This window comes from Vigna unguiculata, chromosome 10 (assembly GCF_004118075.2).
Source record: "Vigna unguiculata cultivar IT97K-499-35 chromosome 10, ASM411807v1, whole genome shotgun sequence".
Classification (NCBI taxonomy): Eukaryota; Viridiplantae; Streptophyta; class Magnoliopsida; order Fabales; family Fabaceae; genus Vigna; species Vigna unguiculata.
The window spans coordinates 38,453,080-38,514,650 of record NC_040288.1 but is presented as its reverse complement, the minus strand read 5'-3'; the positions used below and the strand labels follow the sequence as shown (position 1 = coordinate 38,514,650).

At 31.3% G+C, this 61,571-nt stretch overlaps 5 protein-coding genes and 1 pseudogene across 11 annotated transcripts; 4 read left to right on the top strand and 2 right to left on the bottom strand.

Moving 5' to 3' along the window:
• The first annotated feature begins 4,965 nt into the window (after positions 1-4,965).
• On the top strand, positions 4,966-12,113 carry LOC114166156 (annotated as a pseudogene).
• Positions 12,114-13,541: 1,428 nt separating this feature from the next.
• On the top strand, positions 13,542-19,174 carry LOC114165036 (developmentally-regulated G-protein 2). 2 transcript variants are annotated; one of them, XM_028049661.1, is made up of 12 exons: positions 13,542-13,664; positions 13,741-13,826; positions 14,047-14,114; positions 15,347-15,423; positions 15,650-15,830; positions 16,741-16,797; positions 17,388-17,462; positions 17,594-17,713; positions 17,966-18,136; positions 18,215-18,328; positions 18,456-18,626; positions 18,815-19,174. In XM_028049661.1, exons 2-12 carry the CDS (start codon positions 13,757-13,759, stop codon positions 18,908-18,910), a joined length of 1,200 nt encoding a protein of 399 aa, XP_027905462.1. In that variant the 5' UTR covers positions 13,542-13,664; positions 13,741-13,756; the 3' UTR covers positions 18,911-19,174. The 2 variants fall into 2 exon arrangements, with proteins under 2 accessions (XP_027905462.1, XP_027905461.1); XM_028049660.1 differs by having other exon boundaries at positions 13,561-13,664; positions 13,747-13,826.
• Positions 19,175-22,531: 3,357 nt separating this feature from the next.
• On the bottom strand, positions 22,532-24,228 carry LOC114165039 (protein ELF4-LIKE 4-like). Of its 5 annotated transcripts, none has more exons than XM_028049665.1 (3): positions 23,950-24,227; positions 23,341-23,394; positions 22,532-23,226 (listed from the first exon to the last, which is right to left on the bottom strand). In XM_028049665.1, exon 3 carries the CDS (start codon positions 23,189-23,191, stop codon positions 22,847-22,849), a length of 345 nt encoding a protein of 114 aa, XP_027905466.1. In that variant the 5' UTR covers positions 23,192-23,226; positions 23,341-23,394; positions 23,950-24,227; the 3' UTR covers positions 22,532-22,846. The 5 variants fall into 5 exon arrangements, with proteins under 5 accessions (XP_027905466.1, XP_027905468.1, XP_027905467.1 ...); XM_028049667.1 differs by lacking the exon at positions 23,950-24,227 and adding an exon at positions 23,890-23,907; XM_028049666.1 differs by lacking the exon at positions 23,950-24,227 and adding an exon at positions 23,479-23,883.
• Positions 24,229-27,848: 3,620 nt separating this feature from the next.
• LOC114166982 lies at positions 27,849-35,878 on the bottom strand. Its single transcript, XM_028051871.1, has 8 exons — positions 35,616-35,878; positions 33,082-34,598; positions 31,746-31,934; positions 31,330-31,425; positions 31,081-31,243; positions 30,848-30,977; positions 29,009-30,775; positions 27,849-28,894 (listed from the first exon to the last, which is right to left on the bottom strand). The coding sequence occupies exons 2-8, from the start codon at positions 34,478-34,480 to the stop codon at positions 28,466-28,468; spliced, it is 4,173 nt and encodes a 1,390-aa protein (XP_027907672.1). The 5' UTR covers positions 34,481-34,598; positions 35,616-35,878; the 3' UTR covers positions 27,849-28,465.
• A 9,236-nt stretch (positions 35,879-45,114) lies between these two features.
• Positions 45,115-56,995, top strand: LOC114165648 (transcription initiation factor TFIID subunit 12b). Its single transcript, XM_028050221.1, has 14 exons — positions 45,115-45,438; positions 45,536-46,110; positions 46,409-46,483; positions 46,621-46,863; positions 48,171-48,218; positions 48,310-49,030; positions 50,575-50,793; positions 52,827-53,384; positions 53,458-53,532; positions 54,337-54,415; positions 55,173-55,237; positions 55,339-55,374; positions 55,473-55,711; positions 56,603-56,995. The coding sequence occupies exons 1-13, from the start codon at positions 45,226-45,228 to the stop codon at positions 55,656-55,658; spliced, it is 3,093 nt and encodes a 1,030-aa protein (XP_027906022.1). The 5' UTR covers positions 45,115-45,225; the 3' UTR covers positions 55,659-55,711; positions 56,603-56,995.
• A 1,896-nt stretch (positions 56,996-58,891) lies between these two features.
• Positions 58,892-60,595, top strand: LOC114167439 (transcription factor WER-like). 2 transcript variants are annotated; one of them, XM_028052527.1, is made up of 3 exons: positions 58,892-59,235; positions 59,421-59,562; positions 59,663-60,595. In XM_028052527.1, exons 1-3 carry the CDS (start codon positions 59,106-59,108, stop codon positions 60,228-60,230), a joined length of 840 nt encoding a protein of 279 aa, XP_027908328.1. In that variant the 5' UTR covers positions 58,892-59,105; the 3' UTR covers positions 60,231-60,595. The 2 variants fall into 2 exon arrangements, with proteins under 2 accessions (XP_027908328.1, XP_027908329.1); XM_028052528.1 differs by having other exon boundaries at positions 58,895-59,235; positions 59,433-59,562; positions 59,663-60,585.
• Positions 60,596-61,571: the final 976 nt, after the last annotated feature.

Sequence of the window (61,571 nt, the reverse complement as noted above, 5' to 3'; positions counted from 1 at the left end):
GAGAGAAATGATTAAAAGAAAAATAAGATACGTAAAAAAAATGATTAAAAGTAAATTATTTATAAAATAATTAATTTTTAAAATAACTAAAAATAAAACGGATATTATGAAATGTGAACACAAAAGAAAATTTTTTTTATTGTTATAGAATATATATATATATATATATATATATATATATATATATATATGACTTTTGTAATCACTATTTTTAAATATTTATAACACTTTAAACAAATTTGTTAGGTCGGATTAGATACTCATTCAAGTTACAAGATCTCAAAGGTATATAATAAGTAAATAAATCATATTTAATATAAGAAAATAATACTATTAAATGTGTTGATAATAATTACAAAAAGTTATTAATAAAGTAAAGTTACTAATAATTTATAGTTGGTAAAAACTCCGTTAGCAAAAATGATGTTCGATTAATTTTACTCGTAATTATCCAACAGTAATTACGGTCGACAAAAATAACGATCTGATTTCCTTTCTTTTCCTTTTTCCTTTTCTCACTCGTTTCTATTTAGTTTATTTATAAGAAATATTTTATTGAATTTGATAGAAAAATTAACATTTATTTTACTGACAACTTTATTAATTAACAATTATTTTAAAAAAATCAATTACTAAGAGATCTATAGATGAATTTGAAAAAGTTATTTTAATTATCGAAAAAATTATTATTGACAAATTTTATTACGATATGGTCAAAATATAAAACAATAATTTTGGAATAATTTTAGAGCTATTTTAGTGATAAAAATATTTATCAATAATAAAATATTTAAATTAATAATAGACTTTACTAAAATTTTATTACCACCAAATTTTTTCACTAGTAATTATAATTTTAAAATTTATTGATAAATTTTGTTTTATCGATGATTTTTGTTTTTTGTTAATTAAATCATTCAATAAATATTGTTTTATCAACTAATTTTTTTCAATAAAAAGGTATTTTCTTGAAGTTATATTTGTTTTTTCAACGAAGATCGTATTTAAAATTCGTCTAAATTTTACCGGAATTAGTGTACTTCCACTTATATGTGGCCATCTAGATATTAGGTCACTAATTTACGTTAAATTGAGAGTAAAATTATACAATCATAGGATAATAAAGGGATTTAAGTTCAATTATTGAAAATTAATTTTTTTAATATAACTTTAAATTCGTATATATATATATATATAATTATAATTATAATTATAATTATAATCATTAGCTCTTATGGGCTATATCAACATTTGTTTGACTTTTCTTGACTATTATATAATATAAGGCTTAATAGTAGTTTGGTTCTAGTTTTTGTTCGTTTTTTTTAATCTGGTCCTACTTTTGATTTTTTTTTCAATTTGATCCTAATATTGGTAAATTTTTTTTCAATTTGGTCATTTTTGCTAACACCGTTAAAATAGTTAACGGATATGAACAGTAACCGCCACGTGTCATTTTGTGTTTTTTTTTAATTTTTTTTTTAATTTTTTTTAAAATGTACACATGTCAAGCCCATATCATGACACGTGTCATTTTTGTAATTTTTGTAATTTTTTAATTTTTTTAATTTTTTTTACTTTTTTTAATTTAAAAAAAATTCACGTGTTAAGCTAATATCATGTCACGTCTCAGAGTCAGTTTTTTATATTCAATTTGGTTTCTATATTCGTTAATTGTTTTCAATTTGGTCCTATTTTTTATTTAAAATTTAATATTTTTGTTCCTCTTCAAATTGAGACAAAATTTAATTTGTATATATTAAAATGCATATTTTTATTAAATATTTTTAATTTAGAATTAGAGTTAGTTTAAAATTAAAACGAAAAAAAACAATAACACCATTAATTTCAAATTTTAAGAGGTTAAAATATTTAATTTTAAACCAACTCTAATTTTAAATTAAAAATATTTAATAAAAATATGTATTTTAATAAGAATATCAATATAACATTTATATACAAATTATATTTTGTCTCAATTTGGAGAGAAACAAAAATACTAAATTAAAAAAAAAACTAGGACCAAATTAAAAACAAATAACGAATATTATGACCAAATTGAATATAAAAATCTGATTTTGACATGTGGCATGATATTAGCTTGACACGTGAATTTTTTTAATTAAAAAAATTAAATTTAAAAAAATTTAAAAAAATAAAAAATAAAATAAAATAAAAAATCACAAAAAATGACACGTGTCATGATATGAGTTTGACACGTGTACATTTAAAAAAAATAAAAAAATTACAAAAAATTACAAAATGACACGTAGCAGTTACTGTTCACATCCGTTAACTATTTTAACGGTGTTAGCAAAAATGACCAAATTGAAAAAAATTTATCAATATTATGACTAAATTGAAAAAAAATCAAAAGTAGAACCACATTAAAAAAAAACGAACGAAAACTATGACCAAACTACTATTTAAGCCAATTATATAATTATTGAAACATATATGAAATTAGTCAGTTTTTTTACATGTTTATATTAATATCGTTACATGATTACTTAGATTCAATTATATTAGTGAAAAAAATGCGTGCGTGTTGACTTCTTCTTTATATCAGTAGAAAGTAATAAAATTATTATTATTATTATAAATATAAAATTAAATATGAATATTTTTATAATGTTATTTTTAATAATTTATATTTATTTTAATAATTGTTTTATAATTTAAAAAATATAAATTTAGAAAGATGTTAAGTTGAAAAAAAAGAATTAATTTAGAATTGGTAAATTGTTAAATAATTATTTTAATTTTTAAAAATGCATATAAGATAAATTTGAAAAATATATATGCACACTAAAATAAAGGAATTTCTTTATATATATATATATATATATATATATATATATATATATATATATATATATATACCTTTTAAAAGTAGTACAGGTTATCAGTTTTAAATAAATTTTATAATTAAAAGTAAATAAAAATTCATTTTTAACTATTTTATTAAATTTAAAACGATTGAAAATAATTTATTTAAAATAAAGGAAGAAACTTAAAAAAATCACTAAGTATTACATATATACATAATTAAATAATATATATATATATATATATATATATATATAAATATAGACATAAACTTTCAAATCTTAACATATATTTAATAAATTAATACTTGTACTATTTTTTAATATGTTAAATTATTATTATAGATGTGTACATTGTTATTAATATGTAAATTTATATTCGGTACTATTTATATAATTTAGAAAGATGTGTTATTATTATTATTATTATTATTATTATTATTAAAATTCAATTTTTATGGTTTTTTGTTTACTCAAATATTCAGGTTAACTAATTTTTTATACCATTTTGAAGACAACAAAGTAAAAATAATTTGATTCACATTATTGTTCATGCAATAAATAATATGATTTATATACCTACATTTTCTCACCATTATACTTAAAACAGATAAAAATTATTATAAACGACAAATTTATTAATCATTTAAACTCTAACGTCTTATTCATTATACTTTATATGAAAGTCACTATAAAGAGAATCCCAATTATATAATATCGGATGTAAACACAGGTATTATCGTGCGTTGCGCCTTTATTTTTTAAATATATATGATATTATATTAATAGATAATAATATTATAATGTTATTAAATTAATATATAAATTAAAATTGTATTTATTAAAAATAAAGTGAAATATATCATAACATATGAAATTTTTAACCATTAATAAATAAAGAAGAATATAAAAAGTAAAAATAACCGATTTTATAAAAAATTTGTAAAAATAACTGTCAATTTTTAAAAATTTAATAAATTATAATATTTAAAAGATAAAATTGATATTTTGAAACGTAGACAAAAAAGAGAAATTTCCTTTATATATTATTATAAATAATTAATAATACAGAAGTAAAAGTTATATAACATTATAAGTGTACTTGAGTGTGAAATAGTAAATTTATTTAATAATATATCTTTTGTATGGTAGTCTCATAAACATAAGAAATAAAGTAATGTATCTGTATTTGTTTATATATAACTATTAATTTTTGTAGCAATCATTTCTTATTTATTATTATATTTTAAATTAATTATATATTATATTTCACAATAACGGTAAACACTATATTAATGCTTATATTCACGGCTGGAGTACCTTAACAAGAATATTCCTTTTTTTTTTTTTTTACTTTTCGCCATTTATGTTATTTCTTTACTGAGTGTAATGAATGCGCATTACCATGATTTACTGAGTGTAATGAATAAGCCAAAAGAAAAATATTGATAGTCAAATAAAATGAGAACGGTTACCATAATTTAACCTTTTTTTTTTTTAAATTGCTCTTTGAACGAAAAAAGAAAGTATTGGGAACTAATAATATAATTATAATAATATAATACAAATATGGATATATTCAAATTTAAATAACAGTACAAAACACAATTTATTAGACCATTTGAATATTTAATTGACATTGCTGTGATAGTGAAAAGAAACCAAAAATACCAGAACAGTCCATATAAAAAAAATTCAAAGTTAATATGTTTTGAAAATAATTACACAGTTTTTAGTTTATATAGATATTACAAAATATAATTTAAATTTAATCATTACAATTCGTAACTTTAATCTTCATGCGTATTTCTTTAAACCTGACATTAATTAACATAAAAAAATACTAAGTTGTATATATGAGGTCCCTTATAATGACAGAAATCATATTCAAGATCTGTAAAATATGTTTTAGTCTTAGTTTCAATGGGAAGGAAATGAAATTGTTTAAGACTGAACACATAAATGAACAAAAAAAGTGGAAAACTATGGGTTGATAAACAACGAAAGAAACCATTTTTTTCGTCCAAAAACGAAATCAACTTTACCAAGATATGTTTTTTGAGAGTTGTGTAGAGACAGACGCAGAGACAGAGAGAGTCCAAAGCGAAATAAAAATCCGGATTCTACATTCCCAATTCAATTCATTTCACAAAACAATTTTGGAATCCGAAACTCAACTCACTCACTAACTCACCACAGCGTGATCGAAAAGCAAACCTAAACCCACACACATACCACCACTCTCCACTCTCTCTTTCTCTCTCAACGCACACAATTAATTGCGAAATTAAATTAAATAATATTCCAATTAAAAAAGAAAAAAACCAATCCACTGTGTTCAATTTCATCTCTCTTTTACTTATCCAAGAAGTTTCTGAGAGACGATTCCTCGAAGAGGATTCAATCCGGTGGTTTTCAACTCGTTTACTGAGTGAGGTTTTGCTGCTTCAGTTACTGAGTCATCTCTACCCTATGGTGAGTCCAATTTCTAATTTTTATCGCGTGGGTTGCTTTTAATTTAGTTTTTCACTTACCCCAATTGTGCATTTCTTTGTTTGAGAAATATTTTGTGGTGTTAGTAATTTGGGGTCTCATTTCTGTTGTGTGTGCGTTCGTGTGTGTTTAATTGGTTGTTTTATCTTCTGGGGCACGGTTTATTTTTCTAAAGTTTTGATTTTTAAAGGTTTAAGGTGTTTACTGCGGAAATTTTCAGTTTATGTTATCTGGGTTTGAGTTGATTTCTTCAAATGGTGAATTTTTCAGTAACTTGTTGTCTTTCTCTTTTTTGGTTTTGCAGTTTGTGTATTTGAGGTGCATGTGCTTGATACTTCATGGAAACTGTGGTTGGAATTGAGGATAATGATGACGGGAAGTTTGAAGACAGTGGGCTGGACAGAAGCAGTTCTGCTCTGTCTTCACCGAAGCAAATTTCTAACCCAATTGTATACAAGCTTGTTCGGGTAGATGTTTAACTTTTTATTAAATTTTTAATTTCTCATTTGGGTATGCAAGTGTTTAAGGTCTTTGTGTTTAATGCTTTGATGACAACAAATCAAGATGGAATGCGTTGCCATGGAACCTTAGTGTTTTTAGCGGACTGGAACGCTTTTAAGAGTTGTAAGACTATTTTTTAGCCTTGTAATTAACCTGTTTATTAGACTAAAAACCTAAACATTGTCCCGGAAGTGTTTTAATATATGGCCTGTCTTCGATTTATTCAAAGGTGGATTTTTTGTGGCAACCCTATATGTACACCTTTTATGAGTGATTGTTGTTCTACCTGAATCACTTTTTTATTGCCTATTATTTGCTATAGCATCTATAATACCTCGATACCTTTTTGTCTTTTCCAGAAATGGCCAGCGATCTCCACTTCAAATTAACACAATTCCTGACGGTTTCCCATCTATCTTTTGTAGCGTAGTTGTTCCATAAATTACTTTCCTTTGATCACTTCTTTTTTATGTAAAGAAATTACCTCACTTTCCATAATCTTCTGTAATGGCTGAAAAGAAAATGTAGAAAGTTGAAATGGAATGCGACTTTGTGTTAACATTTAGTTTGATTAGATCAAAGTAAAGGGCAAGTTTATTCATTAGTAAACATTTTATTATTTGGTTCTACGTTTTCTTTTGTGATTTGTACTTTTGTTCAGGCTATATTCATAATTCAACCAGTTGTCCATCTGATATAATCTTTAGGTTGAAGGTGATGGAAGGTTAGTGCCTGCAACAGATGATGAAGTAATGGAGGTGGGGATTTTCTTGAGTATGAAAACAGTGAAATGCATGTTGTTGCTGACACTGGACAGAGTTTAGAATGCATATCGATTGAAAGATCATCTTCTGGGAAGCTTCGGTTGGAGTGCTCGGAAGGTGCGTACTCGATCTTTCTTGGTTACAATTACTTCTCAACATGTTAAATGCCACGTCAAAGCAATGACATCTGTACTAGTGGTTACATCAGACTATATCATGGGATTTCTTGGCTGTTTTACTGCAGCTTTATCTCTTCTGAATGGATTTGAGTGTTATCTATTTATTTAGTTTTTAGTTGTTCTCTAGACCAAAATTTGTGTTGATGTCTTCGGGTTTTTTATTTTTATAAACAGTCTCTGTTTTTAAAATGCTTAATTTAGGGTCAATGATTTCTGGGAGTAAAGCTGTTGAAGGCTTGAGACTTTGTTTTCACTATGACATTCCTCTAAGTTTTTTTTTTTTTTTTTTTTTCCAGTAAATGCGTTCTTGTTATTCTTCCCTGAAATTATTAGCTTGTTTGTAACTTTAAAGGGTATAATGCCTATCATCTAATTTAAAATGTTGATGAACTCTTGATGTTCTCGTTAGTTATATGGTCATACTTTTTTAAAAGTTTAGGCAAATGCCATGATTGTTAACCTATTCCTTTCCCTTTCAATTTTTTTTTTCTCTTATTTCTTTCTGCTAATGCTTTGGTGTTTCACAATTAGGCTCCACAGAGGCTGATTTGGGGAAACTAAATGCAAAATTACAGGTAATTGGATCTCTTTTGTTTTTTCTCGTTCCTTTCCTCCTTCTCTCTAAGGATTTCAATCTTAGGGAAAGAAAAACTAAATTGTCAAACTGTGCTTTGATCTATATGGTTATTCTGTTTGAATACATTAAAAAGTTGGTATGTCCAACATGGTATTTTCTTCTTGTTACAGCATGCTTAATAAATATGTTTTGTGTTTTATATCTGTTGTTAATTATGAAATCAAGTGATGGCATATTAATTACTTAAATGAGCTTTAAATATTTGTTTAGTCATCATGGCAAGTTTTTTCCTGGTATAAATACATTTGCGCTTTCTTTAGAGTAGTTGTGGTGGGTCTGAGATGTATTCTCAGATATTGCAATCCTTTTATATATCTGTAGTTAAGGCATGCATATTCTGATTCTGAGGATAATATTAGTTCCTAGATTCTCCTTCACTCATGTTAATCATGCAGTAATGCGTTCTTTTTCCTGTTGTAATTGTCTTCATTATTAACTGATAACATTTCTTCCTCTATCAAAAAAGTAAAGAAACTCACAAATTTACCTTGTATGTGTAATGCAGTAAGATGTAGCTTAAATAATGTGTCTCTACATATGCTAACAACTGACTTAGGTCTTTCCAATTAAGAATTATTGCATTGAATAATTGATGACAGTTTAGATTGGTAGAACTATGGCAAACATTTATGCTTGGATATGTTTATGTACATTGCAAGTTTGCAACATTTTCGTCTTGGACTGAAGAAGAAAGTTACAATAGGTTTCGTGGGGCATTAGTTTTTTTTCCTAATCATGACGAAATGCTCTTGTTTGGATTTAACTTTCCACGTGAGTTTCTTAGCTTTGATTTTTTTTATCCTTTACAATATTGTATGTGGTTTTCATCTAGGAAGTGATTAATTGCCCCATATTTTCTTAATAGTGTATGGTCCCCCTTCCCTGGATCATTGCTGCACGTTGTGGCATTTTCAATATTTTGTTTCCAAGGGGTCCTTCTTGACCTCTAAAATTTCTTGTAGTACATTGAGCAGATTTTGCAAAAGGTCAAAGAAGAGGAGAAACAACGCATATCATGTGGATCACCTGTTCATTCTCATGTAAATGTAGACAGCCAGTGTTCAGCTGATAAATGTCTTGTCATGGATGGGAAGGTTCAATCTGAAATTCCCTACCAGGAAATTCCTTCTATAGCATCGAGTTTAAATTATACTCATAGCAATCAATCTGGGAGTATGGATCAGTGTTCTAGACCTTCAGAAGGAGTAATAGAAAGTGGGTCATCTGCTTCTGCTGTCCATTCCAATTTGAAGCCTGACCTTTCAATGTCAGATGGAGAAATATGCTTGGACAAGCTATCAATCAGAGAACTTCATGAACTGTTTAAGGTAACTTTTGGTCGAGAAACTACTGTGAAAGATAAACAGTGGCTGAAAAGGAGGATTGCCATGAGTTTAACCAACTCATGTGATGTTTCAGCAACAACTTTCGTTATTAAAGATAACAAAATAGTCAAAAAATTTGTTGAAGAAAGTTCTGGAAATATGAATGTTGCGTCCTTAATTTCTTCTGAAAATATGACTGAAGAAGAGGATATCAACTTTAAGGATTTGTCTGCTGTAAATGCTTGTGGAATTGATGATAACCAAGTTGTTTCTGAAATAAGATTGAGAAATCAAAATACAGAATATGGATTGGATGATATGACTAATCAGACAGAACAAAGAGCTGCAAAAAGAGTTCGGAGACCTACAAAGAGATATATTGAAGAGCTCTCTGAAAACGAATCTAGAGAGCACAATCCTAGGTTGCCAATTTCTTATAAAACCATGGAACTTGGACATGTTTCTTCAACATCACATGTCAGGCCTGCTAGAAATACTTTTTCAGAGGTGAGAACATGTGGCATGAGGTTCGACTCTCTCGGAGGATCTGATGTCGAAATTCCTTGTGTGTCTTGGATTCGGAGAAGTCGTCCAAGGAAAGATATGGCATCTCTTATGGTATGTGATACTGTTTCCTGCTTGTATATTAAGCTTACCCCTCTCAGTAAATCATGATTCTATCTTGTTCCCGTTTTCTACTTTTATGAAAACTGGTAAAAATAAGTGCTTTTTACTCAAGTGAAAAACGACTAAAAGTTGGGGTTTGTATTGTAGCTTATTGGAGGAACTTCTGCTTTGAAGAAGTTCAAAAAAGTTAGGCCATTACACTGGATCTAGACACCTCGTTAATCAAAATAGGAAACAAATTATGTAATTGCGAAACCTTTTCTATGAGAGATCATTGAAGATGTTCTAAATTATTCTATGAGATTCAACTATATTATTGAAATATTTTAACACAAACTTTCCTGTTCTACTTAAGTTAAAGAAAGTAATTCAGCAAGTTAGATGTATCTTTTTGTTTGAGTTGGATCATAATGCATAATTTTTTTGCCTTTTCTTCCTTTTTTTTTCATGTCGAAGAAAAAAGGCTTCTTATCAGGCCTTTTGATGTGTGTGATAGCATGCCTAGGAAATGTCTCTTTGCTACATGATTTTCCAATGTTGCCTTTCTACTCCTGCTGCATTTTTCCAGTGCAAGTTTGTCAACAGTTCTGGAAATTATCTTGTTATGGTTGTTTTGGGAAGTGCTTTAATTTTCTGACAATCAGAAAACAATTACGCTCTTTTTTTTTTCAGAAATTCCATCCAGCTGCCACGAGTGAGACTGCAAAATTGAGTAATAAGCTCATTGAGCACAGTTCTGATGCTCTTGGTGAGATTCCAGATAAAGTTTTCAAGCCTAGGATGCCTGCTAAGTTTCATCAACCAGTAAGAGCAACTTAGCCTCCACTATTTGTTGAAAGTATAATTTACTTTTATTTGTTGGAACACAAAAAATTCATTACGACAAGAATGATGAATTTTATAGGAAGGAGATGAAGTAGAATTATAACACCATAAAAGGGTCAGTAATTAGCTAACTCATAGGAGTTGATAAATTAGCACCTGGAGAAATTGCTTATGTGTTGATTTTGTCAACTTCTAATTTTATATTTTTAAAATGTTTATGGATTCTCATATTTGTTGCTTATTTTGCTTATGTATATTTCATTTCTTGAATGCTTGAACCCAAGATGGTGGCAATTATGATTACTATAAAATGTCTCCATTTTTCTTCCTGTTTTCATTTTTGGTCAGTCTAGTGCTTCCTTGATGTGGGATTGTTACATGACATGCAATTGAAGCATTTGTTTAATCAACTGTTCAAGTTTTCACAAGGCTGACCTTGAAAAAGAGATGACTGACTTCTTTTGTATGACATTGTTTCGGTATTTTATTCTCTGCATAACATCTTTATGCTCTGTTGTGTGGGGTGGATTTGATAGTCTTCTTCTGAACCTGAGCAAGAGAAGCAGAGTCCAGTAATAGGCACAATTGAACCACGGCAGGAATTGAGGCCAAAAAGGGCAGATCCACCTGGCCATACTTCAGATGACAACATAGTTACTGTTCCAACTGCAAAAGGAGGAATGAGGAGGAAGCATCATAGGGCATGGACTCTTGTTGAGGTCATAAAGTTGGTTGAAGGTGTGTCAAGGTGTGGAGCAGGGAGGTGGTCTGAAATCAAACGCCTCTCCTTTGCATCATACTCATATCGGACATCTGTTGATCTTAAGGTAATCCTTTTAAAGTCCAGTTGTAAGCCATCTCATGTGCACTTCTGATCATGATGTTAAAGTTGGTAAAGTAAATGCAAGGCTATTTTTTGTATTTGTGCATTCACACATTGAACACATTTTATTTACCTTGTAGGACAAGTGGAGGAATTTGCTGAAAGCTAGCTTTGCAATGACACCTGCACCTGCTGATGAGGGGGTAAGACTTTATGACAGTAATTTTAATTTGATCTTGTGGAGGTGGGTTAACTATGGTTTCTTCTTCAACCTCATATCTTATGCCTATGCATGTGTAGAACTCTATCAGACTAGATTATCTATTGGGTTTTTTGGTGCTGTCCTTTGCTCAGCATTAAAAATACACTGATCTGGTATATTAAAATTCTTTTTAGTATATTTTAAAACATCAAAATAAGTGTTCATCAGTGTATTTTAAAAATATAACAGAGGAACACAGAAAGAAACAACTTAGAATCCAAATTCCTCCTCTATTAGCATGCATGCTTGACAGTTGTGATGCCATCATGCCATTAATGTTTGTGTAATGCTGTTCAGCTGCATGCTTTTGGAGGCTGCAAATTCATGAGTCTTCAATTCCCACTTCAGCTGAAGTGGGAATTATTACAGTTGAAAAATAGAAAGTTTTAAGTTATAGTTCAGCTACTATTATTATGAAGACTTATATTTTGATGTTATAGATAAATTCGCGGAAGCATGGTACGGCTCCAATTCCTGAGAAAATTTTACTACGTGTAAGAGAGCTTGCTGAGATGAATTCTCAGGTTCCTCCAAACATCAGCTCAAACAAGGTAGCAGCTGGTGCAGGGAGTGTGCATGAAGATAGATCAGGCTACTTGTAAATAAATACCAAACTTCTTATCAGGAAGCAATTTTTCTTTTTCTTTTTTTAACTCATTTCTGCACTTTGTTAGACCAATCCTTTCTTGGAAGGTTAGAGAGAGTAGATGCAATCTTGTAGACAGTTGAGAGGAGATTGATTAGATGTTTTATGCCTTCAAACGTTGAATAGAATGATGTCAGTTTTTTGTTCTCGATGTTTTCATGGTTGTAAATTTTGGTCTTAGTTATATACCTTAATTTTAGTTAGAATCTGTTCTAATGCTGCTAATGAATCTCGAAAGCTGACATACAATATGGAAAAAATTGTTGTCCTTTGTTTTATAAGAATTTATAAACTGTGAAATTTATAAGACAGATTTTTATAATAATTAATTAGAATATATTCTCAACATCTAGTCATAGATTGTCTTCTCCGATAAGATTGTAGATTGTTATAAATATTATTTAAAGTCCATTTATGTTTTTTATAAAATTACTTGATATTTTAGCATATATTGCCAGAACATTATATTTATGCTTAATTATTTTTTGTCCTATTCATTTTGTTTAATTGCGGTTGCATTATTAATAAATGGTTCAGTTTTAGATTACATTTTTAAAGTTGATACAATTTATTCTTTGTTTAAATTGACTTGAAATTGTAATGTAAATAAATGGCAACAATTTTAAATTGTTACTAAAAAGTCGTTATTAATTAACATCACTAAGTTTTTTTGTTTTTTGATGATATTCTCATTGACTGTGACTAAAAGTATGAAAGTCCATTCAAACAATAGCACCAAATCCACATATTTTATAGAAATAGCTTATGAAGTTGAAAGATTATCAAAACTTAAGTACAACTATCAAAAACACCTCTTTATATATATATATATATATATATATATATATATATATATATATATATATATATATATATATATATATATATATATAAAAGGTTATATTTGATCATTTTTAATAGCTTTAATCAATATTTTTATTTATTTTAAATTTCAAATTAATTAGTTTAGCATGATTTGCTCTCCAAAAAAATATATTATAAAATATATATTTGTTTTATTTTATCTAATCAATACAAAGTAAAAAAAATAAAATTATCGGATAAGTACTTTGATACAATTTTTATTTTAACTCAATATTATATATTCTTCCTTTTTCTAAATTATAAAAGCAACATCACAAAAAATTTAAAAAACGAAAAGTCAGGAGAATTAAATATATATTATTAAGATTATACTTGAAACAAAATACACAACAATTTTCTACTTTCTTCTTTGTCATAAGATAAGATTCTGAGTCCCATAAATATAAAAATTCCTATTTTATTTTATAATTATGTAAAAATAATTTTTGAATTATGTAATATAAAAGTCATTAATTTATAAAAAAATTCAAAATCATGTTATTTTAACTTTTGTATCATGTAATTTAAAACTCCACTTCCAAATTATATAGTCTCTGATATCTTAAGTTTATTCATAATACCCCACATATACACATGTCACACAAGGTGCGATAGTAAGGAGTGAGAGCGGTAAGGGGCAATTTGATCTTTTAACCTCATGGGAGGTGCACATAAAATAATTCGGTTGCAGAAAGAAATGGCCAATGGTTCATAACTAATTGTTTCTGTAAAATATTTAAGTTCTTTGGTCCGAGAAGAGTTCTGAAACAAAAAGATTGGCCCAATCAGAAGGTGTTAAAACTGGGCCTGAAATAATTATTCAATCTTCTCTTCTCAGACCTACTCTTCTCTCTCTGGGGGTTTTCGACATCTTGTGACTGTGTTTTCCGGTGAATTAAGATCGTACCTTGCTTCCTCTCTCTCTCGATTCTTCTGCTCTATCTTTGCTGATTACTCTTTTGTTAGTTACAGGAAAATAAAAATGGGTATTATTGAGAAGATCAAAGAAATTGAAGCCGAAATGGCTCGGACCCAGAAAAACAAAGCCACAGGTGCTCATTTAGTACCCTCTGATTTCATTCGATTAGTGGAATTCCCGAAGAGAGTGTTTTTTTTTTTTTTTTTTTTTTTTTTTTTTTTCTGGGTGTTTTGTTTTTTCTCTTACCTTTTTAAATAATTCTTTGGCATTGTGGTCTAATTTTGGGTTACGTTGTCTTCGTGTGTTTAATATTTCCGTGATTATGAATGTACTTTGATTTTTGTATCGTGCAGAGTATCATCTTGGGCAGCTCAAGGCGAAGATAGCAAAACTAAGGACACAATTATTGGAGCCTCCGAAAGTAAGTTTTTATAGTTACTGTTATTGTGGCGCTGCACCTCATATGGTTCACAACCCAAGACAATATGATATTGATTTGATACATTTTAGCATTAGATATTAGGTATTTAACTTATTTTTGGCTTGTGAGGTCTATTATATTTGTAGATTAGAAAAGGAGGGAAAGTTCGTAGTCCAATTTTATATCATGAGTCATGACTGTATTTCAGCCTTTGCTAGATTAATGCACATAGCCTATACTTTTATTATTTTAGTTTTACTGTTTGAGCTGCTGAAGTTTATGCTGCTTTCATCACTTCATTAGCATACATGCTTAGAATAGAGAACAGTAACAAATGCCTAGCGAGAGGCCATTGGTGGCTTTCCTTTCTGGTCTTGTTTGCACCATTCTTGCATTTTCTTAACAAGCAATGAATTTTTCTGGATTCCAGAATTCTTCCTATCTATTCATTTTGAAGTCATCAGTAGGAAGAACAAGACTAAGATTTTATAGTAATGTTCTGTTTTTGTGTGAAAATAGTATTTATGGATGGAGAGGTGATACTGGATTCTTTTATCTGAAACTTCCCCATGACGTTTGAGTGGTACAAGTTTTTTATTTACTTCTATCTGCGTGGTAGCTTAGCACATCAATTCTTAGTTGAATTTTTCTTATCAATGTACTAAGCAATTCGTCCTTTTAAATTTTTTGGTTCAGTTTGTTTGCTTATGTTTTTCCTTTTTCTTTCTTTAGGAGATCTTGTTTTGTAATCCTCTTTAGGTTTGTCAGTATATATTTTTTCCTTGGTACTTCTAGTAGGCGGAAAAATGAAAATAAATGAAATAGACTTCTCTATAAGTTAAAATTTGCCCATGTATAAGTTAATAATCAGACTTTTGAAGAAGCTAATATGATAGAGTTTCTACTGATTAAGTTTTGCACAAGTTAGTTTTAGCCCTTGAAGATATGTATTTTCATTTTTCCTTTTTAGTTTCTTCTCCTAGAAGTGTTTATGAAAAAGTTTACTTAAACGTACCCTTCCTTCCAATGTTAACCAACTGTGATCTATGATAACTACTGTACTTGGAACCTGGTTAGTGAATCGTTTACTTGGGATCTGGTTAGTGAATCTCTTATTTATGTATTTCGAAATACCTAGGTGTATGGTTGTTTTGTCTGCCACAGCTTGTTATTCGTTGGTAAATATTTTTTTAAGTTGTGGTATACTATCTTATTATCAAATTCTGTGATAGGGTTCTAGTGGAGGCGGAGAAGGATTTGAAGTTACAAAATTTGGCCATGGACGTGTTGCGCTGATTGGATTTCCAAGGTTTTCCTTCTAAAGTAACCCTATGCCTTTAGTTTTACTAATTGATGTATTTTATTTTATTTACTACCATTATCTAGTTGGTTACAGTTGTATTGGGCTGCATTTCCTTGAATGATTGTAATTTGGATGGGTGTATATGTGGTTTAGGCATCTGGTTACACTTGATTTGGGTTAGTTAAACTGCTTAGTGCTAACCCTTTCCATTTTTTGCCTTTCCATACTCCAGTGTGGGGAAGTCTACTCTTTTGACAATGTTAACGGGCACACACTCTGAAGCTGCATCTTATGAGTTCACAACTCTGACCTGTATTCCTGGGATTATACACTATAATGATACTAAAATTCAGTTACTTGATCTTCCTGGAATTATTGAAGGTGCTTCTGAAGGCAAGGGACGAGGGAGACAGGTAAAACTAGTATTTCTGTTTTCTATGATTCCAGGGATTGGGTAGTGTTTTATTCTTTTCTTTTTTCCTTTCATTGGTAATCAACATGCTTGTAGTGTTGCCGTTAGATTTCCCAATGCAGCAAACAGAGGTATATAATGTCTATTTAGCAGAATGTGATGTGTTGGAGAGTTGTCTTAATTGCTATTACCCCTGAGTATACTTTTTTGCAGCCTATTAGAATTGGTTACCAGTGTATAGGGAAGGATTACCTACAAAGGGTCTGTCAAGAAAGGTTTAATGAAGCATAGGAAATTGCAACATCAAAAACGTTAGCTCTAGGGGGTTGAGATCCCACATTTAGAGATATGGCTATTATAGTGTTTATAAGGCTTGGGTTATCCTGACCTTACAAGCCAATTGTGTGGTTGAATTACACACATAGTCCTTAATCTAAAGATGATATCAAAGCTTGTGTTTAGATCTACTATCACACTTTAGGTCTATAGCCTTTGGTGTGTGTTGGAAAGTTGCCTTGATTGCAGTCACCCCTAACCTTCCTTAATTGTGGCCCATTGGCTGTCAGTGTCTCGAAAATGCTACCTGTGGTGGAGGGTTGATCAAAAGGCTGGGTGAAGCATTTTATGGTACCAGCTTCTGAGATGGTGACTCTGGTGGCTATATAGTACATGAATAACAAGTTCCTCCATATAACATATTTCTTATTTTTTATATCTCTCATATTTCCAAAAATTCTGAAAATCCCAACATACATTAACCAGAGATATGACTCGGGCAGTTCTCATATCACAGTGTTTTTTATTGAATTGAGTTACACTTCAAATTTATATAACGACACTACATTCTTTTCACGTATTGTTTGGTTTGTTATTAACATTGTAGGATTTTTGTTTTCTGAATGTGCTCTTAGGTTATTGCGGTTGCTAAATCTTCAGACATAGTGTTGATGGTTCTTGATGCTTCCAAAGTAAGTGTCGTTTTACATTTTCTAATGCAGTTTTTCTCTCTTATGTCGTTAGTATTTCTAGTTGATAAAATGATATGTTGGTCAATTTAGTAAATTATTATTTCAGCTGTAGATAAAAAGTAGCTAGGCATGTGTTGGCTCAAACATTACCATTTAAAATACCCAACAGGTTCTCCTGGAACTAAACTAGTTGTTTTTTTCATTATACAATTTTTCTCACTGGCACTGCCACTGCCACTTTTAATTTTTCTTTGTACATATATATATTCATTAGCACATCTCTGCCATCTTATTACATCAGATAGTAATGCATAGTGTTTCCTACCCTGTGTTCCACGAAGTGAATAATAAATGTTAGTTCTACATATTTTCAACTTTTTTCTTTTCTTTTCATTCCTTTAAAAGGCCTCCTACCATGCAAAGGGTACCGCTGCATACCACAATGCTCGTGTGTCTGCTCACTATGAATTAATGTTGCATGCAAAATTGATTCAGTCACGTTTAGATAGATTAATTATATTTAAATTTGAAATTCAAAACTTTCAATTTTCAAGCCATGACCTTTAATTTTTATGTTTCCAATGTGTCAGAGTGAGGGTCATAGGCAAATATTGACCAGAGAGCTGGAAGCGGTGGGCTTGAGATTAAACAAGAGACCCCCTCAGGTAAGATTGTGTGCCAATATGTTGGGATGTGTCATGAAGCATGTATTGTATGCAGCATATAGGACCATGTTGAATTTTTATGTTTTTGTCGTCATTCTCTCATTAATTTGGAGCTTTATGTTTCTTGGCAGATATATTTTAAAAAGAAAAAGACGGGAGGAATTTCATTCAACAGCACTTTGCCTTTGACTCATGTGGATGAGAAGCTGTGTTATCAGATCCTGCATGAGTACAAGATTCACAATGCAGAGGTATACCTCAAGCTTTAAAGTAATAGCAGTTTCAATTCCTTCTGCGGACCTGTAATCATGGAACAATATGATCTTGCAGTTGTAATTATCAGATTGTGTAGGCTAGTCTTGATTAACCACCATGTTGATAATTTTGTAATTTCCATTACTATTTTTTTTTTGGTGAATTACCACATTTACTATAATGTCATTGAGCTTGAATTTCTATTACCAAAGTATGTCAAGGGAGTTAACTGACAATTTGACTTTCAGGTCCTTTTCCGTGAGGATGCTACAGTGGACGATCTCATAGATGTCATTGAAGGAAACCGAAAATACATGAAGTGTGTATATGTATACAACAAGATAGACGTCATTGGTATTGATGATGTGGACAGATTAGCTCGACAACCTAATTCTGTTGTCATTAGCTGCAATTTGAAGGTGGGTAAACATTTAGCAATTCTGTTTTTATTTTCTTCTTCACCCTTTTAGTGTTTCTAACACAAATTTTTTTCTCAGCTGAACTTAGACAGACTACTTGCAAGGATGTGGGATGAAATGGGTCTGGTTAGAGTTTACACAAAACCACAAGGCCAGCAACCAGATTTCTCTGATCCCGTGGTTCTTTCCGCTGTATGTTGCATTATCTTTATCTGTCCCTTATTCTGTTTAAACTAGCTTGAAAACATTTGGCTCCAATGTTTTCTAATCCCACAATCTATAATAGAGATGTCACTTTCTCTGGCAAAATATGTTTCAGGATAGAGGAGGCTGCACTGTAGAAGATTTCTGCAACCATATTCACAGAAGTTTGGTGAAGGATGTCAAGTATGTTCTGGTCTGGGGCACTAGTGCAAGGCACTACCCACAACATTGTGGTCTTAGTCATAATCTTCGTGACGAAGATGTGGTTCAAATTGTTAAGAAAAAGGTCAGAAAAGCCGCCCTTCATCCTGTTTTCTGCTGTCTGACTGATGCATCAGCATTGTTCAAATTCTGTTATTGCTACTCCCATATATCTGCGATGTTCAGAGATTGAATGTGACATAATATATATGTATATGTATGTATGTCTGTTTGTGTATGCATATAATATATATGTATCTATATATTGTTCAGGAAAAGGAAGAGGGAGGAAGGGGAAGATTTAAATCACATTCCAATGCACCTGCTCGGATATCTGACAGAGAGAAGAAGGCACCACTGAAGACATAATGTGTCATAGGAGACTACCTGTGATTTCATTGATTTGCCTGGTGGATTGGAAAAATGACCAGAGTTTATGATACATCCAAAGCAAAGGTTCTTATAATGATAGCTCTTGCAACATAGGATTGAATGCTCCTATGTTTTTTGCCACCCAAGTGTTGTAACACCACCCCCACCCCCTGAAATAATAGTTTTTTATCAATTATGAAGTGTGCATCTTTGACTTGAAGAGAAGCAGAAGTAAAGGAAACGGGCACTGCATCTTAAAAATTTTGCATTATTTTAACTATGGATAATACTTAGATGTAGGGCTGTAGGTACTAATGGTGTTATTTTCTGATCAGATCTGAAGTTTCATCTTAATAATACGTGATAATATTGAAGATAAAATTAAATATAAAATATTTTGATGAAACTTTAGATGAAAGAATTTGACTCTTTCGAATTTCAACTTGTATACATTAATTTACTACTAGGTACAAAAAATTAATTATGATTTTAAGGCTGGAAGTCCATTACCAAAAAAGTTAGTCACCCAAATGTAGCAAGTAAAATTTCATCAGATCTTAGATAATAATCCTTTAGATATTCACCAGATATGCCGTTCCTTAATTTTATTTTTAAAGGACATGATAATTCATTATTAAGAATTTTAGGTCCATTTATAAAGAGACTTGTAAAATGGACTTTCTAGCTTAGTTATCCAATATCTCACAAATACTTCTGTGACATATTTTAGCAAAGGCAAAAAAAATAGTTTTTCTTAATCTTAAGACTTATAAAGATAAGAAATCTAATATGTATTCTTTGACTGGTTTTTTAGATTGTTGTACAATAAATAATAAATAATTTAATCTACCAATTAATAATAGAAAAGAATAATCTCTTTAGAAAAAAAAAATTAACACTTTGGAAAACTCTGAACAATAAAATTACAGATAAGTGTCATCGTTTATAGGAAAAAAATAATCATTTTAGAAAACTTTGATCAATAAAATAATAAAAATATATAATCCTTTTAGGAAAAAGAATACTAGTAAAATATTTAGTAGTAGGAACAACCTAACCTTTTAAAGATATAGGTGGTGAAAAATAAGTTGTTAACAAAAAATATATAAAAAAGTTGCATCAATAACTAAATTATTTGAATAATGTTTTAGACCTTATGTCCAAAAAAGTTAATTAAAATAGAAAAAAATTGTATAGACATATTGGGCTTTTAAAAATTAAATATGGTATAATATCCCCTTAAAACCTATGCAAACTAAACTATTTTTCCTAAAATAGCTGTAAGCCATAAGATTTAGGAGTGATGTTGAATTAGAGGAAAAACCTCAAAATTAAAAAGCTTCAAAAAGCTTCATTAAAAGCCAATCTTAATTAGAGGAAAAAGCTAATAACAAAGAAAAAATAAAACTAAAAGCAATATTAGAGTTTCAGTACCGCAAGAAACTGTTCAAAACAAGTTGCAAGGAATCTAACAATAATGTCAAATATTAAAGTTTTAATACAGCAAAAAATCTACTCCAAATTTAGTGGTCAAAGAAGATTTTCACCACTCCTTTTCTTTAAATCTTTGAATAATTCAATGTTATATAGATCTAAGCTACCTAATTGAAAGAGACTTTTCATATCCAGTTATGGTGTGAGTTGTTTGTGTTGATTATTTTGAATTTTAAAATCTTATTTGAAGTATCCAAATTATTAAAAAAATATTCAGGAATTATTCTCTTATATCACAAAGTTCTTTAAGTTTTTTTTTTCAAGTTATCTACAAATTTTTATTTTACTCAAGTTTAATTTTCTCTCACAATTTCATCTAAATATGATTATGTACACGACTTATTGCTCAGATATATAGATATATAAATTAGAACAATCACAAAGAAAATATATTACAAAATTTTTTGTTGGGAGAAATTTTATTTGTGTATACTACATGGATCATTAGCTTCATCAAGAACATTAAGCTTGTTTTTAAAATTATTGGGAAAATTAATTTTTATATTTTAGGGAAAAATAATTGTTTCAAATGAAGCAAGTTCATAAATGTCCTCCAATACAGATTCATGGAGGCAACAATCAGCACAAAACTCTGGAGTTGTTGGTAGTCTGAAAATAGAATGAGTTTTAGTTTTCTTTTTCTTTTTTAACAAATACTAATATTATATGAGTATTCGTTCTACGTTTGGACCACACTGCAACTTTGAGTTATTAGACCCTACTTACACAATTATTTTAATTAAAATTATAAAATTATCTTCACAATCTGCTTAACAAAGGTCAATGTTCATATCGACGTAACCATTTATTTGTAATCAAAGAATAATAATAAAAACAATTAAACAATTGAGGTTTTGCTCCTGTTCTATTATCTGCTTAAAAAGTATAATATTCACTTTTTTTTCTTTTTAATTATGTTTCTAACCTTAACTGTTTTACACAATTATTATAAATAAGAAAAAATAACAATAATGAAGGTTATTTAGAAAGTTGAAACTAGTTTTAATACAAACAATAGCATTAATCATTTTTCAATCTGGTTTGGTTTCTTTTGAAGTAGACAAACAAAAGGAAAAAAAAAATGCTCTGCCATTGGTTGTAAGACCTGTCATGTGACATGAGAGATCAATCTGGTACTCCTAACTTTGAATGTCTGGTCTGAGAATGTTTTGGACATTGTGTGAACCAAAGTATAGTTTCATTTTCTACAATTTTATCTGAATATTTATTTGAATAGAAAAAGACAGAGAATGAAAAAAATAATAATCTTTTAACTGTTTCTTTGTCTTTCAAAAACTTGTTAAACTTTAGATGAACATTTGATTGTTGAATACTGTGCATACAAAAAAGTAAGAATGTTTGATTCCATTAACCAAGGATGCTTTAACTATTGCTTGTATTTTAGTCACTAAAGATAATTATGAAATAGAAGAAAAACTGATATACTTGAATCAGAGTGATGATAGAGACTAAGACTAAAGAGAATTAAAATGTTGTTTGAATTACATTAAAGTTCTTTCTTTAACTCTCTGTCATAAAGCTCTTTATCTAAATAAAGATTGTGTGTGGATGGATCCTAGGCTCTCAGCATCAGATGAGCCTCCAAAGGAAGACTTTCGAGTTAATTATTGCTACTTTTTCATGTTTGGTAGAATGCCACATTTGCTTATTTTAGTATTCTTACTGCAACCATTATGTCAAGAACATTATAAGTCCACCCAAAACCCAAAAAAGTGTTCCAATAGAAGAATTCCAATAATATTTCATGTGATTAGGATCAAAGACTAGTCTTAGTCTTGTTTGGTGAACAGAATAGAGTAAACTATCTATGGTGGCCTTCTTTCCACACCACCAAACATCTGAAAAAGTTGTTCATTAATACTATTGAACATGCTCTTGCTTCCCCAGACATGATGAATCTGAGGAGAACAAATGAGCAAATCATTATGAAGTGATAAAAGAGCAGAACATAAAATTTCAGGATTTTAATCTTTGCAGAGTGTGTTTAAAGATCACAATCATCAACATATGATGACATAAATCGAGCAGTAAATTGGTAATTGGATCTCAGGTATCAAATATCAGCAACTCATCAAATGATCAACATGCAGAACAAATGAATAATATTCCAAAATTTAGCACTAAATATCAATATCAGTGAGATCTAAGAAGTTCAAGCTTGGAAACTTGAGTAAATGGTCTTCATTTCACCAAGTTAACAGAGTTACACAAAATCACAATTGTATGTCCTCAAATTGATGCTACTTTCATAGATCAGATGATTAACTAAATCTCTGGCCCTCTAAACATAAACCCAATATGGAAGAAGACTTGGCACAAAAATAACTTCAGAGGATGATGTTACTCAGTTCTACCGAACAAATTCCTTCCAGAATCAGAATAAACTTGTTGATTGCAAGAAAGATCAAATTCAATCAATTAGCTGGATCTAATTCTCTTCTGGTTGACTTTTCCATCAGACTTCAAAGTTCCACTGGAGTCCCCTTCAGAAGAAGCTTCTCTGGATTTGGTAAAGGAGTTAGAAAGATCAGCATAGAGATCAACCACCCTTCTGATATTGCTATTGAGTTCTCTGATCAATCCCACATTTCTACTTAGATTATCAGGCATCTTGGACTCCTGGTTTTGGTTTATCTCATTGATCAGCAACCGGTTCTGATTCAAAATATCTTGAGCTTGCAATAAGCTCTTCTGAAATACCTGTAAAAGTCTGCTATCTACTTGAGCTGAATTGCCTAGCTCTCCAAATACATCACCGTCCATCTCAATTACACCAAGGATTCAGTTAACAAATAACCCTGCAAAAAACAACCATAACAACAAACAATAACAGGTGAATGAAAAGCCAAAACTTAAAACCCTGATCCATACATGAAGAAGAAAAAGAGACAAAAGTGTTTGAGAATTCTTACAAATTTAAAATACAAGAGACAATCAGATAGGAATAGGATGCTTAATCTCCCTGACTGCAGAGGAGAAAAGCAATTTAAAAAGTTGATCCAGTTGGAACAGGAATTTTGGGAAAACACAATGATCAACAACAAGCATACTTTTGGCTATTCATTCCTCTATCTCCTAAGCAAGCAACCAAAATGGAAGGAAGGGTTTGCATAAGATTCCAGAGACCCATCAAAAGACATCATCAAGAAGAAATACTTTTTTCTCTCTCACAGCCCTAAAGCAAGGGACCCTTTTCCTCAAGAAAGAACCTTTTGCTTTTACTGTTACCAATGAAATCAAGATGGTACAGAGGAGGACACAGTGACACACACAACACAACACAACAAAAACAAGCACCTAACTACCCTAGTGGGAATCCCAAAAGCCAAGTCAATACCAATAAGTCTTCTTCCCCTCCCAATAAAATAACACGACCCCATATATGTATATATATAATAGCTTCAGTTGTAGAATTTAAAATAAATTAAATCACACAGAGTTGAAGGATGAATCGAACAGACCCATCAGACCGAGAAGCGAAAAGATGGAAACTTTTGAAGAACCCAGAAATGCGATCTTACCTTGAGAAAGAGGAGCATCCCAGTTGTGGTAAGTGACGTGAAAAGGAGAGGGGAATGTTTGGAATTTTGTTGGGGTTGAGAGGAAAAGAGATATTTTGAGAGGAAAAAGAAAGAATGGAACCTGAAATGATGGAGAAAAAAACAAGGAGAAGAGATGATCGATGATATGATAGCGTTAAAATAAAAACCTCGTTTACATCAACAACAACAACAACCGCAGTGAGTGTGTGTGTGTGTTGTGGGCACAAACTGAACAGCGCAGCACTTACACAAACAAATTTGCTCTTACAAGTTGCCCCACACCGAAGCCTTATGCCAACATCACACATGTAATGTGTCACATGTAACATAACATGTAACATCACATTTACATGCCTTATGCTTCGTGTCTATTAACTGCTGTCTTTTCTTTCCCTTCACAGATTTCTTTTACAGCTATTTCTTTTTATCAAAAATCATACACAGGTGAATAAAAGTATTGGAAGTAAGAAAAAAATATATTTTATTTTTAGTTTTGAGATGAGTTTTTAGTCTAACATAATTGTTTGTTTCATTAATAAGTAAGTTTATTATTAAAAAATAAAAAAAAATGGATTTGATTAAATTACCATTTTAGTTTTATGATGATTAATGATTTATTTAATATTTTTCAAGTTTTGGTGGATTCTCTTGAAGTTAAAGCAACTATTTTTTGTAATTAAATATTTCTTAAATTGTTTTAATCAATTTACTATAATCTAAATTATGATTTATGCTATATTGCAATTTTTTCAACCTAGACATGATGATGAAATAATGATAATGATAATGTTAATAGAGGTAATAGTAATTTCAGATATTTGACGCTAATAATAACAATAATGGAAATGTACTTGATATGATATCATAACAATGTCAATAATAAAAATAAGATAGTAGTAGTAACGATTTTAGTAATTATGGAGGTAAAACCTTGTATAAGGACAAGAAAAATAATAGTCACTAATAACATGGAATTAGTGATAATAATGATTAAAATATTTTTTATCAAAGTAAAAGTCTTTTCATTTAACTAAAAACTAAATTCACAAAAAACTATTTTTTAGAAAATAATGTAAAAGTATTACAAATTGCATTAAAAAATCATTTCAACTTATACGTTTTGATTTTAAAAAAATTCTGAAAACTAAAAACTCGCTTGGAACGAACAATTAATTTTTTTTTAGCAGAGAGAGAGCATAAGTAGTAGGAAAATGAGAGTGAGTGTAAAATTGTTTATAGAAAACAGTGAAAATAATTTAAAATTGACATTGAATTAGAAGTATTCGGAAAATATATTAAAAAAAGAGAAAAAGTTATATTTATTAAGAGTCTTGTTAGCTCATGTCTCTCCGTCACATTATATAAGAAATTAAAATAAATTATTAGAAATTATATAATAAGTTATTAAAAATATAAGAGAGTTATTTTTTATACATCTTCAGTCTCTTACATTTTCCATTCATTAAATTTTGTATAATTATCATTTATTAAACAAAATAACACAAATCTAGCTATTAAATTGCATGTATCTCTGTAAGATTTTCCATATTTGGGCTTTTGGCCTCCTATACTATTTAGGATAGGAAAATTTGGAAACCTTTTTCCAACACCCTTAAATTTCTTTCTACACCTCCTTGTCTTTTAAGTTTCTCATTTTATCCTTTGTTGTTTATATGGGTATTTTGATTGTATAACCCAAAGTATTGCATAATAAGAAAAAATGTAATTGTGCAATACAAAATATAATATCCAAATTTTACAACCCACAAACTTTCCTGATCATTTGAGTCTTTCAAACAAAACTATATAAAGGAATACTTTTAATATTTCTCACTAAAAAGAACACCGTATAAATGCAGAAAGTAAAAACCCTATTTTAAATTTTTAAAATTTAAATTCTATACAATTATTAATTTTATTTATTAATAATAGAAAAAAAAATGAAGTAATTTACTATATTTTTATAATAGCAAATATTTATACTTTTTTCTTTTAAAACATTATAACATATGAGAATATCAATTGACCTAACTATCATTGTTTTCTCTCTTCTTAATCAAACATAACATTTAATTATAATTTTTCCTCCCACCCCTTTTTCTGAGTCCAGATTTTTTATTTGTTTCTTTTGTACCGTTCTCTTTTAAAACATTTAATCAAATATTTCTGGTTTTTTTTAAATACTCTGGGTTGGTATTTTAAATATTTTTTTAATATATTTTAAAATATCAAAATTAGTGGTAATTAATGTATTATAAAGACATAATAGAGAAACAGCACAACAAATCACAACAGAAAATCCAAATCTCCTTTTTCTCACTCCATTGAACCCAAAAGTCTTAAGTAACCTAATCCATACTATTGAGTACCAATAAGCACACTATATATTTAAAACAAAAATAGAAGAATGAAGAAACAATCAACATAAGAAATATGACATTTTTGAAAGTAACCCATTACTTTTTTTCCATTCAACCCATTAGCAATGTATATATGTTTTATGAAAGCAAACTTATCTCTTCTTTCTTTATGGTGTTTGCTTCATCAAACTTTTTTTTATATAGGAGAGATTTTTCATGAAAATAGTATGATTTGATTGTAAAAGAAGATGAGAAAGAGATGAAAGTTGTTGTAGTTGTTGAAGATCCTACTTCAAGAACTTATTTCTTTGCCATATGGAAGCACCTCTCACTCTCATTGTTGCACAGCATTTATAATATTCACCACCAAACAAACCCTATTTCAAGGACCTTAGGTTAGGCTTCACTACCCAAACTCAACCTCATCTATTTAGAGCCACATTATTTTTTCTTAATCCTTTTGTGATTTTAGAAATATTTATTATAAGTTCAATGTGATATATAGAAAAGGTATACACACTTTTCGTTGAATCAATATCATTCATGTTCTTTTATAGAAGTCAAATTATCTATTTTAAGCTGTATAATATTTGTTCTCACTAAATTAGAATCACATATACCTTTACCAAACATACAACATGTCGAATGTCCACGTAAGGATCGAGTTCAATAGTGTCCATTTTAGAAAAATCTCTGATGGAAATAGGATCGTAGAGTGGAAGTAGTCAACATCCGAATGAGGATTCTCATTGATTCAAGATCTTAGACTGCCATGAATAATAATGTTATATTATTATACAGCCAACCTAATGAGATAGATACAGAAACATTAATATTATATTTGAGAACATAGCATGCCTAAAAATCTAACGTTCAAATTCAGAAGTATCCTATAAAAGTTTTAGGTTTGTAAGATTGGAGTTGAAGATAGTGCACGCGCCGTGCCATGTGCCGTCACCTCGTTAACAAATAATAAGGTAGCCGCCAGATAAGGTCACTCCAAACACGTGCCCTTGTCTATACTGTACCAACCATATTTCTGTATTTCATTTGCATCTACTATATGCTAATCTACTTAATTTATTGTATACATACACGGTAGAAATGAGAAAAAAAAAATACTAAATACTATTACCATTGCTACCTTCATCTCTTCATCTTTATTCTTGATTACAAAATATAATGTATATATAATAATAATATGCATAAACAACTAACCAATATGACATGAAATGCTTCTTTAATGCGAAATTCAGTCAAGTCAACTTGGATCTGCGCAATGTCATGTCCAGCAAATAGGGAACCCGTGATATAGATGATTAATAATTGATGCTACTTTCAACTAGGAATTCTCTCTGCAAATTTTTCCTTTCATGGATTAAGCTCCTTTTTTTCCTCAAGGGAAAATCCATCAAGTGCTCCTTTGATTTAGAAAAGTAAGGCATTATCAGCATATGAACAGTAACAAATGCTGTCGTTGGTATGACGTATCTCAAGTAACTATCTCAACACAGAAGATTTCAACAAAATAAATAAATTAATAAATAAATGATAGAAGTTTTCATACAAGCAGATTTCAGTGTATAGGAAAGTAACATAAGAAGATGGGTAACCCCTATATTTGCTTTCTTCTTTGGAAGTGAAACACTTGAGCTTGTCATGAAATTGATGAAACACAAACAATTTGCTAAAAAATGTTGTGAACCCATCTATGTACAAAGTCAGTAGTTGACAGCAAACTGCGTCCTTAGATCCCTAAAATCATGTTTTTTCCTGTCATTCTGATACAAAATTGAGTATTCCCCCGCTTTCCAGCAGGTTATCTCCAATCCATTCACTCCATAAATAAGGGCTGGCAGCAAATCTCTGCAGTCTTCTCCCCACAAATCCCATCATCCCAGTTATTGTGCCCAAATTTCGTCAGAACCAACACAAGCATCTGTCCAACTCATCCATCCATTGCATGCACCTCCCTCTTCCAAGCCTGAGAATCTTGTGGCTCATACAGCTTTGCCGAAAGCCCCAATATCACGGCCGAGACAAGCTTTTGACTGTGGGAGATCACAGTATGAGGAAATCAAACAGCCCACAAATCTCCACGTGATGCAGAAGAAGAATCTGCAGACAAGGAATGGTTATACGTCTCTCTTTCCCATGGGTCCAGATGAGTTCTGCTTCTTCTGTATACCATACTGCCAAGTATCTCTTGTTTTGTCACCCCCGTGATCAAAATCATCTACGGAATTCTCCATTGAAAACCGTGAATGGCGATGGTTCCCGTTTCTGGAGCCAATTGGAGCACCCATATTCTCGTCATCTTCAGATGGTGCTCCCGACCTGGAATCCATCATATGCATATCCATTGCTCTATATCTTGGTCCAGCTGATCTCATGCCCCTCATATTTGAAGGCTTACCGGGCAATGATGTGTAAACAGGTCCCTTCGACACCAGGAAGTCTTTAGGAAGAGAGTCCATGTCCATATAGCAATTTCGAGATTTAGCATCATTAATCAATGCAGCCCAATCTTCAGATTGCACCAGAGCATTCGCATTTCCCATGACCTGTAATGGTAGCAAACTATCAATAATATTATCAACTATTACAAGTTTATTTTCTAATTAATACATAAATAAATTTGTCACCGATGAATGAATGCTTTAGAATGATTTTCATACCCAAAGGGCCCTCCTTGCACGTGTAAGGGCAACATTCATCCGACGAATATCTGCAACAAAGCCAACACCGTGACTAGATGCACGGACACAGGACATTATAATGACATCTCGTTCTTGACCTTGGAAAGCATCTACTGTATTGATATATAGATCCTTCCCTTCTTCTGAATTTAAGACTTCGTCAAACTCACGCTGGAGGCATTTCAATTGCAGCTTATATGGAGTAATTATGCCAACAGTAATTTTTCCTAGACCCAAAGACTTGACTGTTTTCTGAACATGCTCATACAATCTGAGACAAAATTGTGCTTCATGTATGTTTTGATAAGAGACTGATCCACCTCTGTGAGACTCGCGCCCATGTCTGATATCATAGAATATATAAGGTTTAAGTAAAGGGTCCTTGTAGTATGGCTCGTCAGGAAGTTTAGCCACACTTTCACTATCGGTAAGCCGCCCTTGATAGAAGTACCTAGAAGGGAAATCCCGAATATGAGGGTGCATTCTATACTGCACGGACAACAACATTGTCGGGCAACCTGCTTGTTGGAACCTTTCAAAAAGACTCCTACTGTACATCAATGTTCCAGCAGCCTTGCTTATAACTGTAGCAGGAAGCTGCTGAGGATCTCCAACAAGAACACACCGAGCTGCACCGAGAGAGAGGGGAGGCAGAATTGCCACCTCACTGGCTTGGGCTGCCTCATCAATGACCACCATATCAAAACCATGGGAAAGGCGAGAAAACAACTTCCGGCCACTGCTAGAAACTGTAGTAAAAACAATCTCTGCTTCATTTGCAAAACTGGCCTCTAAACTAGCACGGGCTTCTTCCAAATTAAATCCACTACCAGGTCGAAACCTACTTTCAAGAAGAGCTAGGCGAGACATCTCAACCAGAACCTTGTCCCGGTTTTCAACCACAGCAGCAAGGCTTTGTAGCAAAGCATCTCGATTCTGATCTCGGGCCATGAGAAGGTCAGGATCAACACCAACAGATCCTTGGGAACGAACAGCAGCGGCAGCAGCATTAAGATCTCTGTGGAGACAATGCAACTGCTGAGTCAACTGTGCCTCACGATTCTTTAACTGGTGCATCCATCCCATAATTTCTTCCCGACTCTTGATTAAAAGCTGTTCAGTTCTGCGCTCAACAGAAACTGCTTGTGCAGCACGTGTCTGAGAATCAACCCCTACTCGAGCCACATCTGGTCGATAAACTTTCATCTCCCCATCAATAAATCCACGATCCAGAACACGAGCAAGAAGCTCATCAGTGGCAGCATTAGATGGAGCACAGACTAACATTCTAGGTTTTGGGACCAGTTTAGGTAAGGTTCGCAAGAGATTCTGGTCCATGTTTTGAAGAACTTCATCGATAGATCCAGTGGGTACATGATCTGAATTAATCTCATTGACTTGCTTGTAGCTCTCAGGGGCCACATGCTTTAGTAAAGAGGTGTAGTAGTGCTGATACTGAACAAGGTGAATGACATTCAACATTCCCCACACTGTATGTGTTTTTCCTGTTCCTGGAGGTCCTTGAACGAGGGTAAATGGCCAAGGTTCTTGCCTTTTTGTTGATCCACTACTTGTGCCAGCAGCTGTGTGCGTAGCAGCCCATTGGATTGCTGCCAACTGGGGTTCATTGAAGGTCCTACGTAGATACTCAACAAAGTTCTGTGTGAAGCATTCAGGCATGGCTGGGGTCTGTTGCTCATATTTAGGGAAGTGTTCGGGACTAGGCTGAAGGATTGCAGTTTGCATCTGGAAAGTAAAAATAGTTAGAATTGAAATCCCACAACACTACTTCATATTATGATAGGTTTCAGCATTTACCTGCAAATTTAGTCGACGAAATGCATGTAGGGCAACATACTCCCTTTGTGTGGTAGCAAGAGAACCAAGAACGGTGAGGTACCATATGCTTCCACTTTGAAGCTTTCTTATGATATGGTCATCGTCAACCCTACAGGAAAGAACAATTACATTTGAGATCAATATTGGAACCAAATAAGTGCACAGCAACACAGTCAAGGAACCTCAATGGGAAAATTCTAATGAACACTTGCCTGCTGGGATCATAAGAGTCTCCAACATAGTAATGAAGAATAGCACCAGGAGGATCACGGGTATCAATAGGTATGTGCCGCCTAACCGTGCCGACCACTCGTCCAGTGACTTCTGATTCCCCATCATCCTGAGCTACAGATGAATTGTTCTGCTTGGATCTAACTGCTTGCATAATGAAACTATTAACATGATTGAACTACAAAAAAATTTAGAACTGATTATCATGTACTAGATATTTGGCAACAAACCTGATCCAGGCCTGGGGGATGAAAGAATTGCAACATCACCCTCCTTAAATGACCACTTGAACTCATGTACAGGAAGAACTTTCACATCATACCACCCTAAAAAGAGATTCAGATAAATTAAACCCACAGATTAAAAAAACAAAAGCAATAAGAAGCAGCAAAGGAAGGGACTACATATTTGTTTGTTGAAGTTGCAAGGATAAAGCATGAAGCACGGTTAGTTAGGGTCCAAACAAAATTACAAGCAGGGAAAGAGAAAATTAAATTCCATGAACTAAGGAGACAGTTTCTATTATTCAGATGGAGCATTTAAAATAATGCAATAAGTATCAGTTCACAGCAATGAAATTGCTTCGCACAAGGAATAAAATATATATCTAACACAAAACAAGCACCTAAAGGTACAAGACATATACCTCTTTCCCTCGACTCATTCGCCTTCACTCGCACCATAATATGAGTATCCCTTGACACTGTTTCTGTTGACTCTTCCCAAGTACTGTAAAGTTGAGCACGGCATTCCTCAAAAAGCAAAGGCTCAAATACTCTAACATACTCTTCCACTGATTCAAACCGTCCAGGGACACACTGAAGCTCAGTATCCTCTGAATGACAGGATCTTCAAATTAGTTACCAACAATAATAAAAAAAATAACAAAAAATTCAAAAGGAACCAAAGGATATATCTGCATTAACACAGAAAAATGACAAATGAAGATCAATCCATTTACTAGAAGCAAATGCATTAGAGCTTAAATGAGCAAGTACATACTACAACATAAAGCCTTAACCTACAAATAATAGGAACCAGCTATATGAAACTATGATTGATACATGTTTTTGCATTTGTTTGCTCTTGTGATCATAATATTACACCGAGAAAACTCTTCCAGAAGTTCTATTACATAAAGAAAAACAGAACGTGAAAATAAAATGTCAGACTAAAGTCAATTTGTTCAGCAGGTTTGCCATATTTCCACCCACAATAGCCATAGACCCTAATATCCATGAAATGACATTCTAATAAATAAACCTGTGTTTGAATGGAAAGATAACAATTTCTAATTAAGAACATGTGAGGAGTTCTTATCTACAGTATGTATATTTTGTAGGATAACACTAACAATATAACAGTTGACGAACTTTGTTTTGAAAATGGTCAAATAATTGTTACTGTCCCTTGTAAGAAATCTAAAACCATGGGTGACAAATTGAGACAACATGATTTTGCATTTAAAACCAATTCATACAATCCAAATCACAGAAAACAAAGCAAACAATCCAAATCACAGAAAACAAAACAAACACTCTAACACACTGGATAAAATCAGCAAGTAACGAAGAGAAAATAGAACAATGGGCAGATAATAGTCAAAATACTAAATTGAAGTAAAGCTCCAAGTTTCCCTTCCACCGGTTATCTTTCATTCTCTCTGAAGAAAGAAGACAACTTGAGAACCATAACACAAAAGAGGCATATGATGGCAACTGGATTACATAAAGAATTCATGTAAACCAGAGGAAGCTATCAAATCAATATCAAATTTCATTCCAAAAACAACTGTCATCACCTTTGCATATCTCTCCAGTGTTATGAATCTCACAGTGTGATAACTGGAGGAAGGGAGCAACAAGATGAGAAATCAGAAACCACACGAGTGCAAAGAATAAAATGAAACAAATCTAAAGAGACCAAAAAGCTTAACAATAATAGTATATCTGCACTATGGTCATAATAAAATTACTTGATACCTGGGTGATGCCAAAACTTTTCACTGGTCACCTCCCGTATAAGGCGTTCAACAGATGTGTCCTGGGACTGGTTGCTGATAGGAGTCTGCTTCTTGATAGAAAGATGCTTCTTGTTTCCTAATTTAACATCATTGGAACTTTGACCACTCAATCCCAACTTCCTATTAGAATGAATAGTGTTTTTCTGCTGCCTTGAATCTGTCAATTGTTTCCATGAACCCTGTCTTGGAATGGGTGGTAAATTGGCCTCTGCAGGAGGCTCTGTTTCACTGTTTAACCTCCTGGATCTAACAAGTGGTCCTGTAGTATCGCCATTAGAATCAGATTTAGGTTCATGTGCATCAGCATGGTTGCCACCTTCACCAGAAGTAGTCTCAGTGAGCTTCTGATCCTTAGCAATTCCAACACGCTCAACTTGTGCAGGAATAGTGCGGACTTCCTTTATTGTACGACTTACAACAGATGACGAGAAATTCTGCCTTCTAGGGGTTGAGGTTTTAATAGGACCTGCTTGCTTAACATCCTCTAAGTTAAGAAACATTGTCTGTCTATTACGTTTCTTTCCCAACATTTCCTCTTTCCGTTGGTCAATCTTCCTCTTCCCTGGATTATTTGCACACCTAAGTGCGTGACTTGCTTCAATACCTTTCACTTCTTTTTGCTTGGGAACTAAAGTGGGTTCCTCCAGTGCATCTGTAGAGGTTTCACTTTTTATATTGCTTTCTGAATTTGGAATACTATTGCTTTTCTGCTCACTCGAATTTGATTCTAGACCTATAGAAGTATGACTACCCTTTTCATCATTTATACTATCAGAACTTTTAAGATTTCTAGGCTTACAGTCAGAAGCAACCACAACACCCCCATCCACCATTCCAGATGTTGCTACCTCTTCTGAAGCTTGACTTCGCTGTGCCAAATTATTCCCTACATTTGCATTAGCATTACTACCTCCATTTGAATTAGCATTATTACCTCCATTAGCATTAGCAAAGACGTCCTCATCAGACCATTCCCCTTCTTCCCTCTCAATAGGTTGGGCATTTGCTGAACTTTGTATCCGTGAATCTATAACCTTCACATCTTCATCTTTACTTGACTTTGAGGAAACCTTTGTGTCCTGATCTCCTGCTTTCTTCAATTCAGCATCTGGTTCAGGCACACCAGTGAATTTAGGCCGAACAAAAGGTTGAAATCCAGAGACAGATGAGGCATGTGAAAAAGCATGATTATTTATTATTCCTTGGGCTGCAGTTGATGTTGCAAATAAATCAGAAGCATGGGGATTTGTCGAGGGGAGTGTCTTTTGGGGCTGGATGCAGACAATACCATCTCTATCATCATTATCCTCTGCAGGCGGTTCATTGAGATCAAATAATGGCCTTCCTCGAGAACCCATCTCATATGCATAAGTATACAAACTAAACTCGGAATATATTGTTGAACAGAAAGGTTGCTTTTATTTTTTTTAAGAGACAATACCCATGACATGCCCACAATGAGAACAGACAGTGCACCTGCAAATCGAAAGGTACAAAGGGCTGTAAGGCTCGAGGTACGAATTCTTACCTCAAAGTGTAAGGTAACAAGCAGCAGAGTTTACAGAACAAGTAAAAGCACATACAACCTAGATGCAGTATAGCAGAAGACAATCACAAGAATCTATATCTGTCAACTAACCCAAACCAAAACAAACAATTGTACGAACACATAGAATGAAATCCACAATTTACCAATCTTTACAGGTAGTGACGACTTGTGTACAAGTATAGGTTGATCACAATATGTCTATAATTGATGATGAAACTAAAACAAACAAATGATCCAAAAGGAACACATCAGAGTCAGATATTTCCAATAGCAAATCAAAACCTAACACCAGAAACAACTTCAAAGGAAAACCTAACACTAAGAACACCCCAAAAGCCAATCTACAATAAACCATCCAATGTTCATCAACACCAATCCACCTATCAACAGAACTCCTTTCAAGAATCAAATGACAATGGTCAAATCAGACACGGCCCAGCAAAATACAAACACAAAAAACAGTCCTGAACTCACACCACACCAGATCAAAAGACCACTAATTTGTCATCCCAAAACCTAAATCAAAACTGAACGTGGAACCACAAAAACTCCATCCACTCCATCCACCGAGTGACCTAATCATCATATCTAGGGTTTCAATAACCAAAGCCAAGTTAGTACCTCCACCAACGCCCCATCCACCAAGATTCCAGATTCCCACACACCCGTTCACCAAGATCTTATCCTCACATACACCCCACGTTCAGAGATCAAACCAGTTGCCCTCCATTCTCCCAATCACAAACCATCAAACCAAATAATGCACAAATCAAAAGAAACAGTCAACCCTGATTTCCTCATTCACTATCATAATCATTTACTGATTCTCTCTACCCTCCCAGATTTTCACCACTGAAATTATCAACAACCCACCCCACCTCTATTTTTTTAAATATTAAAAAATAGAAAATTAAATTAATTAGTCCTGGAGAGAGATAATTTACCTCTTCTCACTCCGCACAGAAGGGGGCGATTTAAGAGAGAGACCGATGTAGAGAGAGATAGAAGAGGCTCGCTCTATAGGTGCAATTTAGAGAGAGAAAGTAGAAAGAGAAAGACAAAGAGAATGCAATTTGATGAGGGAAAGAGAGGGTGTGGTGACGGGTTTTTATAGGAAAACATGGATCCCATATCGCCGGCCGGAGTTTCCACCGGTCACCGTTAAGTAATTACCGTCCAAGGACATTTTCGCCATTTAATTTTTTTTACAAAGGGGCAAAATCGTAAACTCGCTGCCGCCAGGGGTAACTCGGTATTTTCCGCTTTTGTAGCGAGTATAAATCATAGATATACCTAAGCGTGACCAAACGAAACTGATTCAAAATCCTCACCCACGGTTCTGGACGGCGGCGAGTGGAACCCACGCGAAACGGAACGCGTGGAAAATTATGGTCCGTTAGTTTTTCCAATTAATTTATTAATAACAATTAAAATCCTAATTTCTCTCTGTACTTTTCCGGTGACACCTTCGTGTGTCTCTTCGCGTAATACTGATCCTTCGTATCTTTTTTGTCATCTTTTTATTAATGGAAATTATAGAAAGGGAAATTCATTAAAACATTTTTATTTCTATAATTTGATAATTTGATATTCTCACTCACGCTCCATCCACTCTAAATAAGTGATATTTAGAAAAAGTAAATAAATGTTTTATTAATTTTTACTTTTAATATATTTCCTTTTTCTATAGCTAATAGGATAAGATTAAGAAAACTCATGTATCGGCGCAAGTTATATTGAGAATAACTACTTTTTTGTTTTTTCAAAATATTGATATCTTTCACTAATGATCCTTATTAAAGTAAGTAATCGGCTAGTTTTCAAATGCATAACATAAAAAATTGTATTTTTTTTCTCAAAAACACTATTTATGCTTTAAATTAATTTTCATGCGCTAACTATATTAAAAGTATATAAGTAAAAAATATAAATACTATAAAAATTAATGAATTTTTCATTTGTAAGCTTTATTACATTTAAATTCATATTTAAATTTATTTTAACTAGTTAATAAGGTAAAAGTCTTTAAAACTAAGAAAAAATATTAAATATGGTTTGTCAAAATTCTTTATGGAGATTAATTATAAACAAAGTTGACATCGATTGCATAATTGCAGAAAAAACTGAGTACAAGTTTTTGCACCTGTGCATGGAATCAAATTTTTATTAATTTATACCTGTCCAGAGCATTTAATTACAAAGAAAAAAAAAAGGATAAATCTGTCAACGTTTACTGATAATTAAATATTTTAAGAAAATAAGCAGAATAAATACAACTATTTATGAATTGTTATTTCTCCTACATTTAAAAAATTTAACTTTTTATTCCTGAGCGTATTTTAGTCTTCGTATTCTATAAGATAAACATTCAAATATATTTTTATGAAAGTATGATTTCGTCTAGTGGTGGACTCACAAATTATTATTGTTATTATTAGTTGGTTTGGAGACTGGAAATACAAAATACTGTTAAGATATTGTTAAATAAAGTAATTGTGCTTTTATATGATTTAATTAATAGCATATTTACTATTTAATATAAAAATATTAATAGATAATAATACTTTTTTTTCATTATTCTATTCAAGAAAGTACTTGTAACATTATGTTTTTATTAACAACAAATATTCGTTTATTTAGACATGCTTGGAGATTATTTTCTTTTTTATTCTCACTAAATAAAACTTTTAAATAACGATCAAATTTGGCGAAAAAAATAGGTTAATAATAAATTTATAACAAAAACTATTCTAGATATCATTTATAATTTTTTAAATTATTTTAATTATTAATAATTTTTTATTTATAAATTTAAATTTAAATTGGTTATTATAATAACTAATTATTTTTTACTATTAAAATTTATTGTTATTCAATAATTTTTTATTCTCTATATTAAAATAAATACAAAATACTTCTAACTATATTAATTTTATTGTAATTAAAATTCGAAATAAAAATACTGCTCTTATATCAAGTTTAGTTGAGTTTATTATCATTGGCTTATCAAGAATTGCACTTACATTATTCAAACATATTTTCTTTGAAATTAATCATATTTACTTTTACCAAATAGTTTTTTTTATAATAAAAAAATATTTTTAGTATAACAAATATTTTCTTTGATATATTAAAATTCATAATGATACCCACATGAATTTATTTGAACATAGATATTTTGATTATATAATTTATATTCTGAATGTGTAAACAATATGTAAGTTAAGAGGTTGAAATTTAGATATATAATTGTTGGTTCACTCTAAGAGAACGTTTGGTTGACAACCAATTTTAATTTTATTAACAAAAAATTGTCAATCAATATAATGATCAGATTACAAAATAATAAAAAAATTAGTTATTAAAATAATCATTATTATAAATAAAAAATTATAATTGGTTTCTAAAATTTAGTTATTAAAGTTTTTGTTACTAAATAATTTTATTTTTAAATTAGTCTCTAATTAATCAATGACCAATCTAACAATTAATTATAATTTTTTATTTATTATATTGACTATTTTATTTATCAATAATTTTATATTTTGTAAATTGATATATAAATTTGTCAGAATTTTGACTAACAACTTTTTATCACTAAAATTTATTATTATTGAGACATTTTTTTATAGTGGTTGAAAAAAAATGGTAATTGTGACTATGATATTAATGTAATATATAATTACACTGTGTGATTAGTAAATTAGAGATAAATTATATTTTTGGGTTGATTTTATCAAGTTAAAAAGATAATGGAATATTGCTTTTGTTTTGATCTTGTAGACATATGGAGTTAAAAGGTCTTTAATAGAATTAAGAATGTTATATGAAGGTTATGACTTTGTTTGAATACTAATGAAATGGTTAAAAATAAGTCTGTATCCAATTTACATGTGTTTGATGGGTTTTCAGTATATTTAAGCATTCAAACAAAACTAATAGTTGCTTCCGACGTGATTTTTGTTCAACCGCGACAATTTGTCACTCAAAATTGGAATTATGACAAAATTTTGTTTTTTAATTTTGTGAATTTTCTCCCAAAAAAATGTAAAAATGTTGTGTTGCTACAATAGTTGTACTTCATATTTTATTGATCGTCACTTCCCGCAATTACAAAATTTTAACATCATGCTTATAGACATTTTAATAATATGTTTCCTTACCTATTAAAAATACTATTAAAATGATTATAAGTTTTTTCTATTTTACTAATTACAGATAAATTCTAATTACAATGTTCTATATTATTTAAAAAATTAATATATATATATATATATATTATTAATGATTTATCTAATAATAGCATATTATATTTACAGTGATACTATTTATCTTAATATAAATTTTATTAGTTATATATCTTTTATTTGTAAATTTTATTTCAATACAACGCTAAGATTAATATATTTTTAAGTTAATGTAATATTATCAAAAATAATATACTATGATATGAAGAAAATATATTTTATGAAAAAGAAATTCAAGTTTGTAAAGTTAATCTTACCAATATTTCAATGAAATAATGAAGATTTCGCATCAATTAAAAAAATAAATTTGTAATATATAAATAAATACAATATTAAATGTTATAATATATTTCAATAAAAATATTAAAAATTCTACATCAATTACAGATCAAATAAATTTGTGATATATTAATGAAATGTTAAGATAAAATAAAACAAATTGTGTAATATACAAATACATGTAAATCTTATATTATTATAGAACGATTATGTAAATTTAAATTAACTTTATTATGCTTAAATTAACTTTTTAAAATGGATAAAAAACAAATCATCCGACTAACAAATTTTCCTAATAATAAGTAAATAGAAAAGGTATAGAAGATTTATAGCTAGAAGTTGGTCTAAAAAAGTTGCATCCCTAATTAGATAATAGACATAGTCTTATTGACATGAAATAGCTGGGAAAGTACAATGAATTAAAGTTGTTTATAATAAAGTAGTATTTTTTTAGTTTGTTAAAGTTTGTAAAAAAAAAATTGTTAACTTATCATTTTCGTAGTGCAAATGTTTTTAAAGTTTTTCACCCAATATTTTCGAAACAAAGTTATGTGTTGTGAGTTTTGCTATTTTTGTTTTGGTTTTATGTACACTATTTTTCATCTCATTTTTTCAAGATGGTGGTAGGTGATGATGATCTATATCAGTGTGGAATAAAAAGTTTGACCACCATATCAGCATGCACCACTATACTTAAATTATATTATTTTTCTTAATTATAATGAGTTTGTAAAAAATGTATTAACCTCATTGACCATAAATATTGGATGTTTGAAACCCTTTCTTCTATATAGTGATTTGTGTGAAATTTTCAGAAAATGAATAATTTAAAGTACTATAGCTACTTCATTAATGGTGGTGATTCTTCATCAAGTTTTCATTGTATCAGTTTTCATCTGTGACTTTTTATGAAGTTGGAAGGTTCATTGTGTCTTTTTATGCAGTTGGAGGGCACATTGTTTGTAATTAAGCAACAGTAGTTTAAGAACAATGGTCCTTTCGAGGGTGATTTAAAAAATAGTTAAGTGTGAGTAATTTCATATAAAAAATAGTTGAGTGCTTTAACAATGTGAAAAATAAGTTGATTTTTTTTCTGCAAAATTGGAAAAAAAATAAAAGAAAAGTAGCATAGTAAAATGTGAAGATCAATCAATAAGGTGCAATTAACTGTTATATATCAGCGGAAACACAAATACGATAATACATGTGATTGTACTTTTTAATTTTTATAAAAATTAGTTAAAGATTCTTAATTTTTAAAATAGTTGTTAAATAAAATAATTATTAAAAATTAAATAAATTTATAAAATAATATCTAAAATTAAAAGAATTTTTTAGATTAACAATTAAAAAGTAAAATATTTATAAAATAATTAATTTTTAAAATAATAATTAAAGAAAAATTTGGAAAAACAAAATATTGACACAAAAGAATAATCTCTTTATATATTACTATACATTTATCTTTAATTATTATTTTCAAAATTTAAGATAATATTAAATTGTTTAAAATTTCGTATCTAATTTTTAATTAGTTTACACATATTGGATTAATAAATGTATAAATAAAGATGGGCAGAATATAAAATCTCATAATCATTTCATTATAATAAAAATATATTATATTTGTTGATTTCTCTAATAAACCTTCAACTTAAAAATACGAAGAAAGTATACTGTGTATTTAATATAATTCGTATTTGATATGTTGATATATTTATTTTAAAAATAATAAGATATGTTATATTATGATATATAAGTATTGAAAAATGTACAATTATTAAAAACGTAATAAATATATGATGATATTGTGTGAATTTAAACTAAAACTATATATACTAAAGTTATAAACATAAAAATTATAAATTATTGTCATCATAAAACTATCACTACATTTTAGTAGTCAAAACCTTTGTGATTAATGTTAGTCACTAATCTATAAATCAATTATTTTAATAGTCAAAGTCTTAATAATTAATGTTAATAACGAAATTATAAATAAATTCATAATAAAAACTATTTAAATTATCAATTCAGACACTAATTATAATTTTTTAGAATTATTTTACCTATCAATAAATTCTTTTAAATTAGTTACTGTATAGTAATTAATTGGTTTTTTTTACTAAAATTACTTATTATTTATAAATTTTCTTATTATATACTACCATTATATAAATTAAATATTTTGATCTAAGTATCAATATAAAAATAAAGTATCTATATATTATCGGATACAAATACGATTATAGATAATCTCGATAAACTATAGCAGGGTAAATAAATCTGAACTAATGCCTAAATAAATTTATGATAAAAGTTCTACAAAGAATTAGAATAACTATTTTTTAAGTCGATTACATACATTGAACGAAAGGCTTAAATGAATTATTCTTTTATAGGATTTTTTAAAAAACGTTTAAGATTTTTTACTTCAACAATATTTGTTTTAAGGGATTTTTTTATCATAGTATTTTTATCTCTTCCAATATTATTTTTCAATTCCATTTTTAATTTAGTTTTAGTTTTTAAAATTATCAAATAAAAAAATTTGTGTCCTAGTATACATTATTTACTAAAACCCTAAAATTTAATTTGATTATTACGAATTTTAATTATAAGATTGTTTATATATTTAAAAATGATTATTTTTCTACAAATTATTCATATGTATATAGACATTCATTTTTGTGTACATATACAAGTATTATAATTTAAATAAAATCAAATATTTTTATTATAGTTTATTGTGAATCAGCATAAAATCCGATGGATTATAAATAATGGTAACAAGAAACGAAGGAATTTTTATAAAAGTAAATAAAATAGAATCATTCCATATATAGCATAAAATTGCCTAATTTATAAATAAAATTAAACTAATATAAAATATAATCTAAATTCCAACATTTCAAATTCAACTTTCTTTAGATTGGAAATTACTTTGAAAGTAAAATTTTAATGTCCAAAGTTAAATTGTTTATATTTAAAATTAAATCTAAAAAATTTAAACATTTGAATTTTGACACGAACTAACAATTTAGAAAAGTAAATGGAAAGAAAGTTATTTTTCTACTTATTATATTACAATTATTTTTTAATGTCTTATTTTAATCGATTTAACAGTTCAAAATATAAGAGATGGTTGTGTGTGTGTGTCTGTATCTCTCTCTATATATATATTCTGATTTGAGTGGAAATATATATTTTTTAAAATAATATCTTTACTTTGATTTCTATAAATTGAGTGTTTGATTGCAAGAAATTTGAGAAAAGAAAGTGGATTTGTTTTTACAAACTTTAATTCAACAAAAAAAGAAGAAGAAGATGAGAATAGAGATTTAAAAAGACTTAATTGTTGTTACTATTAAACATCTTTATTGATATTTGAACTGGTAACGTCCAAGAAAATTTTGTAGTTTTATAAAATATTAATTGGATATCTACTATATAATAATATCCTTAAATATAGATATAATTCATACAGATACATATGTATTATAAGCTCAAAACAATATAGTCCACAATTGATATTAATTAAATAATATTAGTAGCGTAAACTTATTTTCCTCTTACTTTTTCTTCAAGTTTAATTACTTCCGATCACTTGTAATAAAATTTATTTTTAACTTCTAATAATAATAATTATTACATGTAAGGATAAAATAATTATAAAATTACTATAATATCATGCATAATGAATTAGATACAAGTTGTTATTTAAATTTCTCGTCACCTGCTTGTTATGTAACTGAAATTTATATGTCACGTATCTAACGGTAAATCTTGATATAAAATTTAAGATCAAAATAATATATTTAAAATTTACATATTTAATAATTATTCATAATATAACAAAAATACATAATTTAGTATTAATATTGAAATTTCATTATATGCTTATCTTTAAAAATGATAATTTTAAAGTTATATTCTACGTTAACCTCATTTTAATTAGCAATGTAAGTTTTACCTCATTCATTTATTCTAATTCTTTTCATATTTAAGAATGTTATCTTAAATTATGTTCTAAAAGATTATAATATAAAACTTCACACCTATATCTCTTTTAATTTAAGAAAAAATAATTTTAAAAAAAACTCATCTAATTGAACAGATAAATTCAACCGGTCTAGTTCTCATCATGAAAAAAATGATGTGAGATACACGTAATCACAAAAATATATTTTTAATATCCAACAAACACACGATACTCTCCACTTTTTCTTTTTTATCATCTCTTCTTGCTCAAATAAAAACTCTCACTCTTTCTCACTTAAAAATTAATTAATCATTACTTTCAATTAAACATGTTTTGTACCAAATCTAAATTAATTAAGCACATTGTTATATTATATTCACTAAACATAGGATGTAAAATTAAAACTGATTTGATATAGTTAGTAGGAAATAGAAAAGTTGGTAACAGAAGAAGGTGCTAGAACTTTATAGTAATGTGATCCAGTAATAATTGTGTACCTTTGAAATCATGCATGTTCATTAGTTAATGACTAAACATAGCATGTGAATTCTTCTGCTACTGCTATGTACTTACATTACCCATTCTAAACCACCATCTACACCTAACCACATCAATCAATGTAAACACACCATTACAAAACTACTACTCTTTTTTTTTTTTTTTTACTTTGAACTTTTTAAAATTAAATAAAATGAAAAAAAAGGGATGCTTAATAATTTCTATATATTAATAAAATAAGAAGAGATGGTCTTTACTTGAAAATAATTAAGACACAGTTATTAGAAAAAAATGTAACATTATATTAGGTTGTCATTTTGTAAAAAAAAAAAGTTATAATATAAAAAAGAGTGGTGAAACATAAATAACAGAGAAAAAAAAGAAACGTGAAAAGAACAGGACCTGGAAAGTTAGGCCTAACAAAAGGGCATGTCACTTTTGAAAGCCTAACGTTTACACTTCACTTTATGCCTTTGTCTATGAATATTACACACAAAATCTCTTTCCATATCTACTAATTTTTCAATTATTTTACTTTAAATGTAGTGTTGATAGATATAAAATATTTTTTATTTTAATTTTAGTACCTTCGAATGTGATTTGTTTTTATACTAATTTCATTCTCTAAAAAATTGTATTCCGTTTGAAAAATCATAAAGTTACACATAGTGTATCATAAGTGACACACAACTTATTTGAAAGTTCTTAAATAACTGAGGTATACATATTTATTATAGGTATAAAAATTAGAATTAAATATGTTTTTAGTCCTTTAATTTTCAGTGAAAATAAGAATTAGTTTATCTTTGAAATTTTAACCTAATTTAATCTTTTAACTTTATAAATATTTGGATTTAATCCTTTTAACCAATATTTGTTAAGTTTATTTAATATTTTAAACGAGTTTTATGAAAGCAGTTATTTACTTACTTGACATATTTCCACTTTAATATTAATTAAGAAATTATTTTGAAACATGTTTGAAAATATTAAAATTTTGGAGAAAAACTAATTTCAATTTTTACTGAAAGTCAAGAGACAAAAAACATATTTAACTCTGTAAATTATGATAACTAATGAAATAATAAACTAAAAGAGATATCACCTTAAATATAACTAAATTCTAAAAATATTAAGAGAAAAATAAAGGTCTAATAGAAAACTTGTTGATATGTCTTCGATTGACTATTCCCCGATTCATCCATCGCTCAAACGTGTTTCAAAAATAAGAGACAATATTGAAAAAATGTTAAAAGTTTTTTCTTGCAATGTATGCTAAACAGTAAATAAAATACACAAAATAAAAGTTTTTTCTTACCATGTATGCTAAGTAGTAAATAAAATACACAAAATAATTGAGTAAATTATCTTCGTAAAAAGTTAAATGGAGCATTAGTAAAAAAATGGAAGTAAAAAGAGTGAGAGAACTAACACGTGACGTAACAATGGCAGTGGTCGAAAAGAAACCAAACAGCGCCGCAGAAAGTGAGATACGCGAAGAATGTAGGGTTGGAGTGAGAAGCAGATGTGTAAAGAAGAAGCGTAACCATGGCGCTTACTTTCAGAACCCTCTTCCTCATGCTACTCGCAATCCTCTCTCTTCTCCTTTTCGAGGACTGGGTGTCAACGCCTTCTTGCAACAACACCGACAACATCGTCAACAACAACCTTAAAGTCATGATGGTCGCTGACCTCCTTCTCTCCGATTCCGGTTTCGTCAACCGCGTCTTCCGAGACTACTACATGTCAAAATTCTTTCGGGTACTAACGTTGTTGAGGACTCAAGGTACCCACTTCTGCAACCCCGTTTTCTCAATTTCAATTTTTTTAATTTATCCACGCGTCACCGATTGCTCAGAAATCGTTCGAGGTTCTGCGGCCCGATTTGCTTGTGGTGTTGGGCGACCTATCGGCGCGAGGCTCGGGGCTAACGAGGAGCAAGTGGGTGTCGTTGCTGCGGAGGTTTTACAGAGTGTTGGGCCCTTTTGTCGGGCTTCCGTTCCACGCCGTTCTCGGCGACAGAGACGTTGGAGAGTGTGGGGAGATTGATGCTGACAGGGTTAGTTGGATTGCGAACAAGTTTCCCGGGTTGGATTCCTCTGGCTGCGCTGCGTTTGAGATTGGGAATGTGAGTTTTGTCTCGCTGAACGCGGTGGCTCTGCTTTGCGGGGGGAGTGGTGGGTTGCGTTTTGAGGTGGAGAAGGTGATAGAAAGGGAGAGTGTGGGGGTTCACATGGGAACGGAGAGGGTGGTGAAGAGAGTGAATGGTTCTGGGGAGTTTGCAGATGAGGATGTTTTATCTGGGTCAGGACCTGTCGTTTTGCTGCACCTGCCGTTGGATCAAGCGAGGAATGAACGCTTTGGTTCGGTTGGTGATTTTGAGAAATATTGGAGTTCTTCCATGGATGGGTTAAATGTGGTGTCAGAAAGCAGGTTCGTGATTGGTATAGCTTTCGTCTTTCATATTCATCCTTAGTTTTGAATACGATCATATTATCCTTAATATGTACTTTAGTTGCTCTACATATGACTAATGTTGAAGATCGCCATTGATGTAAGACTAATGTAATTGCTTAGTGTGTTTTGTGGTGATGGTTTTCTGAGATGTGGTAATGTTTTGCTGTGTTTATAGTTTTATGCTGTTTAGTTTGTGTAGGCAATTGTCAGTGTTCCTTCTTGCATTATTCATGTTGTTAAACTTTCTGTTTCTGATTATTTCTTTCTGAATCAGGGGTGACCTGTATAAGTTGCTTCATACCCTTCCTCCGAATGCTTCTGAGTACATTTTACAAGCTCTGAAACCAAGGTAATGAAGTGCTTATTTGATTGTGTTCATATGACAAGTACTTGATAATTGTGAAAGAAGTAAAATTTAGTTCGGTATATGGGATAGAGAAGAAGGAGCAAATAGTTCTTTGACATGCCTCTACCCATTTTGTGCAGGATTATTTTCAGTGGTCACAGTTATACATTCTCTGATCATGTTCATGGGGACAGAACTCGTGAGATTAGTGTTCCAGCAATGTCATGGAACGCAAGAGATGACCCTGGATTTGTGATTGCCTCTTTTCAAAAGACAGGAAGAGCAGTGAGCATAAGCCATTGTTCTCTTGCTAGGGAATCTCATATTCTTATAGTCTACATTTGTGTAATGTTATTGTTTTGTTTGGTGTGTTTAAAAGGATAGCAGTGAAGAAAAGAGAGAGTTTAGAAAGCTGAATTCATCCAATTTTGGAATCTAAGATTAGTTTTGTTGTGATGAACCTGAATCTATCTCGCTGTACTCATGTTGTATTACAAATTAGGGTTCTAATTTCTGAACATGCCCGTTCTCACATGATTTTCTTCGTTTTTGTGAACCATGTATTCTAGTAATTTATATCAAATTAAATTCATTTTGTTTTTCATTCAGATCAATTTACAACATTCTTTAGTTTCTTGGCCGATGTTCGTTTTTTTTTTTTCTTTTTCAATCAATGCACATCCTCTGGAAAACCTAGACTAATACTTTCCGTTTTTGTGACTTAAGAGAAAAAACTAAAGGTTCCTACAGAAAAAGTTATTGTTGTACTCAAATAAAATATATATTAAACCAAATATTTATCTAGAAGTAAATAAATAAATAATTTTTTATTTGGTAAAGGATAAAATGATTTAATCTAATGATATATGCTCAATATAGATTCTTACAATTACATATAAAATAGGTATTGATGTTTTTAATTGATTTTTTCTAAGTGAAAAAATAGGGATCGGGAATAGTTGACAATGAGTTGAATTTGCAACTATCTTGATCTCAAGAAAATTTTGACCCACCTACTCAATTTAAACTTATATGTTGAATAAAATATTAGGAATGGTTCGGAATAGATTTGACCAATGTAATTAAATTTTGTATTTAAATAATAAGATTTTATAATTTTATATAATATTTACGAGTTAAATTTTACTCGTAAAAAAATTAATATAATCGATAAAATCATCACATAAAATGATATTAATTTATGTTTTTTTAAATCTTTTATTGTACTGCAACTCTATTCTTTTATTGAATAAACGAGCTTAAATTAAAATATGTGTTATTTTACACAAAAATAAAATTACCGACACAGTTTTTTTTTACTTTCCTATCTTTTTCCTCGTTAACTTTTTGCTCTCATTTATGTGTATTTTTTATAAATTTATATATTCATTTTATTTTTAAAGTAAAATGCAGAAACAAATAATATTATAATGATTTTCTGCGCTTATATCCCTCTCTCCCACTAAAAATTAAATATTCCCTCCAGAAGAGTTATTAGATTTATCTACAATATTATTATTTTCTTAGGAAAATAAGAAAATTATAATTGTTAACTCCTTAAAAAATAGATACCGATTATTCCTTTTAGCCAAATAAAAAAAATATAATACTAACTGATTTAATTAGATAGCAATTATGATATATCTAATTAATGTTATGTAAAAATAATGTTGATAAACTTTTATCCAAGCTGGCATGGGAGTTTGTCATGTAGATTAAGGATTAGCCCTTATCCAGTGTATAGGAAAGATATTTAAGAATTGTTGTAATGGGAATTCTTGGTTTCAGTATTCGCTAATCTTAATCTTGATCTTAATTCGCAATGGATAAAAGGGTTTTTCAATTTTGAAGAAAGCAAGAGATTGTTTTGTTTGTGTTGTTCGAAAGCAAGGTTCTTCACCAAGATCGATTCTCCAGCCTTTCACACCTTCCTTCAATTCAACTCAGCTCTCTGCGCCTTCCCCTGCGCGCCCATGGCCGCATCATAGCAGCGATCAGTCCATCACATCAAAATCAATGGCGGAAAGCGCATCACCGTCGTCCAAACCCTCACCAATGGACCCTCAAAACCCCGCACCATCCTCCAACCCTACAATCCCTTCCCCTTCCCACAACAACATGCCTTCACCTTCGCTCCCTCCGCTTCCCCAAGACCAGCAACAGCAACAGCAGCAGCAAAATCTTCATCAACAGTTGAGTCCGCCTCAACAACAACAGCCTCTCGTGTCGTCGCAAGCCATGAACACCATCAACGGCATCAACCCTATCTCCAATTTCCAACTCCAGCAGACGCTGCAGCGATCGCCTTCCATCTCGCGCCTCAATCAAATCCAGCCTCAGCAGCAGCCGCAGCAGCAGCAGCAGTTCGGCGTCATGCGCCAGCAGGCCGGATTGTACGGCGGACAGATGAGCTTTGCTGCCGCGGGCGGCGGAGCGGGCCAGCAGCAGCAGTTGGGCGGCTCCAATTTGTCGCGGTCCGCGCTGATAGGGCAGAGCGGACACTTCCCCATGTTGTCTGGTGCTGGTTCGCAGTTTAACTTGCTCTCCTCGGTATGATTCAACTTCGTTTTCCTCTGCTAATTGTTTTTGCATCTCGTCTTTCGTGTTTGATACTGAATGGAGTGAAATTGGTAAATCGCACTGTAGTTATTTGGGTATAGATTTATTTTCTTAAAAACTCCTAGTCAGCCTGTTTAATGGAAAAAAAATTGAAATTTTTCCATAAGCTATAACTTATGCATTTGACCTTTATATGACATCTCCAATTTTACTTCTCTATGGCTAAGGTTCATGCATTGATTTAACTTATGGTAGCTACTCAGTTCATTCTGCCTTAGTTTTCCCCCTTCTTGTTTATGGAAAACTTAATTTTATTTTACTGTAGCCTTTTTCCCCTATGAATGTTTATGGGAATGTTGATCCAAAGAGGGCCATAGTCATGTCACTGATATAATTCCGCAAATTGTACATAACGATGAGTTGTTACCTTATAGAAGTTGTATCTGTCTATTATTCATGAACTGGAGAGGATTGGAATCCATCAGAGCAACTGAGTTGCCTTACGGTTTTACCTTTCCAACTATGCTTGCTTCGGTCTAGTTCCATTGTTTGTTATTGGGTATTTGTGACAGGTTTTTGTATAAATTCTTTCCCATAGCGTGGCTGTTTTTTAGTAACACCAATTTTCCTGTCTGGTAATACTAAGTTGTGTTATTGCTGGATGACATTACAAACGATGTTGGTTATAAATGTGATTTGCGGTTGTTGTTTTTGTAATGGATGGTTATTACAATCTTGTGATTTGCTATTCGAATTGCCTAATTCTATAATAATAGGCTATCCGGGAATTTGTTTGTCTTCTGATGAATCACATAACCTTTGAATCTTGTGATACATGGATGAATGAGACAATCAGTACAATCTTTTATACTCATACCATGCACACAATCCGTGGTTCTTTATTTTTACTTTTCTTTTACCATTTTCCATTGGAAACACTGGGGAGTAGGGTAGATTGGGTGATTTTTTAGCCTTGTGAAAAGGGGTAAAGGGAAACTAAGAGTAATATTAGAGGAAATTGTTGAAAGAGATTTCATGTGAATAGTATCCTTGAGGATTTTGCCTTTAGCTGAGCCTAATTACATTAAATAACTCATGTAGCCAACTTCATCCAGTGTGATACGATTTTTGTTTTACTTTTCTTTTACCATTTTTCATAGAAGAAAATGAAAAGTCCAATAAGACAACCTTCAAAATAAAAAGGTTTTTAAAGGTACATTACGAAACTTACCCAACTTATTTGTTTCAATGCTCTATTTTCATTCCTCTGAAGTAGTAGCAGTTTCAAACCGTCACATAGTCTCTATTGTATTCAGTTCTTCTATTTAGTTGTTCCGTTATGCTTTTATGTGACTCATAATTGTTACGTTCAGAGCTGTTTTGCTTTGAACTATAAATCATAAAAAAATAGCTTAACAATTCGTGATATGAATTTGTTTGACAACCTTTAATTTGGATACTGTATCAATATTGAAGTGTCATGCTTTCTGTGCCTGAAAAGCTATTTTTCTTAAATAATTTTCAATTTGGTATAGCCAAGGCAAAAAGGTGGGCTAGTTCAGCAGTCTCAGTTCTCAGGTAATTCTGCTGGACAATCTCTGCAAGGAATGCAAGCAATGGGTATGATTGGATCGTCAAATCTCACCTCTCAACTGCGAGCTAATGGAGCCCTTGCTTATGCACAGCAGCTTCGAATGAGTCAGGGTCAAATCAGACAGCAAATTTCTCAGCAGAGTTCACTTAACACTGGACAGGTATATTCTGTGCTTTATGTATATAGATACAATTTTAGTGAACTAGGAAATAATAATGCTTACCAATGTTCTGGTATCGTTGTATAACCAGTTTGTCAGTAATACACTCTTATGCTGTTTAGATTTTAAATGTACACGCTGTCAAGGTCTGCTGTGTTTTTGATATTTTAAGATGTACATAATTTTAAAGTTCATGCTTTCGGACTTCCAAATATTTTCTCACTTTTAACATCATTGATATACCCAATTTGATTATTTAGTTGTGGACTGTTCTTGCACGCATTTTGTTTTGGTTTTATGTAGACTATTTTCTTAAGAGGTGGTATCTAAGTAAGTAGAATGTTTATCCTACTGTCACTACATCGGTTCTTCGTGTCATCTCATAATTTGGGGTTGGCTGGAGCTCCCGAGGTTAGACATTCTTATTAGTTGTGTTATAGAATGTTAAATTTGGTCTTCTGTGGCAGGATTTGCAGTTCGTTTTCGTTGTCACTGAACACATGCCATAAAAGATTTTGATACTTGTTATTCTATCAAAATGACCCATAAGACTGAATTTGTATTCAACCATTGTTTTACCACCTTCCATTTTATCTCGTTCTTGTCCAGTTGTTTGAACTTTTTTTTTTACAAATAACCACTTTTATTAGAAGAAAAATAACTTATAATTTTTTTAGTATTTTATTTAAGCCTTTATAAGAAAAAGAAAACAATATATATATATATATATATATATATATATATATATATATATATTTGTGTTTAGAATCTGTTTTGAATAGCTTCTGGAAAAATCTGTCATTATACTCAACTTTCACAACAATAAGTACTTTTTATAATCATAAATGAACAAGAAATATCTTATTTTATAAAAATTCTAAAAAAATAAATTACTTTTTTTATATTTCCTTGAAGTCACTTTTTTTTTCTTCAAGTTTAAACTAACAGATTCTTGGCTCTACTCATCCATACTTTCTTTTATTAATTGAATGTCCTTTTGATTTTCACCATACTCTCTTGCAATATCTTCAAAATGTTTTGTGCTCACTCTCTGGTTCATTTCAAATTGTTATCCTGTCTTATTCATTGAATCGCTTCAAATTAGCCCTAACCCCGCTGGCTGTCTCATTTGTCCCACATAGTAGCGCCCATTGTTTATACCCACTCAATGATTATTACCATACATGATTAGGAATGTTGACAAAGTTGATTTGGAATTTTGAAATAGTTCACTGAATCTTGGGGTTGCTCATGGAACGAGCTAGGCCCATGGTTGTTAAAATTGCTATTTTACTCATAAGTTGCGCAAAAATTAGAAGGGCTCCGTTACTGACTTGCAGATAAGATCAATTATAGTAGAATCACAATATTATAAAAGCGTATGATTGTTGTTTAAAAGCATGTGATTCCCTGGCAATCTTTGTGGGGAAAAAAAAAACCTAAACATTTTCTTCCTCAATTTGAAAAACACTAATAGTCTGCTGTGCAACCCTATCTCCTCACCCATTTGTGACATCTTTGCTGTTTGCAACTGCCACCCCCAATCTGTGCCAGCCTGGACCATAGTCCCATTTTCTTGCGACTTTGTTTTAAACTTGGTTTTGTGCACTAAATTATTGCAAACTGTGATTGTGCCACCACTGCCACCACCACCACCACCTCCACCACCTCCCCCCAGGTTTCTTTGATGTTTTTGCTTATAAGGTTTATCTGATGTATTTTTGCATATATGATTTATTTCTCCTCTGATTTGTGTATGAAACTTTTTTTTGTTCATACATACAAGTTTTTGAATGGGCCAAATTTTTGGTTACAAATGGGCTTAATGTATAATATATAATTATAAATTTTCAGAGAATGGCTTTTGAGATGATTATAATAAATAATTATTTTCTGTTGAAATGGACCTATGTGTTTATCTTCATGCTCGAGATGTGTCAAGAATTACTTCAATTTGCTTGTGTAAATATGTGTAGAACTTTTCAAAATGAAATTGAGACGAATTAGAGCATTGATAATGCTGTTGACTGCAGGTTCAAGGTTTACCAAGGTCATCATCCCTTGCTTTTATGAACTCTCAGTTGTCTGGGTTGTCTCAGAATGGGCAACCAGCGATGGTTCATAACTCCTTAACACAGCAACAGTGGCTTAAGCAAATGCCAGGACTGTCTGGCCCTGCCTCACCATTGCGTCTTCAACAGCAGAGGCAGCAGTTGGCTTCTTCTACTCAATTGCAACAAAACTCTATGAGCCTGAACCAGCAACAATTGTCCCAGCTGATTCAGCAACAGAAATCGATGGGGCAGTCTCAGCTGCATCAGCAGCAACAGCAGCAACAGCCTCAACAGCTGCAACAGCAACTCATACATCAGCAGCCACAACAACAGTCTCAGCCACAGGCTTCTGTCCATCAACAGCAACAGTCTCCAAGGATGCCAGGACCTGCAGGCCAAAAGTCATTCAGTCTAACAGGATCACAGCCAGACGCTACTGCATCTGGTGCAACTACACCAGGTGGTAGTTCTAGCCAAGGAACAGAAGCAACGAACCAAGTTCTTGGGAAGAGAAAGATACAGGATTTAGTTGCACAGGTTCTCCTTGAACTTTTGTCCTTTTCATAATTTTTTTATTGGTTATATTTTGAATCATAACTTTATTGTACAGGTGGATCCACAAGGTACACTGGACCCCGAAGTTATAGATCTTCTTTTAGAGCTTGCTGATGATTTCATTGATTCTGTAAGGATGCTAACATGTTCTATCTTTTTTATTCTCAACTTCATGATGAATGCGTATATAGTGCATGCCAAACAGTATATGGTTACCCAACAGCAGGCCTTGACTTTAGATATCAGGGTAAAAACACCATGTTAAATATACTTGCCTGCCATACAGGAATTTATTATTGGTGAAGTTGTTGAGTGGATTGATTTTGTTGTTAGAACACACTAGACGCACTCACAAGAACAGAGAAGAATAGGGGAAAGAGAACAAGGGATATGGACACTGAATCTGAAATTTTATGTTCCAAACAGATGTATCACAATACATCATTACTATTTATAGAACTATTATAAGCAGTTAGTTAACAGCCACTACCTAACTAACATACAACACTTATCTACAACCTATATTATAATTGGACTTATAAAGCAGGCATGTTGATTACAATTTGAAAGATTAATAATGTCTTAACTCTGGATTCTTGATATTATTAATGTTATGTGATCTGTTAAATCTGTTCCCTCCTCACTTTACAGCATTAACTTTTAGGTTGAGTAATTTTTTGACACAATAATCTAACTGACAATTTTCCAGATTTATTGTTAATTTGATAAAAAATTTACTACTGTGTATAGTGCATTACTCAGCACTCGTGCATGTCATGGTCATGCAGGATTGTCTTCCGAGGAAATTAATATTTTGCAACTGTATTGTATTCTATTTCTTTGCTTTGATGTGAAAATTTGCTGTTGGTAATTTTGTGTTTGGCCAAGATTGTTATGTTTTTCAGAAATGTACTTATCATTTTCTTGCACGCAGACAACTACACACGGTTGCATTTTGGCAAAACATAGAAAATCATCAACTTTGGAGTCCAAGGATTTATTGCTACACCTAGGTATGTTGTTTGTGTACCTTATTTTCAGCTCACCTGTTCAAAAGAAGAAGAAACTGTTGGATGTTTCGAAGTGATTTAGTTGAAAAATTTGTTACTTAAACAAATTTGACCACTGGAGTATTATTTGCTACTTTAATTGATTGTATGTATATTTTTTCTTTCAAGTGATGAAGAGTTTAGCTTCACACGGCTTTTGTGATTAAATATGCTCTCTTAGTATGAATATTGTTTACTCATGCAAAAGCGATAGGAGAGTTACTTACTGTATGTTGAAAACCCACCTTAATTGCATTTACCCCCAACCTGCTTTTGTTATGGCCCCTTTAGGGGCTACGTTAATAATTGCAGCCGCAAAGGATAGTAACTTACTTTCATATTGACTATGAAATAGAACTTGTAAAGCGTGTGGAAAGGTTGACTTAGGCCTCGAGTCTAAATTCTGCTACTGTCTCTTTCTTGTGCATTTTTTTCTAATATATGTATTTGAACTTTGAATCCTATTCTTTGGGTGACTGACGTACTAGATAAGTTGTATGTTGTGTTGACTTTTACCAAGCCCCGCATTAGAATTTTACTTCCAATATAGTCCTGTCGACCTATTTGAGGCTTCTATGATCTATAAAAGACCGTGGATATCCCTGATATCTTGAATGTGGTTTACATTGAATGCTTGGATTGATAGCACATTATGATCATGATTTGCAAGAATTGGCATCAAAGCTTTGCTGATTTATCTGTTTGCCCTGTTATTATGCAGAGAAAAATTGGGATTTAACAATTCCTGGATATTCAAGTGAAGAGAAGAAGTATCAAAGCAAACCTGTATGCAATAAAGTGTTTTTTCTCTCTTCCTCCTTTCCCCCTTTCCCAAAAATAAGAAATCAATGTCTCATTATCTTACATGATATTTTTCAAACTTGCAGCAATTAAATGACCTTCACAAGAGGCGCCTAGATATGGTAAGTTTGGAGGATTCTTGCATATGGTTGATCTGTATTTCTTTCGTTGGACAATATATACTTGATGTTCTTTTCTAATTCTTTTTTTCAATGATTAGATTCGCACAATGATGGAATCTTCGGCCTCTGAGTCAAATATTAGTAGTTCTAAAGAGTTGAGTAGACAGGGCATTTCAAATCCTACCCCTGTGGGAGCTCACCATCTAGTAAGACCCATGAGTTCAGAGCAGTTGGTTTCTCATGCAGGTGGTTCTCAAATGCTACAGCAGATGACAAGGTTTTAATGAACTTTTGATTTTGGACTTCGTGCTGCTAGGTTTGACTGCCGGTATGCCTGGTAAGTTCATATTCTTTTCTTTTTGTTTGTTTAACACGTTCCTTTTCTGTTGAAGTCGTGGTCTGTTTATTTTGCTTACCACCCGGACAAGTCAATCTGGTTCCAAAAAATATAATCATTACGATCAGAGTTAATCTTTTCTTGTTTTTTCATTAGCACTTACATCCTCATTGCAGGAGTCATAAGTTTAAGACCACGATCTTATAAGACTTTCCCAGTGGAGTATGCAAACACGGCATAAAATTTAAGACCCTGAATTTTAATTGAGAGGCTTGATCATGAGAATAAGAAGATATATATATATATATATATTTTAATCTTGGAAACATATCTTTATGCTAAGAATCAAATAAAACATTTTTGCACTTTTACACTGGAGAGTAAAAGTGCAAAAATGTCTTTTAAAGTGATGTGGCACAGAGGAACCCACAAAAAGTAGATGAAGATATTGTAAAATGACTCATCCAACCAAGAATGACCTCGTAGTTAGACCTCGCTAAAATACCCCTATAACTGCCCTTTTTATTAGCTCTATTAGGGCCGGGTCTCATAAATGCCAACCCAAAGGTGTACTCTTGAGGCGAAAAGGCAAGCCAGCACACATTAATCGGCCATGCCTGATTTTACTAAAAGAAAATTACTACATAGTATGAAAACTTCTCGGTGGAAACTGTGGGAACTGTATACAAGGATATGGATTTCTGTCAAACTCCTATGTTTTCTTTAACTCTGTTTTATCTACTGATAGTCGACAATGTAGTAATGCTGTAGATAATCAAAAATTGTAAATGTCCTTATTTTTCTTTAATTTGTCTCTCTGCTACTTCAAACTACCACTATTTGAGCGGACAGTAAGTTTTCTAACTGTGTTATGTATTATTTTGGTATCAGGTCTTGGAAGAGATTGCTTGCTGAAACTGATTATTATACAAGGGAACTGTAATTACTTAGTATTTAGACATGAAAAATAGTTGTTAAAGGATCCAGTAACTCTTGTTATTGCCCCAATCCTCAATAGTCCTTTTGTTTTACTCTTTGATCTTAATTATGGTTTTTTAATGTCCATTGGTGTCTGTTTCCGAGTTCATTTTGTAGGTTAAATACTAGGATACATGTTGTTTATGATTGAGTAGGCAAAACTGGTGTAAAGTTTTTCAAGTTTGGATCGAGTGTAGAGCAAACCATCAAATCGGGGCTTTGAATTTTAATGTAGTCAAATTTAGGAAGGAAACAAACAGTAGTATCTGCGCGAATTATATAGCATTTTCTTTGGTTGTGGTGTCATGCAATTTCAGTGTCGCTCTTGGTTTCTGATTTCGTTCTGTTAAAAAATAGTTTTCATTCCTTTTCATTTTTATTTTTTTTGGTACTTATTTAATTTTTCCATTACACTTAAATTAACGAGATAATAAGGTAGATATTATTTGTCATGTCACCAAAATTATTAAATTAGCAATGATGATGTCAAAAGTGACTTCTATAAACTAAAGTAAAATAACATGGATTCAAAAAAAAAAATGTATACATTTGAAAAAAATAATAAAACTTGGTTGTAGGTAAAGTAATTAATTTTGACTTCGTGGAAGTCTTTTTAACTCAATTTTAAGTAGTAATTTTAGCTCATGTTCATATGACAAAGTAATTTTAGTTTAACTTCATCGAAAGTATTTTTAACTATAAAGAAGTTATTGGTCTTACTTAAAACATTATTAACAGTCATATTAAATATATTTTCGGCTCGATGAAGGATCTCCACTTCGGTCTTTATTACAACATCTTTTTTCTTTAATTAATTCAATTTTAGTTAACCTTTGGTATTATTCAGAAGATCTTTAGATTAATTTTGCATATTTTAGTTAGACTTTAATTAAAACTTTTTCTCAATTGACCTCTATCTAATCTTTTATGGCTAGACTCAACTAACACATTTTTTACGACATTAATGTGTCAAATTCTTATTATTGACTGACATTAGTGTAATCATATCTTCTACTAACTTAAGTAAAAATTACTTTTAACCATTAGATTACTTTTAACTATAGTTCAATTAACTTAAATTTAGTATTGACTATAATATCTTAAACAACACCTTAATTTTCAAAATGACTTGGAGCAAAATATTAAAAAGAGTAGCTCAAAGTAGTAAAATTTAAACATTATTTTTAAAGTTCATCATAACCTAAGTTGATCCACATACAATAAGAATATAAGGGATGCCACCTTCACTCGATTGTCAAAGAAAAAAATGCACCGCTCTCTAATCTTCAAATGTGAAATGTGAAAAAGTTGATGAATAAGATCCATACTAAAGAGAATATACAAATTCAATCGTTAAAAAATTATGGTGGAAAGAATAATTTGATTGTTTAGTTATTTCTCACATATCTTTAAAAGAGGGTGTGTTTGGTCCTTAGTTTAAAGTACCCATTAATGAGGTTTCTTCATATGGAAGAGTTGATTGTGTCACAGGTCACAACCTCCAAAAGGTTTCTCCAAATTGCATATATGCAATGCATGGTTGGTAATGGTCCATCAGTTGTTGAATGGTCCCCTTTCAAGTACACCACCAATGCTCTCACCCTTCAAAATATTAATAATTTATTCTTTTCCTCCTAATTAACTCTCTTCACCTTCAATCTTATCAAACTTTCTAACACAATGTAAAGTTAATGCAAACTCCATTATCAAATATTTAATTAATATTCTATTAATCTCCTTTTTATTTGTCATTCAATAACTGATTCTTATACTAACTCTCCTCATAGTTTAGCCAAGATATTCTTATTTTATAAATGATTAAGAAAATGATTCATGTACACTACAAAAATGTATCAATGCTTATAGACAACAAAAATTGTATGATGTCATAAGAAGAAAGAGATAAAAAGAAAAAAACAAATATATATGTACGTGTATCATTATTTAATGATTAACTATAGCTGTACATTTATAACTCTCTCTCTCTCTCTAGATAGACATATGCACACTATATTTCTAATATATTTTTTGAAAAACAACTTATACTTTCATATGCTTTAAGGTAATAAACAATTCAAGACAGAAAAATATTTTAAAAGTAGCAAATAATATAGTGATGACAAATTATTATTGCAGCAATAAACAAAAATATCGGAAAAAACAATATTATTAATAGTGAGTACTACCAGTACTTCAAATTTATAGAATTGTATCAGTAGATGGTTGTGGAAAGAAAAGAGACAAGACTAGCATTTCAATAGCTACGGAATATTGAAAGTACAACATGTTTCCTAAGATAACCTAATCATATTTGTAATAATAACACTGATGTTTTATGCGTGCCAGGTGTTAATTTGAGTGCAATATGAAAGTATAGGTTGTGTGTGTAGTGAGAAAAGGAGCATTGGTGAAGAAGATGGGAAGAAGACCCTGCTGTCCCAAAGAGATCAACAAAGGTGCTTGGTCTCGAGAAGAAGATGAAACCCTCTCCAAATATGTTGCCATCCATGGAGAAGGAAAATGGCAGAAGGTTGCCCAAAATGCAGGTAAATGTGCCACACTGGTTCATACACATTCATTGAAAAAATCTATAGTCCAAGCACATGATTCGAATCTGGTTTTTGTTTATTTTGCATGGTGCATTACAAAAGAATCGTGTGTTTCTTTGACCTTGAATCATGCTTTTGTTTATTCTAGACATTGGCCTTTTGTTGTATATACAAAATTACAGTGATGTCTGCAGGTTTAAAGCGATGTGGAAAAAGCTGCAGACAAAGGTGGCTGAACTATCTCAAGCCTGGTATAAAAAGAGGTGACATATCAATGGATGAAGAAGATATGATTATCAGACTTCATCGTCTTCTTGGTAACAGGTGATTTTTATTTATTTATTGTTGTTTCTCGATGAACACTCAATTTTGAATATAAACCATAGTGATTTTTTTTTTTTTTTTTTTTTTTATCTTTGTGCAGATGGGCATTGATAGCAAAGAGGCTACCTGGACGAACAGACAATGAAATCAAGAACTACTGGAACACGAATCTGTCAAAGAAGTTACAGAAACATGGTACAGCAGCATTATCTGTTTCTTCAGTTGAACACAAACGTGATGAAGAAGAGAAGATCAAGCAAGTGCATGTAGCACCCGAAGCTCCACGCCCTAGGAGAGTTAGTGCAGTTGAATACAGTAAAATTGTGGAGAATGAAGGGTGTGGTGGTAATAGGTGTAGTACTACTACTCCCAGTCCCTCAAATAAAGTAGAGGGTAGTAGTGATGAAGCTTCTTTCAGTGATTTTCTGATCGATATTGATCAGAGCCAGTTGTTGATTGGAGATGATTCCAACTCAAAGGTCCCACAAATGGAGGAAGAACACAACAACAACAATAGCAAAGAGGTAGGGTTAAGCAACAGTCCTAGCTCATCATCACCTTCTGATCATTGTCACCATCTCTTGGCAGAGAAATTTGACCCTCTGGAGACCCTCTTGGATGTTGAACTCAAGAGAATGGCTTCTTTTCTTGGACTTGAAAATGATTGATCAAGGGTTTTTATTTATTGCACTGAGATGAAAAAGGTGAAGTACTTAGAGATCAAGTGTTATAGATAAATATGCCATCTATATATGGAACACCTAACTAAGCATCTAGCTCTAGCTAGATCTTCACACGAATCCAGGGTTTCTTCTCTTTTTCCTTTTCCTTTTCCTTTTCCCTCTCTACTTACTTGGATTGTGAACTCACGTACGAACCCTTGTGTTCCTCCAAAATCAATAACATTATTCCAACTAGACAGTACAATCTATTGTTTAGAATATGTTGGATTCTTTGCTACAATTTCCCTTTACCAATTACTTTTGCTTAACTTTGATGTGTCACTGTCACGCACCACGCCAAAAGTTGCTTTAGATAAGAAGAAAAATATTTATATGCCCATGTGAGGTTATCTAGCTTTCACAGCTTTTACAAACAATGATGGAGAGGCTTTGACAATCAACTCATGCATCCACACCTTCATGAGTATATATGTAAGTGAGTTCTATTCTGAACGTGAATATGGTAGCAAAAATTGGCCATAGTTAAGCATAAAACCTGTTAGCAACAATTCTCAGTTTTCACCAACTTGGTTTTCAGTCTTCTGTTCTATCTGCAACATATAACTGAAGAAGTGTTTTGAACCTGGACAGAAATTTTCATAGTCATGCACCACTTTGCTGCACTTCTCTCCCAACGTTCTTAAAGAATCCGACAGTTTTTTTGTTGATGCAGTACCTAGTTTGAATGTAGACAATTCTTGGTAGCAGGTTTCATATTCTTAGAAATTGTAGCACCGAAGTCAGAAATATCAGCTATTGTTGTTGGGAATCCACTTTTTAGGAATTCAACTGAGCCTATAGGTTACACATGGAGTAAAATAAAAAAAAAAGGTTAGGTACCATACAAGTATAAATGAAGATTTTGGATTATAGATGATCTCAATTCTATATATATAGATTGAATATATGTTTCATCGGTGTTGAATCTTTCTAAAAAATAATCTTATTTCAAATAATTTATCAGTGATATCAGACTCTGATGTGTCTTGGTGACCGACTTAGACATCTACCGGGTGATAATTTTAACCTCCATTTCACCACCATGTCGCTAGCAAAATAATTTTGTGAGGTGATGATTGGTGTGATGGGTGAGAGGAGTAAGAATGTATGTGAAAGGAAATTTATCTAAAAGAGAAGATGGTTTTAATAGTGTATGGTGGTCATTAATTAAAAAATGTCCCTACCACTGCCTATGCAATTAAGTAGTGATTTTGTTGTGTAATGCCATAGCAGTTCACTTTCCCATAGATCTATTCTACGTGCCTCTGGAATTCAATTCCATTTGCA

Coding starts and splice junctions, on each gene's coding strand:
- LOC114165036 (XM_028049661.1), top strand. CDS start 13,757: ATGGGTATTATTGAGAAGATCAAAGAAATTGAAGCCGAAATGGCTCGG. Junction 15,831..16,740: donor GCAAGGGACGAGGGAGACAG/GTAAAACTAGTA, acceptor ATGTGCTCTTAG/GTTATTGCGGTTGCTAAATC. Junction 17,714..17,965: donor ACAAGATTCACAATGCAGAG/GTATACCTCAAG, acceptor TTTGACTTTCAG/GTCCTTTTCCGTGAGGATGC.
- LOC114165039 (XM_028049668.1), bottom strand. CDS start 23,191: ATGGACGGTGATGTATTTGGAGAGCTAGGCAATTCAGCTCAAGTAGAT.
- LOC114166982 (XM_028051871.1), bottom strand. CDS start 34,480: ATGGGTTCTCGAGGAAGGCCATTATTTGATCTCAATGAACCGCCTGCA. Junction 31,935..33,081: donor AAAGTTTTGGCATCACCCAG/GTATCAAGTAAT, acceptor CCTGTCATTCAG/AGGATACTGAGCTTCAGTGT. Junction 31,426..31,745: donor GAATGAGTCGAGGGAAAGAG/GTATATGTCTTG, acceptor ATCTCTTTTTAG/GGTGGTATGATGTGAAAGTT.
- LOC114165648 (XM_028050221.1), top strand. CDS start 45,226: ATGGCGCTTACTTTCAGAACCCTCTTCCTCATGCTACTCGCAATCCTC. Junction 46,111..46,408: donor AATGTGGTGTCAGAAAGCAG/GTTCGTGATTGG, acceptor TTTCTGAATCAG/GGGTGACCTGTATAAGTTGC. Junction 50,794..52,826: donor GTTCACTTAACACTGGACAG/GTATATTCTGTG, acceptor TGTTGACTGCAG/GTTCAAGGTTTACCAAGGTC.
- LOC114167439 (XM_028052527.1), top strand. CDS start 59,106: ATGGGAAGAAGACCCTGCTGTCCCAAAGAGATCAACAAAGGTGCTTGG. Junction 59,236..59,420: donor GAAGGTTGCCCAAAATGCAG/GTAAATGTGCCA, acceptor ACAAAATTACAG/TGATGTCTGCAGGTTTAAAG. Junction 59,563..59,662: donor CATCGTCTTCTTGGTAACAG/GTGATTTTTATT, acceptor ATCTTTGTGCAG/ATGGGCATTGATAGCAAAGA.